The sequence below is a fragment of the Gopherus evgoodei genome, chromosome 12, assembly GCF_007399415.2.
Source record: "Gopherus evgoodei ecotype Sinaloan lineage chromosome 12, rGopEvg1_v1.p, whole genome shotgun sequence".
Lineage (NCBI taxonomy): Eukaryota > Metazoa > Chordata > Testudines > Testudinidae > Gopherus > Gopherus evgoodei.
The window spans coordinates 21,057,697-21,129,785 of record NC_044333.1 but is presented as its reverse complement, the minus strand read 5'-3'; the positions used below and the strand labels follow the sequence as shown (position 1 = coordinate 21,129,785).

The 72,089-nt window shown below is 44.1% G+C and overlaps 1 protein-coding gene and 1 pseudogene across 2 annotated transcripts; both read right to left on the bottom strand.

Annotated features, from left to right (window-relative positions):
- Positions 1–13,500: 13,500 nt before the first annotated feature.
- On the bottom strand, positions 13,501–56,533 carry VSTM2B (V-set and transmembrane domain containing 2B). 2 transcript variants are annotated; one of them, XM_030581685.1, is made up of 6 exons: positions 56,410–56,533; positions 54,201–54,914; positions 53,210–53,394; positions 51,574–51,603; positions 46,686–47,082; positions 13,501–14,127 (listed from the first exon to the last, which is right to left on the bottom strand). In XM_030581685.1, the coding sequence occupies exons 2-6, from the start codon at positions 54,271–54,273 to the stop codon at positions 14,039–14,041; spliced, it is 774 nt and encodes a 257-aa protein (XP_030437545.1). In that variant the 5' UTR covers positions 54,274–54,914; positions 56,410–56,533; the 3' UTR covers positions 13,501–14,038. The 2 variants fall into 2 exon arrangements, with proteins under 2 accessions (XP_030437545.1, XP_030437544.1); XM_030581684.1 differs by lacking the exon at positions 56,410–56,533 and adding an exon at positions 55,455–55,521.
- Positions 56,534–58,274: 1,741 nt separating this feature from the next.
- LOC115660506 lies at positions 58,275–66,144 on the bottom strand (annotated as a pseudogene).
- Between the last annotated feature and the right edge of the window lie 5,945 nt (positions 66,145–72,089).

The following is a 72,089-nucleotide window of genomic DNA, read 5'->3' as shown; positions in this document are numbered from 1 at the left end:
AGCAAATTTTGCACCGCATTTAGGTAAACACCAGCCTGAAGTTTTCAAACTCCCCTTTATTGGACTTTCAGTTATAGACTACAAATCAGACTAATGTTTTCCTCCAATCCTTTATATACCAGCAGCAATAGATGAACACTGAATCAAGTGAAATACGTAGTGTTAAACACATGGTGTTTTCATGGGCAATGAACACGAGCAGTGCTTTTTCTGGCACTGCTCTCCTAGAAAAGGCTGCAGTGGCACGGTTTAAATTACCACTGGGTAATGATCCTAACCTTGGTTGACTTTTTCCATGTACATTTATGACCATGTTGACAGATACTTTCCTGTAACTGGGAAAACTCTGGATATTCTCTTCACAGATGCTTTGCTTTCTGAAATAGAGTAGTCTGGCTATAACACAAGATGTCCTACCAAAATAGGTCTCATAATAAAATCATTAATTTCTTGCCTACATGAAATCACAGATAAATTTTAGTTCCCCACTCTTGTATTTTGTAGCAACTTGGAATTTTTTTCATTTCTGCAGTCATACATTTTGTTTGTTATTAAACGTGGTAATAAATGCAGACTTTGACATATACCCATCATGCATTTTGATATTACTGCTTGGGCCTGATTTTGACAGGTGCTGAGCACACAAAATTCCAGAAGCAAAAAGATGTTCTCTGATTCCATGCATTTCTGAGAACTATGACCAGGCAAAACCAATGCAACTGAAAAACTCCGGTTTGGTTTATGCCTTATGCACCAACGTATACCAGATTTTATTTTTCTGTCTTGTGTACCCCACCCCATTACTCTGTAGATTGCAGTACTGTGTATTGTTATTATTGCTAGAAACCATTTAAGAGATTCTACTGTACAAGGAGTTTTGGCATTGACTTCAATGGGACTGGAATCTGGATCAGAATGAAATTGTTTGTTCAACTAGCAACTTAACTGAGAGTCACTATAACTAGAGTTGCAATGAGCACCTTATAGTCCATTTAACCAACTGAAGACTTTCATTTCACTACTATAAGTTTAGGTTGTACCCAAGTCACTATAGATGGATTAAACTGTATGCAGCATTATTTGTAGTACCAAATTATTAATTTTTTACTATATTATATTGAACTAGCATAAATGCATTGCAGATGTGAAATTTGGTAAAGATTGCAGAGTACTGATGTTTCCTTAATCAAATTATAAATTTTCATTGTCTTATTTGAGTTTGTTGTCTTTAGCTTGCATTGCACATTTTCTTGAGAGCTGCAATTCCAAGCTAGTGATAAATATCACCAACAGACACAGCTGAGTCTGGATCATCACTCAGTACCGTTATTCCTCTGCCTGACTCTGATTTAGACATGCACACTATGTCACAATCCTTATCCAATGATTTATCAGCATTCCCAAGTGAACACAACTCCCATGTGCACACACTGTTTGGCTCATTCACAGCATGACACACTCACTATATATTTCTAGCTTTCCAAACCTTGGAGCAATACATGTTGATGTGCAATCAAATGACAATTTGGAATGTTTCCGTTTACAGCCTATTATGGATAAAGTCCTAATATCTGTCAGAGATACAAAATTACTTACAGTGTAACTGGAAAGCAATATTTTAAGTTGTAAACAATTTAGTGAACTCTTCAAAAACACTGAAGGATGCAGCTTTTCTTTGAGTTCCCTAGATCCAATCCAGCTGGCCTTGCTCAGGCAAAGCTCTCATTAAAGTCACTGACAGCTTTACATGAGTAAAGATTGCAAGATTGGGTTCTGTATAGGGTATGCTGTAGAATACTACTGATTTCCTGTTCAATTTCATAAACTCATCTCTGTGGTGATTTCACACTCTCACCACAATCTAATTTACCCTACAGCTGTGTACACACAATTAAGGAAGGCTCCAGCTTGTCTCCTTCCAGTCTGTCACCATCAGTGCAACTGCATATATTCAGTGTGTTCATAAGGCTGATCTGTAAGACTGAGGCTGTGAATCCCTTGCAGTGGTGAGCAGTTACTTACAGGACTAACCTATGAGTGACTAAAGAGTTAATTATCTGCCCCTTCATGTGGCTTTAATTTTAGTGCCACGGTATCAGAGAAAGCAAAGAACAAAATAAACCCCTATTCATCCATTCCCTGGAGGCCACAATAGGATTTGCTCCTCACAGAGTTTTTTCCTAATGCTTCATTGAGTCTATTGTAGCCTTAAATATCTTGGGTGATAGGGCTTTCACCAATAGCTTTGGAAGGCTATTCCACACTCTAATGAGGTATCCCCATGAGGATCTGTTTCCTGATAGCCTAAATTTACGTTTTTTCATAATTTTATCCACTTACTCTTTATTCTACACCCTGAATCAAAAATCATCACTTTTGGGCTTGGTTTGGACTTTCAGCACAGCCCTGAAAAAAAGGGTGGTGCATAAGCTACCTCACCCCAGAAGCCAGCCCACGAATCTCCATGACACACTCATGAATCACAAAGCTCACCCTTGCTCCCTCATTGCTTAGGGCAATGGTAATTTGCTGTAGGTCTACACAGGTATAAATTACAAGCCCAGTGCTGACAAGTGAGTAAGGGGTTAAGCTGGTTCCCCACTGCTCCCCACCCAGGGAAAGAGTAAACATTCACATAGCTCTGCTTACGCCTGTACAACTGGGGGGGGGGGGGAAAGGTATTCATTATCCCCCTCTTACTTCGTTGTGTTGGTGCACAATCCAAGTAATAATTTAGTCCAGAGAACTTCCATCATGTTGAGTGCCTCCCCTTAGCCTTTAGTCAAGATATTCATGTTCGGTGCATCATCTACCTGAGGGGGAGGTCAAAGGGAGTAAATATCAGAGTAACAAAACAATTACAGATAGTACAACCAAATGGAAGTACAAATTACCTTTCTGTAGAGCAGATGACACATATTTAAAGATGCAAAAGCTGCTGGGTTAATGGCACACTGACAGATATCCATCACTCAGAGCAATTCTGACAACCCAAGTAGTACTGAAATGGAACTATCCAGTGCAAACCAAAAGTGAATGAATACATTACATACATTAAGGAATTCAAAATGCAACTCCACATCCAGCACTTTATACACACTGTGTAAATATAAGTTCTCTATGGCTTATAATATTCTCTTTGAATAAGAACAACATTTACAAAAAGATGTTGAGTGTTTGGAACTCAGAATTAAGATTTTGTCAAAGCAGCTGTGGATTTAGTTGAGAGATCCAACATCAGCAGTCAGCTCCAGACACAATGCATATGGCCCCTGAAGACTCAGAAGTGGAAATTAGTGACCATACTCTCACTGACTAACTGTCAGAACTACTATAACCTTTATGAAATTGAATAAGAAATATATATGATGTTTTAAAAAAACAATAAAGTTTAATGTCATTGGAAATGACACGGATTCAAAAATTTTAAGGCCAGAAAGGAGCATGTTCTGTGGTCATCTAGTCTTACTTCTTGTATAACCTAGGCCTTAAAATTTCACCAGTGTTTCCTGCATCAAGCCCATTCACATGAAGTTAAACTAAAGCATCTTCCTTTAGAATGACCTGGCTATAGAACCGAATAGTTAATAAAAAACTTCCTCTATACATGTATTCATATATTATACATTTTGAGTAATTTCCATATAACCCTATTGGTTTCACTCCTATTCAACTGTAGATAACTTTTCCATTAGAGATGTAGGAAAATAATTTAAGGGAGACACATCTACAACATTACACAGAGATCCATTAATTAATCTGCTGCACTTTCCTTCTCAATTTTATTCTTAATTTTCATTTGGAGGTTTAGAACTCTCACAAATTGCTATCATGAAAGGGCTGGGTGTCACTGGGGTTATGATACTAGCTCCCTGCCATTAAAGAACAGATTAAATGTGCTCTTTTAAAGCATATTTGTTAAAATATTGTATGTTTGATTCTCTATGGTCCAGATTTGATAGAAAGGTACATTTTTTTTCAGCTTTACTTATTTTAAAATTGGTCTCAGTGATCTCAAAGTGTCAGTGGTGCCCCTTCATACTATGTCACCTATAAACCATGTGGGGCTCAACATCACAAGCACAGCCTCTGTTCACAGCACCATCCCTGATCCTGTCCCTCTGTGACACTGGTGTCAGAGGGCCATGGCAAAATGCAAATGCCTTAAATGCCTCCTTCACTTTCTACTTGGCTTAGCAGGCGGTGTCACGTGAATCTGCAGAGACCCTCACTGTTAAGGGAGAAGTCAGGGGATAGCAACATGAATACCAATTTGGTCATTGAGTTCATTCCAGGTCTAGTCTATTCCAAGAAGAGAAGGGAGTTGAACTGGAACCGCAACAACCTACCTTCCATAAAAGACCCTTAAACCCAGAGCCAACTCTGTAAAGTGTATTAGTGAGCATCTTAACAAGAATAAACCATTTTAATCAAACAGGCCAGCAAAGGAATTTCTGTTCCAAAGTTGCACCCATTAGAACAATGCTAGCAAAGAGAACAAAGATTGACTCAGCAGAGAGAGTAGACCATCTTCTCAGGTCTGGATCAGATGTGCAGCACACTGATGGGCCGGTGTGGGGAAGCTGGTGTCACTGCAGTAGTATGGTTAAATTGAGAAGACTTTGGATTGGAGGGCTGTCACTTCACAAATAAATCATTTTAAAAATAGACCATCAAAAGTTTTTGACCAGAAGCGTTTTGAATCTTACATTGCTCTAGATGTAAGTACAATTCTGCTTTTATGATTATTCACAAAGACAATGGTCAACTATCTAAAGAATTAACAATTTTTTTTGGTTTGGTTTCTTTTTGCTCATTATTACGTGCACTTTTTTTTGTTTCCAAAACTTCTACTTCTTCAGATACAAAAGAATACTAATTGAAAAAGGATGCTCCTATACTGTCCCGTACATCAAGTGTTGAAAACTTGAGCAGGATTTTGCTCTCATATCAGACTCCTGTTGTGCCCTGTCAGTAACTGTAGGATTTTTTATGCTTATTCACTATCAATACAATGGAGCAAGATCAGAATTTGCAACACTAAACATACCGTATAATTTGTGGTTTTTGTTCTAAAAGAAATGTCAGAATGTGCTCTTCTTTTATATGATATGTGAACACAGATACTATGACATTAGTTTTTATTGGATTACTTCAGAAGACTGAATGAACTGGTTCAGTGCCTGTGACACTGCCCTCCAGTGACTGACCCAAAAAAGGATAAGAGACTTACTACTGCTACCACCACCAGATATGGGAGATCTCTAATACTGTAGCCCAAGTTGTAGAACTTTGTATTTTTGGAGTCTAAGGTCCTTGTTTTACCTCAATATCACATGTGTATGGTTTAGCTGACAACCAGTATGTCTGCATATGGATTCATTGCAACTTCATGCTGTCTGAATGAAACATGGACTTATTTCATCTCAGTAGACTGCTCAAAAGCTGCTTGCCTGCTGTTTCCTTTTCTCAGGTGCCCAGGAATGTGAGTCACTTTGTTGCCCCCCGATTCAACGGGCGAGCGAGTGAGATTTGTTTGTGCTTAACTGGATGTCAGCTCCCTGACACACCAGTCTATTAGCCATCCATACAATCTCCACAGGGCTCTGCCAGCCTTTACTTTGCCTTGCACATAACAGTAGGTATGCTCCAAGCTCTGAGCCCCTCTGAAAGCGTCCCCCTGGAGTATCTAGCCCATCACTGAACCCTCGCAGAAATTACTAGGTTTGTTGTTCCCGAGGGAACAATATACACACAATTTGACTGGTACAATTCAAGATCAAGTCCTTTATAACAATCACCGCACTGAGATACAGTTATAGTGAAAGCTATCATGAAGTTTATTATCAAAGATAAAGTTTTAAGAGAAACAGAAATGGTTCCTTTCATAGGCTAAAATCCTTGTCTAAAGTAAAGTAGTTTTTCCACTAAAGCAACCATCAGCCAACATGGCTGGGATCCGATTTTCGTGAATGCAAAAAGCACTGTCCTTTTTTGCTTCCTCAGGGAAAGATCAAATGGTGTCCTTTTTGCCTTTTAATTATATCCCCAAAGTTCATTATCTTTGCACCCCAGAGACAAGACAGCCACCTGTTTAGCCTCTGGTATCTTCCCATCTCCCTGTTTATTCCATGTGCAGATTTGGCTTTCGTTGTGTTGGCTTACAATGTTAAATTACATAGCCAACAGAGACAGATGAATCAACAACCTTTGATCCAAATCTGTTAGTGAACTCTGACTTGGACACAGATTTCAGCACCCATGCAGAACTCTTGAAATGTCATCTGTACATACATCTCCCATCAGTTATGAGACTCAATATGACACAAGCTTTTTTTGGATATCTTACATGATATTCTTTATGGATAAATACTATACAAATACTGTGCTAGGTGTAGTGACTGTCAGGAGTTGCTGACACAGAGTAGAGAACTCTTTGTCAGCTGGCACCAATGGGCCTCTGTGGCACACGTACACCAGTAGCAGCCCCATTCATGTCATCAGGACAAGTCACACCCATAAAGCAAGCAGAATATGGCCCTACCTAATCGATGATTTACCTCTTGAATTAATTGAGTTTAGTGATTTACAGTACTAGGAGCTTACTAGAAAAAAATCATCATCCTTTCTCTGATGAAATTGAATGTCACCCCATCTAAATGCTCTTTATCTCAATTTGAATTAATTTGCATTCATTTGGTATATCAGTGGTCTCCCAGGATTTGTAATGCTAACCATATAATGCTGTTAAATGCTTTTATCCTGATGTGCAGAAACCCAGGTCTCAGAGGCAGTTGGTATATTCCAGGGATAATAAATCAACCAAATTATGGACCAAAACTTGCAGGCCTCATTCAGGCAAAACTCACCCTGAAGGAGCAGGCTCTGTATTACTTTGTACTGATAAGGAGAACATTCTATTTAAAACCAGTAAGTTACAAATTAATATTCTCAGTAAAGCACCCCTTGAATCTGTCTGCTAAAAGCATTAAGACTAACATTTTTGATCCCATCAATGTTCTGTCCTTTTTTATTAAATAGAAGTACTGAGGGAGTTTGAATAATAACTGCCCAAAGATTCGGGATGATGAATAATGAACTTAGTCAGCCTCTGGCTAAGCACAAAATTTATTGTTTAGTAAAAGATGCTATGGAAGCAGCACTTACATTACCAACTTGTTTTTGCCATACAAGTTCTCCACAATGTAGCAGTTTATTTATTTTCTAAATTTCAACTAAAATAAATCTCACAACCTGATTTCATGTTAGAAATGAAAAATGAAGATGTTCTCGAATGTCTTTTTTACATTCTTAACGGAAGGCCTAAACCTGCTATCCTTCCTTATTGAGTGGAATCCTGGCTCTACTAAAGTCCATGAGTTTTTTTGCCATTGACATCAGTAGAGGGATCTCATCCACTGCCTTCTTTGGTAGTTTTGCCTGATGTAGGCTTGGAAGACATTAAAAAAATGTAAGTGCATCAGATAGATACTCTGTAACACTATACTAACAGCTTGTAGGCTATATTTCTTTGATCTTTAAAGATTATATATATAGGGGTCTACCAAATTCATGGCTGTGAAAATTGCATCATGGACTGTGAAATCTGGTCTCTGGCTGCCCAGCTCTGAAGACAAAGTGGACAGTGGCAGCTGCTGACTGGGCGCCCAGCTCTGAAGGCAGCACCACCACCGCCAGCAGAAGCAGAGAAGTAAGGGTGGCAATACCACAACCCCTTAATAGGCTTGCGACCCCCTTTTGAGAAATGCTGTAGAGAAACCACAAATTTTTCACAGGTTGGTCACAGCATAAATACCAAATTTTGCAGATGGGTAACATGATTTAAATAGATCCCTACACATATGTATTGCGAAAGCTAATTTGTCCTGTGCATTTTGAGTACACACAGGGCCAGATTTGATCTGTAACACTGGTGTAAATCTGGAGTTAACTCTGTTTATGTCAGGGGATTGAAACTAGTGACGATGCAACCTGGAGCCATTATGATGAAAAGTGCAAAGTTCCATTAATTTTTCAGTGAAACTGTAGACTGGGTTATTATCCTTGGTACATAAAAATCATTGCTTATGCTTAGCGCACAGTGGCACTGCAGTAGCCCAGGAGTTGTGTCACTGTACCATGATATTAGAAGTAATGTTCAAAAAACGCCCACAGCAGTTGGATTTGATGTATCATGTCAAAGATTCAATTAACTTAGTTTTGGGTTCTGAAGGTTCTTCTGACTTATTATGGTAGGCAATTGGAAGAAACAAAACCCTCTGAAAGCTGTATAGTACACAGTACCTATTCATAATGGACACTGACAGCACACACCATCAGGATTACTGAATCTTATGAAAGAGCAAAATTTGCTGCAAGGCTTTGGCCATTAAAACTAACGCAGAAACTGTGGAGGTATGTTGCCCTTTGTGAATATGATCAGGAGAAGCGAAGTCATTTCCCTTTTCAAGGAAGTAGCACTCTCAAAGGAAAAATGTTTTAGTAAAAATCCCCACCACATTCAGAAGCAGTAAAGCTGTAAACCCTCCTCCCAACATACATACGTTTTAAGGTTGTCAGGTATTAGTGCCATTTTCCTTCTGAATATTTATCATTACATTTAGTTTTAAGACAACTATATTATAACCAGTGCTGCCTCCATGTTTTTCAGCTAACGCTCCCCTGTACTACTCTCAAAATATTGGGCCAACTCTAAGTTGCTGCTTCTAGGAATGTGTATTTGAGGAAAGAGCTGGACAAGTGAGATAAAACTGCTGCACTTTTCTCTAGGAGTAAGGTGACCATACGTTCCATTTTGGCCGGGGCAGTCCCTTTTTTAAGCCCTATCCCAGCTGTCCTGACTTATTTTGGCAAAACTATGCATTTGTCCCATTTGCTCTTGCCAACTGAGGAACATGCAGGGAGGGGGCTGGGTGAGCAGCAATGCCAGCCCTGCATGGGAGGGAGGGCGGGCTTGGGCTAGTCAGGTCAGAATCCAAGTACTGAAGATGCTGTGGTAGAGTACAGTCATGTCTCATAGAATAGAAAAAATCCTGAATTTGGCCCAATAGATTTAACTGTATTTAAGATTCATACTTTTCTAATAAAACTTTTTCACCCAATCCTCTGGTTACTGTTTCACTTTTCAAATTGCGGTCTGAAACTCTTCTTATTTCCTACATTAGTCTAATTTAATTCTCATCTCAGTAATAATAAAGAGGTGATTAAAATTGGAAACATTAAAAATCTTGGTAATTTCATTTTTTTCCGACAAAGCTTTTAATTGATGTCAAAGTCCTCTGCAGGTACATGTTCTGTGACCAAAATATAAAGTCAAGGGCAATTGTTATGAGATGTATTGCATTGCTATCTCCTGCAAATCATGTTATATGATCAGATACTACGCTGATGAATGTAGTCTAAGAATTGGACTAGAACATTCCACCACTTTATGCTTCAACTATTTACCCTTTTCTTGCCCCCTTCTTCTACTTCTTCCTGTGAGAAGTTTTTTGCCATCCTCACCAGAATATTGTTGAGCTCATCTAAGGAACTCAGTTAAAATCCAGAGGTGGGCAAACTACAGCCCGTGGGCCACGTCTGGCCCATGAGACTGTCCTGCCTGGCCCTTGAGCTCCTGGCGGGGGAGGCTAACCTCTGGCTCCTCCCCCGCAGCCTCGGCTGGCCATGCCGCCAGCGCTCTGGGTGGCGGGGCTATGAGAGCCACCAGGAGTAGTGTATTAAAATATTTCTCATAGGAATGTGCTGTTTACGGAGCGCCAGGACAGGCAACTGTAAGTAGCACATTCCTACGGGGAACACTTTAATACACTACACCTGGGTAGGGAAGCCTGTACCCCCTAAACTGCCTGGCCCCCGCCCCGATCAGCCTCCTCCCATTTCCTGCCCCCTGACTGCCCGCCTCAGAATCCCCGATCCATCTAACCACCCACTCCTTGTCCCATGACTGCCCCCTCTTGGTCCCCCCCAACTGTCTCCCCAGGACCCCATCCCCTATACAACCCCCCCTGCTCCCTGTCCCGACCCCTATTCACACTCCCACCCCCACTCCCAATAGGCCCCCCGGGACTCCCACGCCTATCCAATCCCTCGTTCCCTGTCCCCTGACCAACCCCAGGACATTCTGCCCTTATCCAACCCCCCTGCTCTCCACTCCCTTACCATGCCTCTCAGAGCACCAGGACTGGCAGCTGTAAGTAGTACACCGGAAGTAGCACATTCTTACCAGGAGCAACTTAGATCATGTTTTCACCCCTCTAACCCTCCATATAGTTTCGGAACCCCGATGTGGCCCTCAGGCCAAAAGGTTTGCCCACCCTGACTTAATCAGTAGATTATCAAAGCTCGTTAACATTAGCATGCCTACAAAGTACTTTCAGATGAAATAACTGTCCATGAACAATGTTCTGGTCATTAATTAAATGCTGGAATTAATTTAGGCAGCATCTAGCATCACCTCTTTTCTTTTCACTCCTTCTTTTCTTCCCCCCTGTAAAGGCGAATCCCACTCACCTCCATTTTCTGAAAGCAGGAGTGTCCCTTTTCCACCATCTTAGAACAGTGATGATGTATAGGCTGCTCCAGGCTCCAGAACCTCAGTTACTGTTTCCACCACATGGGCTTCCAAAGTTCTGCTTTTTGTATCGATGTATCTACTGCAAACCCATGAAAGACTGAATGGATTTAAGGGCATGAGTACTGTGATACGGACTCACCAGCCTGAGTTTAGCACAATGAAGTAGTGACTCAACGTTATCACCACATGGTGGTATATAGGAAATGAGCTGGTGTTTCAATCCAATGGCCAGCTGAGAAGTTTTCATTACAAATCCATCACGATGATTGGCAATCTCATCAGAGAAGCCAGAGTCTTAATATGCAGTGAGACTGAACAACCCTTTCGCTCTCTGGTAGTCCCTCCAGAAGAGGATTCATGTAGATAGTCTGAGGAAGCTTGCACACATTATTGCCTTTGCTGTACCTGTTCTGTTGACAGAAGCTTGTTGGCTCCATCGGGGTAAATATAGCACCTGTCATGAGCACTAGATTCATTTATTTTTAAATATATAAACTAAAGCAAGCAATAAAACCATAGCCAGTGCCCATGAACTCTCAGAAGCACTCTGCCAGATTCTGCCAGGTAAGAGAGTGTGTGTTTATTTACCAGTTTAACACATTAGGAAGACTCCATTAAACATTTGCATTTTAGCATACAACAAATATTTGAATGAGTATATTTGCTGCTGACCTGTGCAGAGTGGAGCACAGAATTGTTCCAAAGGAAGAAATTCTGGAATAAGATTCACATCTAAGTGTTTAGGTATAGTAAATACTCCAATTTCTACTCTAATGTTAAAACACTAAAGCTGACTGAGCAAGAGTTATATAGAATCCTTCATTGTTTGAATGAAACATCAAGAGCTTCATCTCCAATACTGCATGTACATGGTTGCAGAGGACTGCATGGTCACTAAAGAACTTTAAAAACCTCATTTATTTCCTGCTAATCAAAAACACCTAAAAAATCAATTGCAAGGAACTGAACATCCTCAGCACCTGCTGAAGTCAATCAACCTACCACCATTTTTGCCGCTGCCACCTGGTTATTTCTTTTTTAGGATTCAGTCTTGTAGCTACAACTGTCTTCTCTTTGTAAAGAGATATCCAGACATGGTGCAGCAGCATCCTTAATGAAGTACTTTAAGTGAATATTGTACATCTGCTTCCTCAGGCAAATCTTTCTAGAAATAAAACACATCTGTAGGAAATGTAGCTCTTGAAATATCAACTCAGTGTGTTTCTTTTGCAAGCAGAGGACACTCCAACAATATCCCTTTCTCAGAAAAATGAAACAAACAGATTTTGCTGTTTCACTATCCAGCCCTTCTGGTCCCCTAGATAACAATAATAGCTAACTCTTTAATCTGACATTAGCACAATGCAGTATTGAATGAACTATTTAAAAAATCATATATCCTTCAGGTCAGGTTCACTTTATCTCCAAAAAACAAGATTACATTTACAGCTAAATGTATTACTGATCGATATGAATGAAATCTGAAACAGATTAATGTGTCGACAAAGTATGAGCCATGGGTACTGGCATTTAGTAGGCACCTCCTTATTTATGTTATGGGCTGGTTTTCTTTATATTGGTAAGATTATTTTCCTCTTTTTAAAAATCCAACTCCATTTGACCATTAGTGAAGCCTATTGAGATTCATCACACTAGGGCTTTAAGATAAATGAATACGTTGTTCAAATGTAAAAAGATTAACCTATTTTGTTTCTAAATATTTGTCTCAAAAAATTCCATAACTGTAAGCATATTAAATATAAATTCCCTACTCTTTGACAGAAATTTAAACATATAAATGGAAATATTGCATAATGATGTAAACAAACTATATCAGTTACAAACACCACTGAATTAAGCAGTAACAGTTTAAAAAAATAGAGGATTTACAATATTTAGGGGTGTTGTCTAAACCCCTAGTATAGCTGCACTGCTCCGATGTAAAGCAAGGCTTGCACAGTCAAACCTTATCCCAGTTTCAAACCAATCTCAGTGTTTGAAGTTGACCTCTCCCCCACATAACCATTTTTCACTAAAGATGAAGTTTCAATAATCATTCTCTTTTTTTTTTAAAGAGATGACATTTTTGTTAATGAAATTTTTTTCAAACCATTTTTTAGTGAAAAAAAATTGTTTCAAACAGTCCTTTTTTTGGGGGGGGGGAAGGGGACCTTTTCATTCAAAAAAAGTCAACCAGCTCTATTTGGTATTTGTCAACAGAAATCTAAGAGCCTGATCCAGAACCCATTGCAGTCAATGCATGTTGGTTCAGGCCCTACTTATATCACAGAATCATAGGACTGGAAGGGACCTTCAGAGGTCATCTAGTCCAGTCTTCTGCTCTCCTGGCAGAACTAAGTATTATCTATGCTACACAATACATTGTTAGTTTTTATTTTATTAATATTGCACATTTGAGAATGCAATTTTTTTTCCATTCCGCTGTTTCTGCAAGGATATTGTAGAAACGGATACACCCAAAACGTAACCTACCTTCAACATTCCAAATTGTTTAATGGTCCTTCTGACTTTGCATAATGTAGCAACTTCCCCAAACTGAAGTTATCAGCAAAGTGAAACACACCTGGCACGAGATTCCTTTTTGATATAGATTTAATATACAGTTATATGTTGCACCATCATTCCTTTGCCCTGCTTGTTGTAAACAGGCAGGAGATAGCAAGATTCTTGGATGTTCTGAGTGCTTCATAAAGCAGGCAAACAGCCATGAATTGTGACTGAAGGAGGAACACGCAATTTATGTAGCAATTCAGTACTGTCTATGTATAAAGGCATTAAAACTCATACACAGCTGTAGAAACATTATTTCAAAATCTTTTTATTCAACTGTTATTCAGCAATATACAATACAGTTTATAAACAAATGTCTTACCTTGCTTCCAATCTTTATTTAAAAATAAATATTATTGACAGTGAATATTAATTATGGTAAGATGTGCCTTTTTTAATCAAAATGTCTCAAAAAGAAATAATTTACTTTAATTAAAAAACAGAAAAAGGAAATTCAAAAAACCTAAACACAATAATCTACTAAAAATATTGCCCTTCTTTAGAAGGGTTTTGACTCAACATCTTTACATTTTATCATAAAGATAACTGCTCAACAGTTCGTGCAAAACGAATAGTCAGAAGGAAGGTTTAGAAAAGAAAAAATATTACATTAAAATAGAGAAATCATAGGTGCCATGCACAGAGCATGGCTTTACACCATATAATCTGGAAACTAGATGCATTATTTTAGGTGGTTTATTTTGTGTAACATCCCCAAAAATATGTTCCCCCCTCCCCATGTACCATTTGTCATGCTTCTTTCAGTCTCTCTCTGTCCATCTTTAAAACTACAGTTCTTATCAAGGGTTTGTTTTGTTTTTAAATAGGTTCCTTTTTGTTTGGCTTAGGAATATTGGATAAAATAGTCCATCAGTGGTTTACTAGTAAGTGTACAAGCTTATGCAATATTAACAGGAACATATATAGGAGTGGGTCTGTAGCATAAATAGGTCCTGTACCTAGAAAAGAAAAAGACAAGAGGAGAGGGAGAGATTAATATTCTGTCTTTAAAAACATACATAGCTTCTTAATATAGAACAATATAAAAGGATTTATTTTCATCATTTCAGTCAAGGCCAGACGCTTAATTTTAATAGTAAGATCACATACTAGAGCTATCTAGCTCAAATGCCTTTATTCCCCAAAGCCTGCCTCTCACTTAGGTCATTTCATTATGCATTACTAATGGTATGGCCTAAACTTGGCATCTGGTATAGCAGCAATTGAGACTGCTATAAATATACCTTAATCCATTATACCATTTCCTGACAGATGACAGGTATCAACCACCCATCACTTTAAAAGAAAATGACAAATGCTGTGGCTGTACTCTGCAACATTCCTTGATCAACAAGACATGTACCAGTTTTGTCTGGAATTGAGACAGCAAGACCCTGCATTTTGTTCACCTTCTACACATAAAGAGCAATATCTAGAAAAGTCAGCTGTGGAAGAGACCTATTAAAGTCATCTAGTCCAAATCCTGGGAAGGGGAACATTATTTTATTCAGTATTGTCTCAAATGCTTTATCCCGATTAGTTTTAAATGCCACAAGTGATGGGATTTTCATCCTGACTCTTGGGACTTCTCCACCATCTAGTAGATCTCATAGTTAAGAAGAATTTTCTCACATACAGATAAAATTTCTTATATCTATTACCTTGTGCTATCTTAAATAATTCTTCTCTCTGTGATGTTTACAAGTACTCAAAAGGTATAATCAGTTATGATCCCAGGAAATTGTCTCTTAGCCAAGTATATTTAATTCTTTTAAATCATTCCCTGCAAGTCAGTTTCTAATTTCTGACTCTTTTTTATTGCTGTTCTCTAAATTCCCCCCACCCGCCCAATTTGTCTTAATCATTCCAGTAACAAAGTGCCCAGGGCTCAAAACAGCAGGGATTCTCAAACTGGAGCCTGTGAACCACTTGCTGGTGGCCTGTGGAAAGCTGGCTGGTTGCATGGTGCGGGCTTCCCTCCTGGTTTCCATCTACTCAGTCACATAAAGTATTTTCCTATATTTACTTTTCCCTGTAAGACATTGCTTTAGATGCCACAAGGATGTTATACAGATGGCAAGTGATCTGTGACGGTGAATGGGAGGGGAGGTGTTCCTGCAATTAGCACCAAGGCTCTTGCACTAGAGAGAACCCACAGAGAGGCAGATTCTGCTGCCCTTATGTGAAGTAGTGCCTCTTTCCACCAGTGTTCTCACTGATGTGAGCAAGACTGAACCAGAGGCTATCACTGTAAGAGTGTAAGAATCTGGTCCACAGAGAGGATAAAAGCCTGGAATGAGTACATAAGGAGTTTTCTCACAAGAGTCACAAAGAGCGTACTGGAGCACTGAATTCAAGGTATTGTCAGCTGAGCTTGCCAACTTTCTGACTGCAGAAAACCAAACACCCTTGTCCCGCCCCCTGCCTCTGCTCACTCCATCCCCCCTCCCCCCGTCACTCACTCGCTCGCTCATTCTCACTGGGCTGGGACAGGGGGTTGGGGTGCAGGAGGGAGTGAAGGCTCTGGCTGAGAGTGCGGGCTCTGGGGTGGGGTCGGGGATGAGAGGTTTGAGGTGTAGGAGGGGACTCTGGGCTGAGAGTGAGGACTGAAGGGTTCAGAGTGTGGGAGGGGGTTCCGAGCTGGGGCAGGAGTATGGGAAGGGGGATGGGCTCTGGCCTGGGGATGTGGTCTCCGGGTAGGGCCAGAAATGAGGGGTTCAGGGTGCGAGAGGGGGCTCCGGGCCATGGCCGAGGGGTTTGAAGTGCAGGAGGGAGCTCAGGGATGGGGCAGAGGGTTGGGGTGCATTAGGGGGTGCAGGATCTGGGAGGGAGTTTGGGTGAGGGAGAGGGTTCAGGGCCTGGGGCTCAGGGCTGGGGCGTCTGAGAAGGAGTTCAGGGTGTGGGCTCCCGCCAGCACTTACCTCAGACAGCTCCCGGAAGCAGCTGGCATGTCTCTCTAGCTCCTAGGCAGAGGGGTGGCCAGGGGGTTCTGTGTGCTGCCCCCATCTTCAGGCGCTGCCCCTGCAGCTCCCATTGTCTGTGGTTCCCAGCTAATGGGAGCTGCAGAGCTGGTGCTCAGGGTGGCACCTGTGCCGCAGATAGGGCAATGCATGGAGTCCCCCCGGCCACCTCTGTGCCTGGGAGGTGGAGAGACATGCCGACCGCTTCTTGGAGCTGCACGGAGCCGGCAGCTGCAGCCAATTGGACTTTTAGTGGCCCAGTCAGCTGTGCTGACTGGAGCCACCAAAGTCCCTTTTCGACCAGGCATTCTGGTCGAAAACCAGACACCTGGCAACCCTATCGTCAGCAGAGGCACCAAGGAGTATAACTGCCCTGCTACAGGTTATGTTGTAGATCAAAACTGGGTCCTCCCTGCTATTTTATTATATTCCCAACTCATATCTAGTTTGCTGTCCACTATCACCTTTAGGCATTACTGCTTCTTAAGGGTGTCCCTCAGCCTTAATAGCTGCTGGATGCACTAGTAAGTGCTGGAGCTTTTAATATAGAGAGTCTACAAGTTAAATGTTTAACTTTATAACAATGCAGAGAGGTTGCAAATGATTCTTCCCATAGCCAACCCCTTTCCATGAATCATAAAAGGCAAAGAGTTTGCACAGAAATATTTCTAAAAATGTGATAAAATACTTGTTTATTTTCTATTCATTAACTACCGCATTAAAAAGAAACAAATTTACATTGTGCCACAAGATCTAATCCCCTATTAAGGGTAGTGTAGAGGTGTCCTGCTCTAGAACAGTGGTTCCCAAACTTTAACAACCTGTGAACCCCTTTCACCAAACTGTCAAGTATCGCAAACCCCCACCTAAAAATGAATGTTTCCTAAAAATGAAAAATGATTTTCTTCTTTACCTGAGTATAAATTATAAAAACAGTGATCTCAGAAATATAAAATTTGTTTTTGTGACATGCTTATTACAGAGTATTTATTATTATTTATCATGATATTATTTTTATTACATTATGAAAACAGCAACACTTGTCCAAGTTCTCACTTTTGTAGCTTGTATCACTTTGAATAAGCCTGTTATAAGACAGGCTCCTATGTTTCGTCAAGGAGTATCTGATGTGAAACAGCATGAAGGTATTTAAGAAGCCAACTCAAAGAGTTCCTCCTACAAAAGCATTCAGGTCTTGAGCAGTCCAGGCAAACAAACAAAGCTTAAACTTATTCTTCACAATAATTTTAAAAACAATACTAGATGCCTATTTCATTTTAAAAACAGCCAGAAATACCCACCCCCCTTTCCATTTCTTATAAGGAATCTTGGAGTTTCAATCTCCTCAGTGTGATAGATATGCTGGCTTTGCTCTGCTTAGCTCTTGGAAGTCCAGGGACTTCAGGCTGCTGGCCCCATGCTTCCCAGGGTTCCTAGGGACAGCTCTGGCCATCATTAGGGAATGTTTGTCCCGAGAACCCCCTGTAACATGTTGCGAACCCCCAGGGGTTCACAACCCCAGTTTGGGAACCACTGCTCTAAAAGAAGCTCCTGGACACACTGTGACTGGGGACTAATACCCACTAGAGCTGCGTGGGGATCATGGTTGTTTCTACACCCTTTACAGCTCAGTTCTTTCCTGAGAAGTGAATGTGAAAAATGGCACCTTCTTACTCACCAGATCTGCTTCTTTTGTTAATTCACAATCCTATCTGCAGGGTGAGTTATTACTGCTTCAGAGCCAACATAACTGAGACTATGTGAGCTGGATTTGTCTGCATCATCTATTTATTGGCAGTTACACAATCAGTTAGAGCTATGCAAGCCTACTGAAGGCAATGGACTTGGAGGCCATAATTGGAAGGCAATGGCGGTTGCATAAGTGTAGCTGAAGACCTAGTTTGCTCTGTGGAACCTTTATTACTGGAGATAATGCAAAAGACAGAAAGAGCCCAGCTTGACCCTCAGATACCAGGTTGAGTTTGCAGGGTTGGCAGAAGAAACAGCTTTACCCCTGTAAACCACCAAGCACATTAGTTACGAAGTCACTGAGAGACAAACAGGGAACCACCTGTATTTACAGTCACTTTTCAGAGAGGAAGCCTTCAAGTGGGACCTGTAGGCACTCAGTATCTCTGAAAAAAATCAGTCCACTTTTAATTTGGGAGCCAAGCTTTATATAACCTATTATGAAAATGTTAGTCTGGGGTTATTACACAGGTTTGCATGCATTGTGGGTCTCTCCATGTGTGTTCTGTGGTTCAGTCAAAGGGAATACTTGGAAATGCTCTTCTGTAAACATGGCACCACCGCTCAAATTAACTCCTGGCCTACATTTGCCTCGCCAGCACAGATACATTACTATTCAATAGCAAACTATTCAAATCACAGATCTGCCAGGATGCTATTAAGAACTAATTTTCACACCATCTAGTTTCCAGACTCCAATGAGTTTATGAGAAGCCACCTTGAATGAATGCTGCTTGCCTTCAGTTACTGGCATTTTAATTTAAGTCATTCCATGTACATTTGAACATGAGACCATCAACTAAGTAACAGCTGAGCATGAAAAGAAATTTTTACAGAAAATCATTAACAAATGCAATTAACTAAGGCAGAAAAAGAAGCAATTCATAAAGTTGTTTTTCAAGGGCATTAGAGATGTGCGTGAAAGGAGGGAAGACAGCAAGCACGGCATAGCTGCATAAACTCAAGAGCTCAAAAGGTACTTCCTGGTCATCTTCTGTCCTATAATTGTGTGTTGCTGCGAGGGAGATGGAAGGTACAAGCTCCCAAAGAGAAAGGGTCACACTTTGTGCATCTAAACCAACCAAACTTCATGAAGCAGCGAATGAGCCTAATATAGGAAACGCGTAACTATTTTGCTCCAAGTGCCAGCATGTGACAGCCCTGTGGAAGCACAAAGGGCTAGGTAATGGTCAGGTGCAAGGAGCCTGTGCCTTTCTGTCCCTTTGGAAGGGCTGGATACATCCCCAGTCCTTGCACTCAGAAAGCACAAGGACTCTGGCAAGATTTGTATTGACAACACTGTAAGACTCCCCTAAAATGGGCAAGGAGGAGATGGGATGATACCCACCCCCAAAACCTTGCATGAGCCAGCAGTTACCTCCATGCAGGGGAGAGTACATAGTTAACACTTTTGAAGGATGTCTCAGCAGACATACTCCCTTTGTACTGCCTCAAGGAGCTCCTGTGAGGCAGTGGGCTCTCATCCCCCAGTCAGAATCCTGCCCCGACTGTCTGGTCAATGAAGGCCTGCGACAAGCCAGCCAGAGTAACAGTACCTGGGATGAATGGAACCTGTATACAGGAATGGCTTTGGACACCAGACATGTCCCCATGACAGACTCCAAAGGCTGCTCTGTCAGTTGGGACAGGGGTTACCTGGTGTAAGAGCCTCTCTTCTTCCCTCCCCCCTTTGGAGTGACCTCTCTCATGCTTGTTCTTTGCCCAAAGAAAAAAATTTGGGGGACGAGGTGGAGAAGTCATTCAAGAAGAGCTGCAAACGTAAGGAAGTTTTCATATCAATATGTTTTCCAGATTTGTGTCTATGCTTCTATAACTCACAAATGTTCTGTTTAGGGAAGCCCGGGGCAGGTCTAGGGACAAGGCATGTAGAAAGGACTATAGTTCAGAAATAACTTCGGGGGAGAGTTCCCATTCCAGGCATTCTTTTCACGTCGGGCTGTCTGGAGCTCTGTGCATTACACATAACCAGGACTCTGTTTACTTCTATATATGATCCCGTACACATACAGGAGCACTGAATTCAACAGAGGGGCCAAATACAGTTAAAACTCAGTCAAATAAATGCAGAATATCATACTGCAGTTGCTGACATTAATACATTGTGCACATTAAAATAAAGGCACAGTGAGCCTAATCCTCTGAGGTGCTGAAAGGCTCCTATAACTTCCAAGTGTCTTTGAAACACACTGATCCAAATGGGAACTGAGGGTGTTCAGCACTTGGCAGGTCTCGGTGCTAAGGGCCCAAGCCTTCATATTACACACATTCTAAACTCTTGCTTATAGCAACAGGAGATTTGAATGTCAGTGGTTACAGGATCAGCCCCATGTATAATGTGTTTACTGATATACACGATCAACAGCCATTCTCCAAATTTTTCCTTAAAGAAGAGTCTGTGCACAAATATGTATATGCTGAAACATACTGATGTCTGAAAACATAAATGCATCAACAGAAAATGCAAAGTTAAATTGACCAGAGAAGCTGTTAAGTCGATCACATCCTTTACTGCCATTCTCTTTGCTATGTTTATATTCTTATTGCTATCATACCAACAGATGTAACTAAATAGTTAAATGTTTGATGTTTTAAAAAATCCGTTTAATTATTTATGTTTTAAAGAGAAAGTATGATATAGCAAATGTAAAATGTAAAAACGTGACCACTTCAACATCCCACTTAAGCCTAATGTTTAATGATAAATAAAAATAAACAGTATCTCTACACTTACTGTATGCATTGAAATCACTGGTACCATGGGTTCCAACTGATACCACCATTTCCAAACTGCCAGCAGCCTCGTCTCATGCCTGGACTATTCTAACAGCTTTGGAGGGGCCAGCCCTTGAACTAGGGCATATAGGATTCATCGTCTCCCACAGAAGTGCCATAGTTCCTGTATATGGCCATCTGCAGTGAAGCGTAAGACTCTGCCTCGGAGGCAAGTGGCAGCTCTTGATGGCTATGTAAAGCTTGCCAGGGCACAGGCAGTCAGCCAGCTCCACACCTGCATAGCACTAAGGTGAGGATGTGACCTGGTATATTTAGTATGTTATTAAAATCTAAGTTTGGGTAAAGTAAGGAGCACTGCTGCAGCTGGCATCAAACCTGTTCAGTGAATAAATAGGACTTTGATTTCTAGGGTTGCTACAGTTCATTTAGGGAAAAAGAAAAAGGAGAATTTTAATAAATGGGAAAATCTCCTTGAAACAGCAGCTAAGAACTGATTGTCTATAAATTGGGTCTTTTAACGGGTATTCTGAAGTGGGGCCAAAAGCACCTGGTTAGGATTTCTCTTCTTATGCCAAACAACCATCAGCTGTAACTATGTATAACAACTGTAAATTTACAAGATCTGCCGTGGCAAATTTTAAATTCTAAATACTCCTAATCTGGTTTAAATCTCAATTTAAACCTCTAAATTAAAACCAATATTTAGCACTTTATGTGCGAGTGAAAAACTTGAAATCTCCATTTTTTATACATATTCCCGTCTGATTTTTAAAGAACAATTCATAACCCTTTTAAGATCATCTGAGCATGCTTATTTCACAATTAATTTTAGCAGTTAGAGTTAAAGAAACTTTTTTTTGATTGATTGTTTTTCATGAAAGGCAGATTTCTCTATTTAAACCCCAAGACCAAATTTTCGTTTCATACCAGTGTAAGCAAACCCACTGAAATCAATGAAGTTATGTATGTAAAACTGTTCTGAAAGGAGATTCAGGTGGCATTAACTTTGGAAGAAGCAAGATTGGGTCAAATGCACAACTCTCATTAGCTTGCCTCTTGTTCAGCTTGCCCAATACTCCTTACTGCTTTTAACAATTATTACAGGCTACTTGAATTCAGTGAGCTAAACTCTGCTTTCAGTTGCATCAGTGTAAGTCTAAGTATTTCCCTTGAAGTCAGTGGGATGACCCTTAATTTACTTCAGCAAGTTACTTGAGAAGCCCAGCTGTAATTGAGCAGTACCTGGACCCAGATTATCAGGATTTTGCCATGAGAAAGAACTGTGAGATTGGATCCAGATTTGAAAGTAGCAAACTACTTCACCAAGGATCCCGACCAGGGGTATCTATCCTTATGCAAAAAGAACAGGAGTACTTGTGGCACCTTAGAGACTAACCAATTTATTTCAGCATAAGCTTTCGTGAGCTACAGCTCACTTCTTCGGATGCATAGAATGGAACACACAGACAGGAGATATTTATACATACAGAGAACATGAAAAGGTGGAAGTATGCATACCAACAGGAAGAGTCTAATCAATTGAGATGAGCTATCATCAGCAGGAGAAAAAAAACTTTTGAAGTGATAATTGAGATGAAACCTGTCTCTATGCAGTTACTTCTGTAGTGCAGACACTTGGAAGTTGAAATTTCATTTTATTTTTAGATATATATTTGCTATTTTTATATTTTTATTACTATTATACAAACATATGTAACTAAATATTTAAAAGTTTGATTTTTTAAAAATCTATTGTGGTTTAAAGAGAAAGCATAATATAGAAAATGTACATGTAAAAGCATGACATATATACTACAACTACTGAAGTGTCATGAAATAATGTAAAAATAAAAAATATCAAACATTTTATTTAAATGAAATATTTTTAAATGAAATTTAAATTTTTTTAAACTAAGCTTTCAAAACATTTTTTCTTCTTCATAATTTCTGTTTTGCTGGAAATTTTGAAAATACTCCAATTTGGAATGAAAACAAATTTCAAAATGTCAAAATTTCCTGCAAAACAGAAATGTGAAATTTCAAAGAGCAGTACCAAGTAGTAATCCCAGCAAAATTAAGAGCTGACGTTGTGAGACGAAGACACACTTCGCACTTGGGTATGGAGGTATACCTGAGATGAGCCAAGCAAAGTTTCTACTGGCCAGACATGAATGCTCATTTGAGAGAGCACACGGAAGCATTGCAAGATGTGCAAAAAGAGCATAGCAATCAACAACTGCAGGGGGCTCTACAGTTGAATGAAATCTCAACCCAATGCTGGGAAAAGGTCAGAATACACCTGTCCATTTTTAATGAAAGGAACATGGTCACAGTAGGTCACTCCAATTTTTGTGTGTTGGACTATCTGGAGAACTGTGATCAGGCAACTGAAAATGCATTTTGCAACATCTGGCATTCCTGACATGCTATGCTCAGACAAACAGACCACAATACACTGCAGCAGGATTCAAATGATTCAGCACAAGATGTCTTCCCCTGGGTACCCACAAAGCAATGGGAAGGCAGAGTGGGTAGTAAAGGCAGCAAAGAGACCAATGGTAAAAGCAAAACAGATCAGAAAGGGTCGTTACCTGGCTATAATGGACCATCACAATGCATTGTCCCATGGACTAGATAGTTGCCTAGTACAGGGACTGGTGGATCGGAAGACCAAAACTGGGCTTCCTGTGAGGGGCAGCCCAGCAGAGGAACAACTGCCAGGATAAGAAGCTGTTAAGAGAATGCCAAGCTAACCAGCAGCCTGCTACAACAAAGGAGTCAAGGATTTGAGGCCATTACAAACAGATGAGCAGGGCTGGGTCCAACCATCAAAGAGCCACACAAGGCAATGGCAAAAGATAACAGTGGGGGGGTATGCATTATATGAGGTAGCTACAGACTCAGTACAGCAGTGGAGATGAAACCCAAGACAACTGCAGAGTAGCAGCAGACAGCTGGCATGCCCAGACAGGGCCAAGACCAAGACCAGGAGGATTTATAACAAGCCTCAGCCATGAGCTGGCATGACAGAAATACAGAGGAGCAAAAGAATGAAAGCAGCAATGGGGTAGAAACAAGTCCCCCACCAACAGCGATAACAAAAACAAGACGACTGGTTCAAAGACCACTATACTGGAAAAACTATGAGGCCTAACAGGCCACAATGGGCTTCCAGTAAAGGCTATTTCCCATGGGTGGGCTACATACTTGAAACCTGTGGCCCCAGCAAGTCAGCAAATGCTTGCACAGAAGATGCAACAAACATTACTGAAAAGAAAGATGCTGCAAACTGCATGGGATTTGTAGGGAGGAGCACAGATTGCAAGAGGCACCAGGAAGTTAGTCTAGATGCACATTTTGAATGCTAGCTGCAGTTGCAGCATCTCTGTAAAAAGTTCTCTCTAATTTTACAAGCATGGAGTCCTCTCAGGTTATTACCCTGCAAACAGTACATGAAAACAGCACACAGTTTTGAAGAGGTCGGAGACTGAATTATTCTTTCACCCCAGAAGCAGCCACTTCAGGCCATGATTGAGACACATTAGTGGGGAAGTTTGCACCTCAGTCACTTATGTAACTATGCTGTAGACTCAGAGAAATAGAAGCTTTCATTTTCCAGGACATCAGTCCAACACCATCACAAGCACTCTCACAAACAAAACAAAGTCAAGATATTCAGAAAAGACGGTTACTCACCTTTGTAACTGTTGTTCTTCGAGATGTGTTGCTCATATCCATTCCAGTTAGGTGTGTGCGCCGCGCGTGCACATTCGTCGGAAAACTTTTACCCTAGCAACTCAGTGGGCCGGCAGGTCGCCCCCTAGAGTGGCGCCACCATGGCGCTTGATATATACTCCTGCCGGCCCACCCGCTCCTCAGTTCCTTCTTGCCGGCTACTCTGACAGTGGGGAAGGAGGGCGGGTGTGGAATGGATATGAGCAACACATCTCGAAGAACAACAGTTACAAAGGTGAGTAACTTCTTCGAGTGATTGCTCATATCCATTCCAGTTAGGTGAATCCCAAGCCTTACAAAGGCGGTGGGGTCGGAGTGAAATGTGGCAGAATGAAAACTGCTGAGCCAGAGGCTACAGCTTCTCTTGACTGTTGAACCAGGGCATACTGCGAGGCAAAGGTATGGACCGAGGACCAAAGGAGCTTCGCGACAGATCTCGTGGGTAGAAACACGAGCCAGCAAGGCGGCAGATGAAGCCTGAGCCCTGGTAGAATGCATGGTGATGTGGCTTGGAGAAATATGAGCCAAATCATAACAAGTGGGGATGTCCGCCATCACCCAAGATGAGATCCTCTGAGAGGAGAACAAGCAAGCCCTCCCTGTGGCCCGCTACCGGGACAGAGCTGGGGCACCTTAGGAAATGGTTCTGTCAGCACAATATAATGCGAGCACTCCACAGATGTCCAAGGAGTGCAATGGTTGTGCCCATTGCATTGAGCTGTGGGTAACATAAAAGGCCGAAACCACCTTAGGGAGGAAAGCCGGGGGGGGTCATAACTGCACCTTGTCTTTGTGAAACCTAATGTACGGCGGAACCACCGTAAGAGCTCTGAGCTCGGAGACCCGTCTGGCCAAGACTAGGTTGAGGTCCCAGGTTGGGGCTGGGCGGCGCACCCGAGGGTGCAAGCGCTCCAAGCCCTTGAGGGGCCTTGAACCCATAGAGCGTGAGTACACGGAACGTCCACCTTAGCCTGCTGGAAGGTAGAGATGGCTGCTGAGCGTATCCTCAGCGATGATACCGCCAGGTCCTGCCGCTGAAGGCCAGAGGCAGGCCAAATAGAGGGGGATCGAGACCTCAGCAGGAGCAAGATCGAGCGTATTGCAGCTGTAGAAGAAACGCTTCCACCTGGCCCGGTACGTTGAGCAGGTGGAAGGCTGCCTGTCACCCCTGACTCAGGTACGCAGCAGCCACCGTGAGGCGAAGAGGCTGCAGGTCCGAGTGATGAAGCCTGTCGTTGCCCTGAATGATGAGGTCTGGGTGGGGTGGAAGGGTAATTGGGTCTGTTACTAACAGGCCGAGCAACGTGGTATATCAGTGCTGCCAGGACCACTCTGTAGTGATCATGATGATGCGCGCTCTGCCCCTGCGGAGTTTGAGCAGGACCTAATGAACCAGTGGGAACAGTGGGAAGGCATAATGCAGTTGGCCTTTCCACGGCATCAGGAACGCGTCCAAGATCGATTCCGAGGAGAGACCCTGGAAGGAGCAGAGCACCTGGCATTTCCTGCTCTCGCGGTGAGCGTGGGAGAAAGGACGTCGCCAGCTCCATCGAGTGTGCCATGCAAAAGACCCGGAAATGGATGGCCTCCTGACAAAAAAGGGGGGAGGACTATGTCCCTCCCTGGATACTTAAGAAGCACATGGCCGTTGTGTTGGCTGTAAACACCGAGATACAACGGCCTCGCAGCTGCCGCTGGAACCCCTGGCACGCCAGGCGGACTACTCTCATTTTTTGGGGCATTGATGAGGAATGCCAGCTCCCTAGAAGACCAAAGGCCTTAAGCTCGGAGGTGACCATGAGCACTCGAGCAGAGAGATGATGCGTCCGTCGTCAAGGGCAGGGAGGGCTGGGGCGGATGAAACCGCATCCCTGTCCACACCAAGGAGGGAGTTAGCCACCACTCTAGGGAGCCTAAGGTGTTCGATGGAACGGTGACTACCTTGACCAATTGGCTCCCTGTCCGGGCGGTACGCCGAGGTGGGCCGGACTTGGAGAGGACGGAGGCGGAGCTTGGCGTGTTTGGTTACAAACTTGCGGGCAACCATGGACCCAGGAGACTGAGACAAGAACGAGCCGACGTCGTTGGGAAAGCCTTCAGACCTCAGATGATTGTTGCCATCGCCTAAAACCGCAATTGTGATAAGCAGGCTCCTGCTAGGTAGGAGACCAGGATAGCCCCTAGGAAGCCCAACCTCTGCGTGGGAACCAGAGTGGATTGCTCTATAGTAATCATCAGGCCTTGATCCTGTGAATAAGACCGTGACGATGCCCACGCGCTGAGTGGTTTGTGTCTCAGAGTCTCCTCGGATAAGCGAATCGTCCAGATACGGAAAAACGCATATCCGACATCAGCGACGGTAGGCGGCGACTATGGCCGTAAACCAGGAGTATTGACAGTTGGCTATAAAGCGGAGGCATCTCCTGTGCGGAGGGAAGATGGCATTGCGAAAGTACGCGTCCTTCATATCCACGGCGGCATAGTAGCCCCCAGGAGGCAAGGATGGAATAATGGTTCCCAGGGATACCATGCAGAACTTCAACCTTATCCTAAACTGGTTGAGTCCGTGCAGGACCAGGAAGGTCTGGAACCTGCGTTCGAGTGGGGGACTAGGGCATAACGGGAGTAAAACCCCTTGCCCCTTTCGTCCGCTGAAGGGGGACAGGGCTGGAGCAAATTAAAGGTGGTACTTATGCTCCATTGTGCGCAGGACCCAGCGATCTGAAAGTAACTGGGGCCACGCCAGGAGAAAGCGGGATCCCGGCCTGTGACTGGTACACCGCCCTCAGGCGAACCTTGGAAGGTTCGTCTTCGGTCCCAGTGGTAATTGCGAGGGACCTTGACTTTGGCTCTTTAGGGGTCCTGACGTTCGTCTGCGACCACCTTGGCCTTGCCGTTTGCCAGAGTTCTGCCTCTGGCTAGGTACAGAGTATGGCGGCTGGGGCCAGAAAGGCCTGCGTTTGGTCGCTGGCGTATGCATGCTGAGAGAGCGCATTAGGACCTTATTGTCCATCAGGCTTTGCAGCCTGGGGCTGTCTCTGCCGCGAAGAGGCCTTTACCAGCAAAGGGTAAATCCTGAATGGCATACTGCAGCTCCGGCCGGAGGTATGAAACCTGAAGCCATGAAATGCACCTCATGGCGACACCCAAGGCCAGAGTCCTGGCCGCAGAGTCTGCTGCGTCCAACGAGGCCTGGAGGGACGCTCTGGGAACCTTCTTTCCCCCGTCCTTCAAGACGGCAGCGAACTCCTGGTGGGAGTTTTGAGGGAGAAACTCCTTCACCCAGGTGCTATAATTATCGCAGCTAAGCAAGGCTTGTTGCTTTGCTACCCAGAGCTGCAGGGCCTCTGCAGAGTACACCTGGCGGCCAAGCAGGTTCATTCGCCAAGCCTCTTTCTGCTTCGGGGCTGGCGCCCGCTGGCCATCATATCAGAATCGTGGTCCTGAGCATAAAATCTGCGCATATGGGATGACACGGATGCGTGTCCGGACGGCCATGGAGGTACTAAAAGAAGGCACAGGCAGAGTCTCTGACTCATTCGGACCTTGCCCAACTCAGCACCGGGGACCGGCACCGGGAGGCGTATTGGTACCTGAAACGAGATCCAGATCCGCAACCAGAACGGTGCCGGGAGGTCGACCGAGATCTCGAGGCTCGGGGAGAGGCTACAGGAGTCAAGGGACCTGCCGCGGTGCCGGGAGTCGGAACGGTGCCGATAGCGGGTCGGCGAACGGGATACCGACCGGTGCAGCGAGTGCGACCAGTACAGATGAGGAAAACAGCACCGGGACTGCCAGTGGTGTCCGGCGTGCCGACAGGACTTGGAGCGTCTGCGGGACCGTGATCATGAACGGTGCCGCTCTGCTGTGCTGACAGAGGACGGTCACCTGAAGAGACTGTATTACCCGCACCGGCGGTGTCGGGGTCAGGCAGCATCGACTCTGTCATGGCACTGAGAGCCCTCGCCGTTGGTAACGTCTCCGGCGTGGAGGGAACAGCAGGCTCAACCACAGTGCATACTGGGGAGCTGTCAGGCACCGGATTCGACAGCCCTCGTGGGACCGGGATCAACGGTACCGAGGTCGTCAGAGCTTCGGTAGGTGTCGGTGCCGGGCGGTCCGAGTTAGATAAGCTGTCCGGCTGCGGTGCCGTCAGCACGGAAGCAGCAGGAGCAATAAGCTCAACCACGGCGCGTGCCGGGGAGCCGTCGGGCATCGGATTCGATAGCCCTTGTGGGACTGGAATCGACGGTGCCGACGTTGTCGGTGCCTCAGAGGCGTCGGTGCCGGGCAATCCGACTTAGACTAGCCCTCTGGCTGCGGTGCCGTTGGCACGGAAGCAGCAGGAGCAGTCGCTCAACCACGGCGCGTGCCGGGGAGCCGTCAGGCACCGGATTCGATGGCCCTTGTGGGACCGGGATCGACGGTGCTGACGTCGTCGGTGCCGTAGCAGGTGTCGGTGCCGGGCGATCCGACTTAGACGAGCTCTCTGGCTGCGGTGCCGTTGGCACGGAAGCAGCAGGAGCAGTAGCTCAACCACGGCGCGTGCCGGGGAGCCGTCAGGCACCGGATTCTACGGCCCTTGTGGGACCGGGATCAATGGTGCCGACGTCGTCGGTGCCGCAGCAGGTGTCGGTGCCGGGCGATCCGACTTAGACGAGCCCTCTGGCTGCAGTGTCGCTGGCACGGAAGCAGTAGGAGCAGTAGCTCAACCACGGCGCGTGCCGGGGAGCCGTCAGGCACCGGATTCTACGGCCCTTGTGGGACCGGGATCGACGGTGCCGACGTCATCGGTGCCGTAGCAGGTGTCGGTGCCGGGCGATCCGACTTAGACGAGCTCTCTGGCTGCGGTGCCGCTGGCACGGAAGCTGCAGGAGCAGTAGCTCAACCACGGCGCGTGCCGGGGAGCCGTCAGGCACCGGATTCTACGGCCCTCGTGGGACCGGGATCGACGGTGCCGACGTCGTCGGTGCCGGGCGATCCGTCTTAGACGAGCTCTCTGGCTGCGGTGCAGTTGGCACGGAAGCAGCAGGAGCAGTAAGCTCTACCACGGCGCGTGCCGGGGAGCTGCCAGGCACCGGATTCAGTGGCCCTGGGGGACTGGAATCGACGGTGCCGATGTCATCGGTGCCTCTGCAGGTGTCGGTGCCGGGTAATCCAACTTAGACGAGCTCTCTGGCTGCGATGCAGGTGGCACGGAAGCAGCAGGAGCAGGGGGCTCAACCACGGCGCGTGCCGGGGAGCCGTCAGGCACCAGCAGGAATCGTAGGCTTTCTCGACCTCGGAAGAAGGGAGCGGTGCCGAGTCGACATTGGTGCCGAAAGGCCTTGGTAGTACCGGCAGGGTCCGGTGCCGAGGAGGCGCTTCTGTCCACCGCTTGAACATCGCTCGGCGCCCAAGGTGGAGGGGTAAGTGGAAGTCCCGCACCTTTTTGTTCTCGGCTTAAAAGCCTTGCAAATGGGGCACTTAGCTGTCAAGTGTGATTCCCTGAGGCACTTCAAACAGGAGTCATGTAGATCTCCCTTCGGCCGCGGCTTCTGGCAGGCCGGGCCCATTTAAAAACCCGGTGAGCCATGCATGGGCTCCGGCACCGGGATCATGGAAGGGGCTACTTCCTGAACCCCGCTAACTAAACTAACCATGTTAGCAAAGAAAACACGTATAACTATACAATATATATATATAAAAGGGTTATAACTGCATAACTATATACGAGAAATATGAGTAGCTAGGGAAGTGGAGGTCAGCTAAGCCGCGCTCCACTGTTCCAACGACCGACACGGGCGGTAAGAAGGAACTGAGGAGCAGGTGGGCCGGCACGAGTATATATCAAGTGCCATGGTGGCGCCACTCTAGGGGGCGACCTGCCGGCCCACTGAGTTGCTAGGGTAAAAGTTTTCTGACGAATGTGCACGCGCGGCGCACACACCTAACTGGAATGGATATGAGCAATCACTCGAAGAAGAACCAAATATTTTTCCTCTCATCCTTCCTCTCCTCTTTTTTGCGCTGGGACCCTCTTATTTTAGAACTGTCATTAGCAGAACAGTGAGGTCCTGACCCTGGCTGGAACCTGTAGGTGCTATTGTAATTAATACAGATACAATTATAATACGTTATTAATTATCAATGTTAATTATTTTTAAACGTCAGCATGAAGGGTTTTATTTAGGAGTCTGAATAGTCCATTGAAGTGTTGGAAACTGAGACATAACAGCACAGAGCATTAGAACCAAAAAATTAAATTGTTCAGTCTAATTTCAGTGTCCAAGTTGAGTGAAATGCAAAAGTTAGATGAACAGCATCGATGAGGAAAGTGAACTAGCTATGAACGATTATTGCACTCTGATTATGTAAAATGTTATTATTAACAAAAAGAAATACAATGGGTCTGATTTTGTTTTCTTACTCTAATATAAATCTGGAGTAAGTCTACTGAAGTGACTGGAATTACTCCAGTTTCACACCAGTGTGAATGAAAAGAAAAATCAAGCCCATAAATTTTAACTTGACACGATCCCTTTAATTAAATGATTACACCACACTGTAATAGGCTACACTACATTTGAATGACTTCGCAGTCTGAGAAGTAATTTTGCAAGCTGAATACACTCTAATTCCATCTTTATATATGTACATTGACATCAGCACAGTATTGCTTTACTATCACTGAGTCTTTGACAGTTCAAGCCCCACAGCTGGTATCCCAGCTTTACTACTGCTTGGCAAGCACAACATTTTCAGTGTGGTGCAGAGGGATTTATCTGCATCACTCATTAACCTAATGCAATCTGCCAGTGAAATCCTAGTACACCACCAGTAAAAAGCAGGTGCTCCATTGTCACAAAATTATTCCCTGCCTTTGGTAACATGAAGGTTCATTCATGCAAGGCTAATAAACTCTCTGCACTCCACTGGTTTCAGGTCCGGACTTCCAACTGGCTCTGCAGAGTTAGATCCTGCACATTCTGGATAAGCGCCACTGCGCAGCCAGAAGCAGAATCAGGGCCTAGATTTGGCTGATAGAAGGCTGTCCTCCCACATGTTCTTAAACCACTGAATGGGATGAATCCATATTGAGCCACATGAGATGAAGCATGAAGAAGTGATGTAATGAGTTTTCCACCCGCTGCACACTTCTGTTTATGACTTAGATTTCTAAATCTCCTTCCATGACTATGTTGTCTTGAGAAAGCTACTTCACATCAGACTGGATTTACATTCCTATGCAGCTGTGAAAGAGAATGCAAGTGGTGGTCCATCGCTCTCTCTTCTGCCTATTGCTGTGGTTTCCCAGGTCACCAACAGACCCTCTTATATGTCTGGATGAAAGATATTCTTATTTTCTGTTTTTGTGGGTTCCTGAAAAAGTAAGAAGTCCATCCCCCATGTCCCTCCCACTTGCCCACACCTCAAACTCCTCAAAGAAATGGAAGTTCATTTTATTTGCCAACAGACCTGGTAAATCTTGCATCATCATCTCAAATCTCTTCAATCTCACCCAGTTCCACTCCTCAACTTACTCCAAAGCTATTTGCATCTCAGCATAGCCTTATTGTACTTATTAATCATGTCCATCCTCTAGTTATAGTGGAAAAATACAAAAAGTACAAAAATAGCCTAAGAAAAATTATTCTAGTGATATTTCCAGCCCAACTGCACAGACTCAAAGATTCTGACACTTCAGATAAGGTTTGAAATAGCATCTGGACAATTCAGTATTTATCTGAAAAAGCATTTTGAGGTTTACCCATCACAGTAATATGGTGCTGGGTCGGGGAATAACATGGGGGGTGAGGTTGATTAGAGAGCATATAAAGGGTTTTGCAGAGATTATGTAGAGGACTGCACAACACTGCTGAAAAATCATATTTTTGTGAAAAAATATTAGATCTGTACAACAGTTGCCTTTTTATTTTGTTTGCTCCATCAGCAGGTGGAAGATGTTGGTGTCTTAGTCGATGCTCTGCTTTTATATGAAAAAAGGATAAGGCTAAGTTTTAGTCACAGCTATTTTTAGTAAGGCTGTCGAGTAACTGTCGAGTAACTGTAGTTATCTCACGCGATTAACTCAAAAAAATTAATCACATGGTTAAAAAATAGAATACCAACTGAAATTTATTAAATATTTTGGATGCTTTTCTACATTTTCAAATATATTTCAGTTTCAAACACAGAATACAAAGTATCCAGTGCTCCCTTTATATTATTTTTATTACAAATATTTGTACTGTAAAAATGATAAACAAAAGAAATAATATTTTTCAATTCAGCCCATATGAGTACTATAGTACAATCTCTTTGTTATGGAAGTACAACTTACAAATGTAGGTTTTTTTGTTACATACCTGCACTCAAAAACAAAACAATGCAAAAACTTTAGAGCCTACAAGTCCACACAGTCCTACTTCTTGTTCAGCCAATCGCCAAGAGAAATAAGTTTGTTTACATTTGTGGGAGATAATGTTGCCCACTTCTTCATTACAATGTCACCTGAAAGTGAGAAGAGGCATTCTCATGGCACTGTTGTAGCTGGCATCACAAGATATTGATGTGCCAGATGTGCTAAAGATTCATATGCCTCACATGCTTCGGCCATCGTTCCAGAGAACATGCTTCCATGCTGATGATGCTTGTTAAAAAAAAATGTATTCATTAAATTTGTGACTGAGGTCCCTGCGGGAGAATTGTATGTCTCCTGCTCAGTTTTACCCACATTCTGCTATAACATGAAATATATGGCAGTCTCAGATGATGACTTTTTAATATCATTTTAAGAACACTTTCACTGCAAATTTGACAAAATGAAAAGAAGATACCAATGTGAAATTTCTAAAGATAGCTACAGCATTCGACCCAAGATTTAAGAATCTGAAGTTCCTTCCGAAAATCTGAGAGGGATGAAGTGTGGAGCATGCTTTCAGAAGTCTTAAAAGAGCAACACTCTGATGCGGAAACTACAGAACCCAAACCATCAAAAACGAAAATCAACCTCTGCTGGTGGCATCTGACTCATGATGATGAATGTAAACATGCATCGGTCTACACTGCTTTGGATGGTTATCAAGCAGAACCCGTCATCAGCATGGACGCATGTCCTCTGTAATGATGGTTGAAGCATGAAGGAACATATGAATCTTTAGTGCATCTGGCATGTAAATATCTTGCAACACCAGCTACAAGAGTGCCATGCCTGTTCTCATGTTCAGGTGACACTGTAAACAAGAAGCAGGCAGCATTATCTTCTGCAAATGTAAACAAACTTGTTTGTCTGAGCAATTGACTGAACAAGAAGTAGGACTGATTGACTTGTAGGCTGTAAAGTTTTATATTGTTTTTTTTTGAATGTAGGTTTTCTCTGTACATAGTTCTACATTTCTAAGTTCAACTTTCATGATAAAAAGATTGCACTACAGTACTTGTATTAGGCGTATTTTAAAATACTATTTTTGGGGTTTTTTTTCCAGTTCAAATATTTGTAATAAATAATAAAATTGAGACTGTACACTTTGTATTCTGTGTTGTAACTGAAACAATATATTTGAAAATGTAGAAAACACCCAAAAATATTTAATAAAATGGTATTTTATTATTGTTTAACAGCGTGATTAATCATGACCATTTTTTTAAAATCGCTTGACAGCCCTCACTTTTACTAAAAGTCATAGACAGGTCACGGGCCGTAAACAAAAATTCAGGCCAGTAACCAGTCCATGGCTTTTACTAAAAATACCCACCATGACTAAAAATTGGGCGGTGGGGCTTGGGGGTGGGGGGGTGGTCCAGGAGCGCTGTGGGTGCTGCAGGAGGGGTTCGAGATGACCTGAGAGAACCACTGGTACTGGGGATGGGGAGGGCTGGGCCGCAGCATGGGGCCTGGGACCCCCACTGGTGCTGGGGGAGGGAGGGTTGGCGGAGTTACCTACCCAGCTCTGAATCCCTGCAGTTCCTAGGTGGCTAAGGCAGGGGCCAGCTGCTCCTGCCACAAGTGTTGGCTGCCGTAGTTCCCATTGGCCGGGAACCGCAGTTAATGGGAGGTGCGGGGGCGGGGCCTGTGGGAGCCAGCAGCACACGGCACGGAGACCCCCCCCCCGAACCCATACGCCATCTAGGAGCTGCAGGGGGACCCCCAACTCCAAATAAGCACCCCCGCCAATCCCCTAAACCTCTTCCCACACACCTAAACACCAGCCGCTGCAGAAGTCACGGAGATCAGGAAAGATCATGGACTCCATGATCTCTGTGACAGACTTGCAGCCTTAAATATGGGGCATCACTATGAGCTAAATACTAGTGTTATGCAAGGAGGAGAGGAGAGAGGCAATGGGGGAAATCTGTGAGCTTGTGCCATGAAGCAATGTTAGGCTCCGCCTTCAATGTTTATTTTCTAAAGCATTACAATGTTTTGCTGGCAGTGAATTTGTTTGCACGCCTGTGGGGCTATATAGGGACAGATCAAGGAACTAATGGAGAAATAAAGTACAATGTATCTTCCGTAAGTCCCCACTATTATCAAAAGTGGATGGATCTCTGATTACAGTAGAGCTCATTACAACTGAAGTTTATTAGGGCCAAATACAATACTGTATTCCCAAAACATTAGGGCTGACAATTCCTTCCAAACATATATGTATAGATCAGTCATCCTTTTAGGAGGTTTTTACAGTTTCCGCTGGATCATCTGGTTTTGGACATCTAGTAGGACAACTGCTATGTTCTTACGTAGCACATTGTTTCCATTGTTTGATTACTGTTTGTTAATGGTTATATTTAATAGAGGCAAGTTACACTAATGAGCTTGGTAAATTTGCTGGAATGCACATAAGGAAGAAAGCAGGAAATTGAGACAGCATCTCTGTTCTTCCATGGTAGGATGGATATATGCAAATCATGTATTAATAAACTTGGTAGAGCCGAGCTCCCTGGAAAAGTCTCAAGGAGGATCAGAAGAGCATGTTTAAAGGAATCAGTGTGCTCTTATTCCCAAACAACCACTTGCCAGTTGTGCCAATTAGGATAGGATTTGCTACACAGAGCACTCTTAAGGAAAATTTAATTCTGCCTCTCATAAATACCAGCATTTGTTTATGGAAACCGTTGAATCAGGTCTGAGCTCTGCATCCACAAAGTCCAGCAGAGAAATGTTTCTCTACACATAAACTATGGTAATTTGTCCTTTCTAGTTTACACAGCCAGAATACTATTATACCAGTCTGAATTTAAAAAAACACTAATATAGTTCATCCTCTGGGATCTGCAGTCAGGTTCTTCTTCATGGTAAATTAATATAATAGATTTCTGCTCTGGTATCCGTGGGCAAGTCTCCATGATGTGGGACCAAGACACCAAAAATCAGATAAGAATATATTGCTGTGGATGTGCGCCAGTTATAGAATTTTCTATAGCAGCATGGCTAGGGTGCTAACATAACAATAATAAGTGTCATTAAGTTTTTCCCTGGAGCTTTGATAATGTGGGATAAAATAGGCTATTCTTTTTAAAAGGAAAGACTAGTGAAATTGCTAAAAGATTGATCTTCAACTAATAAGCTTTAAAAGATATAATAAGAATAAATTACCACATTAGTAGTTGTTAAAATGTTAATAAATTAGGACCCACTCTGCAAACACTTTACTATTAGGCTTAGTGCTTCCTTCTGTGAATAGTTACATTGCCATGTGCCAACTCCAAACATCCAAAAATAATGAGCCAGCACCCAAATTAAGAGATTGCCTTAAAAAGAAGATTTTGTATAAACAGTAAATTGGGGGGTTTTTTACTTGCCTTCTGCTTTTTAGAGTGCACTTGGGACACATTTTCAAACTTTCCTCTGCAACCATGACAGCTAGAAACGATTTTAAAAGTGAAAGCTGGGATATTTATGTATTCTGATGACTCCAGGAGCTGGACTTCAAGAGAAACATCATTACTGCAAGGCTTACAACAAAATTGCAAAAGATGGCAATTTATCTTCACTGTAGTAAGCTAGCAGTAAACACTATGTCCTGTATTAAGTGTTCACAGGAGTGGGACCTGAGATAGCAAGCAAGGTTTTACCATTCATGGGTCCAACACTTACCAGTGAAGTAGCTTTGACTTCACAGGAGAAGTCCCTATATATTGTTAATCAGCATTTAGAACATAAGAATGGCCATACTGGGCCAGACCAAAGGTCCATCTAGCCCAGTATCCTGTCTTCCGACAGTGGCCAATGCCAGGTGCTCAGAGAGAAGGAACAGAACAGGTAATCATCAAGTGATCCATTCCCTGTCTCCCATTCCCAGCTTCTGGCAAACAGAGGTTAGGGACACCATCTCTGCCCACCCTGGCTAATTGCCATTGATAAACCTATCCTCCATCTGGAAATTTAAATCTGGAACTTTCTGAATTACTGAAGTCAATGTACTTTTACTTTGGAATTTTCCAGACAATAACTCTCTCCCTTCCACAGGTCAAAGAATAAGTACTAGAGTGAGGTTCAAGAGCAGCCTTGAAATCTCAGGCCTCAGTCTACGTGAGAAATGTAAATATTTTAAAAGCTGCAAATCTCACTCTCTATGAAGAAGAGATCATTCTTCCTCTGTCTATACATACAAACACTCATAAATGTTTGTGTGCGCACATGTGCGCATGCACACACACTTTCCTCTGGTGAATCTATGTAGGGCACTCACTCTGACAAAAAGGACAGCCACCATCATCTTCTGGATTAAAAGAAAGTAGCTGTAACACTTTCTATTGAGAGCTATGAAATATAATCTTTATAGAAACAGCCAACAATACACTTGCTAGGGAAAAAGTGTGGACAGAGGGATAACAGTGAATGCCATCTTTTTATGTAAAATGGAAAAAAGTAATAAGGATTAATTAGGATTCAGATTAGTAGCACTTGGAAGCACACTGATTTTTTATATCTACAAGGCTAGTAAAATGTGTTTTAGTTAAAGTAAGCTAGAGTATGTTTTACAATTGACTAACATGATAGACATAAAATAGCATCAAATTAATTGTTAATCCTGTTTCGATTAGTTTTGAGGTCAACACCCGTCATTAGTACATAAAAAGAAGATTCTGCTTCGTACCACTAATCTATGCAAATATAGGAGCAGGCCTCAGCAATTTATTGTAACCACTTGACATCATAACTAAATTTCTTTTCTCCGACTGTGTCACAATAAGCTCTGTATTGCAAACACACCAGCTTCTCCACAGAACACAGTTGCTGTTCTGCCAAACTGCTCTACTTTCCTGCTAACACAATTGCCTCCCAACTGATGATACCCTAGCAATACAAAATACTTGGTTGTTAACTGCTGTTGTGACAAATAATACTATTTTGCTGATACCCCCATTTTATCACTGACACATGGAATTGCTTTGCCATTATCTAATTTTAACAACACATAGTAAATAGCAATTGTGAACCTGTCACAGTACTCACTGCTTTAGCAGAGCTAAATTAAAACCTATAATGAAGCCATCTTATTACTAACACAGTCCTGTCAGACTCTGGTAAGTAAAGACAAACTACTGTCTTTATAGGACTATTATCAGACTCATTTTCTAGCAGATGCTGTCATACTTTCGCTTTTCAACTAGAAACCTCACTATAATAATCCTCTTTATAACTAGTTTTGCTTATTACATTCTTGGCTCCCAGTGCTAGTGTTATAAAGTTTAAGTGTGCTACTGCTTTAAAGATTAGGGGAATACAATATTAAATATTACAATACAATTCACCGCCCCCCCCCAAAATACATCAATAACTCTATATCAATATACTGGAATCCTTGACTATGTATTACCAGCTTCTCTTGCCAGAAGTACTGATTGTGAACAAGAACTACACATTAGAGACTGATTTTGCAAAATCACCACTGGAAATGTACCTTCAAAATTTGCAAAGCGTACTTGTTTGCATGCACAGAGACCATGCAACTTATATGCTTGAGTACACAGACAGACATTTAGGCACATAGTTTTCTACCCACAAATGACCATTTTTCACTCATAAATGGATACATGGGCAAGTATTATTGATGCAAATACCATTTAAGAAAGCTCTTTGAAAATGTAGGCCACAATCGATAAGGCTCTCCAAACATTTAAAAAGAAACTGCAGCCCACTTTCCATTATTTTTCCAACACTTTTTCTTTATTACAATTTATACATATTTTAAAATAAATCAGTCATGTCTAGATTTCTTTGTTCTAGTCTAGCATAGGCTAGTATACTTTTGCATTACATGTGAGAGCTAAGCAAATAAATCATATTTTCACAATAATTAGCCTGACCTAACTCATTTGTGCTGAAGACATTGCAACAGAGTTCTTACTTTTGTCCAATCTATGAACTAATCAATATCACATTAAAAAAATAGCACTTGACCTCACTTGTCCCTACTGGAAACCAAGAGAATCCTTAATATGCCTAGCTTTTAAAACATTAGTGATGCGTATTTAATGAGAAATTCCTTTTGCACTTTTATTACCCAGTGACATTTAGGAGCTTATTCTGATTTCATTTATCCCCAATGTGTCTTGGTATTGTACTTAATGTATATGAAAAAGGTGATATGACCAAGATTTCATTTACATTGTGCAATGGCAATAGTCAGCTTCTTGGAATGCGGTGTGTGATCTCACTGAAAGCACCAGGTGCAGAGCTGGGAGAGTGGGGAAACTGAGCCATATAAGAAGTTACAAGGTTTCGCCTTTCCAAGTTACTGTATGAAAAACTGATGCTGATAAATTAGCTCCACTGGAAACTCTTTTGACTGACATGCATCAGACCAGCCTGAGTCTGACTAAATTCAGCAGAGCTTTAGACCCAAACTGTAGTTTTTGTCTCCAATTCCAGTCTCAAACTGAACCCAAATGCAATCTGAACAAAGGGCTTCCACAACAAATCTAAGTGCTTATAGCATCCTAGCTTCCCTGCTCTGACAACATGTCTTCTGCTTCCCAGTCCCCATAGCAGGCCCTAATATCCTCTCACGTCGTCTTCCTCATCTCAGTGGATTCTCTGATCCAAACTGTGTGGTTCCATGGCCCATCCCAGCTCAAGGCCTGTCTACATATATGCACTTCCCACCACTGGAACTGAGAGAGTATTGCATGCACAAGGACTATGGAATTAGGCTCTTTCATTGGCCATATTATCTCAGAACATATGCTCCAACAGATGAGGCACAAACAGGGATTTCTTTAGCATTGGCCAGAAAAGGCTTTTTTTTTTTTTTTTTTTTTTTTTTCACTCATTGGCTTCCCTACGATGAACAATCCATCTCTGCATTCAGGCTTGAGCTTTGCAGTGTGCTTCCAAGCATTTCAAGCATAATGAAGAATAGCTTCTTGTTCCACATTCTTATCTTTGTTTATTTTATTTCAAGGCTTTTGCTTCAGAATTCTGTGATTAGATTAAGCAAATAAAAGGGAATTCTGAAACTCCTGTTTGTAATCTACATTCAAAGCACAGGTTTGTCAAAAATCTGCCCCAAAGCCATTACGTAGGCACATATTTCGGGCAATCCATAAATTACGGGACACATTTTTTGGTGATTACTCCCTAGTAACACTGAAACATGCAAAATTAAGGACTCATTCATCCCATAACATGATACATAGTTTACGGGCAGCCCCTTTTGGTCATTCTTTACAAGACTGTTGTGCAGACAATGCAGCCAACTTGTCTTTTGGGAGATAAATATGTAGATTATATGTGCCTGTCACTTAATCAGAGAGTAAGGTTTGTCTTGTTAAGGCAGTGGACTGAAATTCAGGAGTCATGGGTTCAATGTCTAGCTATGCCACAGCTTGGGCAAATCCCCAGAATAAGGGGGCCCTGATACACTAAATGCTATTTCAGTACAATAAAGTCAAATACAGATGCACTTCTGAAAACATTAATACTCTGTATGTTATACTTGCTCAGCCTGATTTTATTTTACAGTTCTAATTTAACTTTTATTTTTTAAATTGAGTTGAATTTTGGTCTTCTTTGCATTTTAGGGCCCATGCAGATAAACCCTAGTATTACAACAAGACATTTATCAAAGATAATCTGTAGTATTGCCTGCCTTACTTACAGTCTAAGTAACAATTTCCACATTGATTTAAATACTTTAGATAATCCACCTTTATGGCAGGCAAGCAATAATCTCTCTAAATCTCATTAGATCACAGTTCTGTTGTTTTATATACTAGTTTAAATATTACAGATAATCTTCTATTTAACCAGCTAATATTTGACATATTATGCAACAGTTTTACAACAACATTGGATTTGTTCTCTTCTGTATTTACAAAGCTGATCAGAAGTTTGCACTAAATGCTATTTTTAACTATATGCCAGCGATGCTGGAACTAGGGAAGGTCGGGGTGCTCCTGCACCCCTCTTGCTTGAAGTAGTAATGCCAAATACATGGTTTCCATCATCAGCACCCCTATTCTATACATTGTTCCAGCACCCCTGCTACAGGCCCCACATTGTGGATTTCCCATTTAGATCTGGGTCTGTCAAATGGAACTACGTATCCTCAGGACTGGCGCTAGGGGTTTGAGCGCCCTAGGCGCATGGCCATTTTGCCGCCTCGTGCGCTGGTCCCCCGGCTCCGCAGTCCTGTCTGCGGATGGTGGGCTGCTCCCACGGCTCCGGTGGAGCTGCCGCAGTCGTGCCTGCGGGAGGTCCACCGTAGCCGCGCAAGCAGCCAACTGTCCGCAGGCAGGACTGCAGCAGCTCCACCGGAGCCGTGGACCAGCGGACCCTCCGCAGGCACCACTGCGGCAGCTCCATTGGAGCCGCTTGCCGCCCCCTCCGGCAAAATGCCGCCCCCTAATAATGCTGGCGCCCTAGGTGATTCCCTAAGCCGCCTAAATGCAAGCGCTGGCCCTGCGTATCCTTTAGAAAATGGCTAGAACAGCCACATTTAATCCACTTTAAAAGCAATTAGAAGATAAAAAAGACATTTTTGTCCTTGAATACATGAGTGGGACTCCCCCTGAAGTCAACAAGAGCTCCACAGGCACATCTGAGGGCAGCAATTTACCCTATAATTACAACTGTTGGAGTATAGTACAGAGGGAGCCCTATACAGTACCACTACACTGAAACTATTCAGAAAACTATTTTTGCACTGGGAACAGGCGGCGTCCCAACTTACCCAGCATACAGTAGCTCATATCATGTCATCAACTTTTACACTGAACAGCCCACTGAAATAAACAGGAGCCCTTCTTAAAAAATGATGGTAACAATATACCTGTGCTTGGGACCATTTCTGCTTTTATTCAATGGCAAAATCCCACATAATATATTAGGAGTAGGATTAGGTCTTTTATAATTACAAAATATTTTTGGGCTTATGGCATTACGAACATTCTAGTAATAATGGTGTGCATATTTTTAAAGTGCAAATAACTGGACATACATTATTTATATAGTGCCATCAATGTGTTTTACAAAACCCAGAACAACATAAGAATATGTGTGTAATTTTGCTAAATGGAATAGATATGCAAGACAGATAGTTCATGCTACAGTGGAAAGATTAACTTCTGCCACTCAACTGTCACACTTTGCATTTCCTTTAATAAAGGACAATATTCCCACAGAACCAAGAGAGAACACATATGTTTTTCTTGTTTTAAAATATTTTCTACAACAGGTATTGTATTATTTATGGTAAATGGATTACTTTCCATCAAAATTCATTCAGTATGTTAGGTCAATAACATTTTATTTAAGCAGCACATACTGATAATTAATTATTGCTTTACAGGTTATTAATACAGGCCCAGTAATGGGAACCCTTACTTAGATGAATAGTGGCATTAAAGCCCATGGATCCACTCAGGCAACAGGGTTTGCAAGGCAGTGACCTATATTACCACTTTTAACAGATGTCTTATTAAGTTCATATTTAGTGGGATTTGCTCCCTTCCTTCCCTGTGCAGTTTCCTTTTATTCAGTTCACACCTTTCTTGATGGTCTGTAAACTTCCTCTACTGCCTGTTGATGTTTCTACCATGTTATGCCATGTCCTCACTTGCTGTTTTACCCATTAAGGGTCCTGATCCTGCATTTTCCAATAAATTGGGATTACTACTATGCTAACAAGATATCCCAGAGCACACCGAGTGCTGAATAGACTGAAAAGCCAGAAAGGCAAGTGTGTATTTGGAGCAGAAGGTAGCATGGACACAATGAGAAGGCTTCCCAAACAAAAAGATATGCACACCCTTTCTGGATGCTTTGCCTATTGCATTACTCACCAGCTTCAGACCTAGAACTGTGTAGTAATGAGGTGGCACATGCATAGTGTAAAACTTTACATCCCCTCTTGCTAACTTTGGTTTTAGCTCTTCATTTTGGAATTCAGCTCAGGCAGCAATGCAGGCAAATAGATCTCCAGTTACTGCTGCTCAGCTCCTACACCAAACACCAGCGGTACACGGAGCATTTGTGCTTCTGCATATGGAATAGACCTTCTTTGTGGGAGGCATCCTCACTTTCCTCTTCTAGTTTCCCTTGTGGAAAGCTCCCACATACCCTAGGACAAATCTGCAGCATCCATGGGGAGTTAGAGCCCAGCAATGTGAGTTGTCAGATGCTTTTCCCACTTGTGCCAATGATACCCTGTATTTCCACAGCTATTGACTCTCCTGAGCCTCTGTAAGCTAGCACAGAATTTAGTGTTTTGTGGGCTCATTCACCTCTGATCGTAGAGGTTTGACTTGGACTGTCAGCCCTATTCAGTGAAGAGCTAAACAAGAAACTGCCATAAGTGGGTCAACTCAAAATATGGCTTCTTTTTTGAAAGCAAGACAAAGAAAGAGAAGCCATTATTTATGAAAAAAGCCTAATTACCTCAGCCAAAATATCTGCTAAACACCAGCCATTAAAATATTAATTAGAAACCTTGCAGTGTGATGCTAACTGTTTCTTTAAATACATTGTAAGAGATGTTAGTGTTTGTGCAAGCACATGTCCAAGTAAGAGCCCTAGAGTGCAAACTTTTCTATTTTTCCACAAAAACAGGCAAAACACTAGTACTGGTAATGCCACCTTGCCCCAAAGTGCTTTGCCCTTGTGCCTTAGGTCTGAGCAGGAGGGACCGCTCCATCCAAATCTGTCTCTCTCTACAGCAAAGATGGCATCAGCTGCAACTGTGATTTTTAGGATGCGGACATCAGTTCACTACAATCCGGAGAGCAACCACCAATTTGTTTCACAAAGGCCACCAAATAGCCATCAAATGGCAATAACTTTCAGTCACTATCAATCTGGAATGCATTAGAAAGAGCAATTTGGAGGTCCAAGTCTTCATGTTACTAATCCCTTGAACGATATCATGGATCTCCTTCCCATACAGACATTTTATCATCAGAATAATTCTAGGCCGATCCAACCTGTACAAAACTTTGGAAACTGTAACAGACCAAAGTAAAATTTTGTCATTTGGTGACTCTTGAGTCAAATGGAAGAAAAGCACTTTTATCTTCACAAGCCACAAGCACAGAATATAAAACACAATGTATTCTCTGCAGGTAGGCACAAATAATGACTCCTACACACTTTATTAAATAAGCTTCATGACAACTAACAACTACCCAAGCTCTACAGAACCACCTCAACTTTCTTCCTGAAAGGTAACCAGCTTGTATGCCATTGTGTGGCAGTGTTGATTGGCACTAGCCTGTGCAAAGAGGATGTCACAATAGCAAATCTTGGTTTAGCCTATTTTGTAAGGGTGTCCAGATGGACACTCCCCTGACAAGACTACAAGATGCTTTTCTGCATTCCACCATCTTTCATTTGATTTAAATGAGCCCAGTATCTCCATATCTGGCTGCAACAGTTGTGTTTTATTTTTGGAAATGAGTCCAGTCTAGGAATGATGTAGCAGTGACACATTCCCTAACAGGCATGTAAAAATAATCTAGGCAGCAGATCTTGCCCTAACAGACACAGCGAACATGCTCTCTTCGCTGCACATACTCATGCACATCTGTTAAGGTGGCACTGTGCCAATTACAATTTGATCAGACTGTTTTATCAGGGCATATGCACTATGCAAGTGTTGACTTAGATGGGCAGGTTGCATAACAGTACATACCCTAAATGAGATCTCTTTTATATAGCAAGACCCTTCCATGTGTCAGCAATGAAACACTGGCATCACAAGACTTTTTAATCCTCCACATATCTGTTAAACTTAGATCAGCAGGGGAAAGGGGAAGACGTGAAAATAACATGCAAAGCCAATTCTGGCTGCTAAAATGACAATCTACATGTTTAATGGAAAAGACTGGCTCACAGGCATTCTATTGTTCTAGTTTAATTCCCGGGTGTCACTGTCAGCCACAGGAGTGTCTACAACCAATAGTGCACACAGAAAGGTTTAAGACAGAACTTTTTCATTTGTCTTGAAAAGTCACTATTAGACACATGACATGCCATCCTCTCTAGCCCAAGTGACTAGTCAACAAAACAGTACACAGTACTCTTTCATATGGTACAAAACAAAATAAAAATATTTCACAGGATGACATTTGACTGTACGAAGAACAGAGGCAGATAAAAATCACAGAAGATAGTTCATCTGTGAGCTACATACAGTTCCTGGATAGTAATAAGTGACCTGGTTGGTTTCAATTATCTGATCCAAAGCCTGTAAATGTTTGATGCAAGATTGTAAATGGGAATAAATAAAGGTGTATATTTCCATTTAAAGATGAGTCTCACTCCAAGAGCACTCTCCTGTGAGGTGACCTCAATTCTTTTTCTGAGCATGCTCAACTATCCATATGCCATCTTCCATATATACAGGCATGATCCCTTGCTCTACATTATGTAAAAGGCAGTGACTAACACATTAATCAAACACAGGCAGAATAATGCAGACTATCTTGACAGTCTTCCCAATGCAGAACAAAAAGGACCAGATCGTGCTACCACTAAAGTAAATGGAATTTTACAACTGACCTCAATGGGAGCAGGATTGAGCCATAATATAAGTAATAGTTACTCTGCTGAAATAAATTAACTTAGCTTAGAAAGGTTTCTCAGTTTGCTTAATGTTTGCATTTGCAAGTTTTATTAAAAGAAATGGTAATATAATCACTTTTAATTTTAAAATCTAAAATGTAGAATTCTTTGTAAGCAGTTGACATTTAGCTTTCTTCTGTCCGAATTCTGCATACAGATCAACATGGGATCAATGGCTCGCCCACACAAGTCAACTTGTAGCACTGAAGCTTTAAGACCTCTACAGAAAAACTGTAACATTTTACTTTATGAATGTTGTTACTACTCAAAACCAAAACAAAAAGCACAGATGTAGAAAGTGACTTTGAAAACGTAACACTGTAGTTTATACCTACATAATAAGCTCTGGTTTCTATCTTACTCCCAGTGGAGTTCGCCACAAAACTCTCATTGACTTTAAAATAGTGCAGGATTGAGTCTTAAAACATGATTCTTTCAGCACTTAAATATATAAATAAATTTACTCAGATACTTAACTATTTGCAGAATTGGACCCTTAGTTTTTACTACCTTAATAATATTTCTTTCTCCATCTGGTCTGCACTACTATATTTTAATAAAGATAATAATTTAAAACTATTTATAATGTTGCCATGACAGAGACTCTGAAGTGCTCTATTGCCACTTGGTCCATTCCACCACTCCCACATGTAAAGGTTTTATTACGATTTAAAATTGTCTCTCCTTTAATTCAAACACAATTGCAACCCCCATTTTAATCCATTACTTTCAATACAATTTAGGTCTACTTTTATGTATGGAAAGATAAATCCATGATAAGCCTTTAAAGACAATTGGAACATCCATTGAAGTAAAAGGTAAATGTTTATTACAGGTGCAATTGAAAACAAACACCCATAGTAGAGGCCAGGAAACTCTCTGGTAGCTACAATGACTAGGCCAGAAGAATCTGCAATACTGGGGGCCAGTAATGGAGTTTTCCCCTTTACTAGCAGATATAATTTGCTGATGCCGATGTATTCCACAAACAAACCAACCCTGATCCTCAAAATCCCCCATTTGAAACCTATTGGACTTGGGCTCCCCACTTAGCTCCCAAATCCCTTTTGCTTAGAGGATTTTGACTGTGTGCCACGCTGAACCATAAGCAGGAGCAGAGCCCGAACACCCCGGGGCGCACTTTACGGCAGGGCCAGTTTTATGGCCCTTTATTTCTCCCGGTAGAAAACGGAGCCCGGCTCGGCTCCTTGCGCTTCCCCCCGCGCCCCGCTGGGTGTCGCTGCGCTCCCCGAGCCCGCAGGGCACCTACCTGATCCGTGCTGCTGGCGGAGGATGGCGGCCTTGCCGGGAGGGGGCGAGGCCGAGGAGGACGCCGCGGTGGCGGAGGCGGCGGATGAGGCGGCGGCCGCGGCCTCGGCCCCCTGGGGCGGCAGCAGGCGCTTCTCCAGGCCGGGCTCGGCGGTGGCCCTGCTGGCCGGGCTGTACCTGCGCGGGCCGCTGCTCTGGATGTGCGAGACCGCCTCGGCCGCCTGCATGTCGGGGGGGGAGAAGCGCGACAGGACCCGCAGCAGCGCCTGGGCTTTGTGCTCCTGGGTCTCGTCGTCGCTGTAGTCCGACACCCGGCACTCGTACACGCCCTCGTCCTGCCGCCGCACGCCGGACAGCCGCAGCCGGTGCGAGATGTCATTGCCCTGGACCCGCACCGTCTGCAAGAGACCACAGCCCGCGGGCCGGTCACTGGTCAGCGCCCCCGTCCCCGGTCCCACTGCACCTCCCCCGCATCTCCTCCCCGGACCTGCCCCAGTGCGGGTACCCCCCTCCCAATGCACCTCCCCCGCATCTCCTCCCCGGGCCTGCCCCAGTGCGGGTACCCCCCTCCCAATGCACCTCCCCCGCATCTCCTCCCCGGGCCTGCCCCAGTGCGGGTACCCCCCTCCCAATGCACCTCCCCCGCATCTCCTCCCCAGACCTGTCCCAGTGCGCCTCCGCGCCCCAGTGCGGGTACCCCCCTCCCAATGCACCTCCCCCGCATCTCCTCCCCGGACCTGCCCCAGTGCGGGTACCCCCCTCCCAATGCACCTCCCCCGCATCTCCTCCCCGGACCTGCCCCAGTGCGCCTCCGCGCCCCAGTGCGGGTACCCCCCTCCCAATGCACCTCCCCCGCATCTCCTCCCCAGACCTGTCCCAATGCACCTCCCCAGGCCTGTCCCTGTGCGCCTCCGCGTCCCAGTGCGGGTACCCCCCTCCCAATGCACCTCCCCCGCATCTCCTCCCCGGACCTGCCCCAGTGCGGGTACCCCCCTCCCAATGCACCTCCCCCGCATCTCCTCCCCGGACCTGCCCCAGTGCGGGTACCCCCCTCCCAATGCACCTCCCCCGCATCTCCTCCCCGGGCCTGTCCCAATGCACCTCCCCAGGCCTGTCCCTGTGCGCCTCCGCGTCCCAGTGCGGGTACCCCCCTCCCAATGCACCTCCCCCGCATCTCTTCCCCGGGCCTGCCCCAGTGCGCCTCCGCGTCCCAGTGCGGGTACCCCCCCTCCCAATGCACCTCCCCCGCATCTCCTCCCCGGACCTGCCCCAGTGCGGGTACCCCCCTCCCAATGCACCTCCCCCGCATCTCCTCCCCGGGCCTGCCCCAGTGCGCCTCCGCGTCCCAGTGCGGGTACCCCCCCTCCCAATGCACCTCCCCCACATCTCCTCCCCGGACCTGCCCCAGTGCGCCTCCGCGCCCCAGTGCGGGTACCCCCCTCCCAATGCACCTCCCCCGCATCTCCTCCCCGGGCCTGCCCCAGTGCGCCTCCGCGTCCCAGTGCGGGTACCCCCCCTCCCAATGCACCTCCCCCACATCTCCTCCCCGGACCTGCCCCAGTGCGCCTCCGCGCCCCAGTGCGGGTACCCCCCTCCCAATGCAGCTCCCCCGCATTTCCTCCCTGGACCTGCCCCAGTGCGCCTCCGCGCCCCAGTGCGGGTATCCCCCTCCCAATGCACCTCCCCCGCATCTCCTCCCCGGGCCTGCCCCAGTGCGCCTCCGCGTCTCAGTGCGGGTACCCCCCTCCCAATGCACCTCCCCCGCATCTCCTCTCCGGGCCTGCCCCAGTGCGCCTCCGCGTCTCAGTGCGGGTACCCCCCTCCCAATGCACCTCTCCCGCATCTCCTCCCCAGGCCTGTCCCAGTGCACCTCCCTCTGTCTCAGTGCGGGTACCCCCCTCCCAAGGCACCTCCCCCGCATCTCCTCCCCAGGCCTGTCCCAATGCACCTCCCTCTGTCTCCGTGCGGGTACCCCCCTCCCAATGCACCTCCCCCGCATCTCCTCCCCGGACCTGCCCCAGTGCGCCTCCGCGTCCCAGTGCGGGTACCCCCCTCCCAATGCACCTCTCCCGCATCCCCTCCCCAGGCCTGTCCCAATGCACCTCCCTCTGTCTCCGTGCGGGTACCCCCCTCCCAATGCACCTCCCCCGCATCTCCTCCCCGGGCCTGTCCCAATGCACCTCCCTCTGTCTCAGTGCGGGTACCCCCCTCCCAAGGCACTTCCCCCGCATCTCCTCCCCGGGCCTGCCCCAGTGCGCCTCCGCGTCCCAGTGCGGGTACCCCCCTCCCAATGCACCTCTCCCGCATCTCCTCCCCAGGCCTGTCCCAGTGCGCCTCCCTCTGTCTCAGTGCGGGTACCCCCCATCCCAGTGCACCTCCCCCGCATCTCCTCCCCGGGCCTGCCCCAGTGCGCCTCCGCGTCCCAGTGCGGGTACCCCCCATCCCAGTGCACCTCCCCCGCATCTCCTCCCCGGGCCTGTCCCAATGCACCTCCCCAGGCCTGTCCCAGTGCAGGTACCCCCATCCCAATGCACCTCCCCCTGTTCCAGTGCACCTCCCCTCTGTAATCTCCTCCCCGGGCTCATCCCAGTGCACCTCCCCAAGCCTGCCCCAGTGCATGTCCCCCTATCCCAGTGCATCTCCCCTCTGATCTCCTCTCGGGGCCCATCCCAGTGCACCTCCCTGGGCCTGCCCCCATGCACCTGTCCCCGACCCAGTGCACCTCCTTGGGTGGCCTCAGTGCGCATCCCCTCATCCCGATGCACCTCCCCCGTCCCAATGCATCTCCTCCAAGCCTGCCCCAGTGCACCTTCCCCCTGGATCTCCTCCCCAGGCCTGTCCCAGTGCACCTCCTCGAGCCTGCCCCAATGTACCTCCCCCGCATCTCTTCCCCAGACCCGTCCCAGTGCACCTCCCCAGTCCTGCCCCAGTGCACATCCCCCCGTCCTAATGCACCTCCCCAGGCCTGCCCCAATGTACCTCCACTGTCCCAGTGTACCTCCCCTCTGATTTCCTCCTTGGGTCTGCCCCAATGCACCTCCCTGAGTCTGCCCAACGCACCTCTCTCTGCCCCCAAGCCTGCCCCAGTGCACTTGACCTTTTCCTCCTGCCCCAGCCTCGAGCCTGCTCCTCCCAGAAATTAATGTACCTCCCCTCTCACCTGCTTCATCATCTCTAAGAAATTGGAGGATCTTCTCCCCCGCCACCCCAATAACCAAACATGCAGCAAAGAATTCCACCTTCTACCTCGTCCCAAGCAGAGACTATATTTGTCCCCTCCTCCTCTCTGTAGTGCTGTGGGTTGTATAATTATCTGAGACCACCCCAGCTCCTCTCCATAATCAAATCTCTCTAGTTCTATAACCCAACTATCCAGTTCCTCCTCAAAATAAATGACCCCCCAAAAAAATTACCAAATCACTGAACCTATCCCAACCCTTCCAAAATTAAATGCAGTAAGTGATGCATACTCTAGTCAAGTACCAAGCTACCGAATCCACCACTTCCAATGTACTCAACAGTGCACCCACCCATGGCCTTATCCATCCTCAGCTCCAGAAGTAAATGCATCTCTTTCTCCCCCAGCCCCCGGAAATCAAACACAAAAACACACAACCATTGCTCCTACTCCATTATCTTCTATAAATAAACACTTTCAGCACTGCATCTCCCCATCTAAGTCAAAAACCCAGCCACCAATTCCAGTTCTTCCCTTCTAAACTAAATGCACCTCTCCACAGCACTCAAATAACCAGCCACTAATTAAATAACCAGTCCCTCCGTCTTCCCAAAGTTAATACATTAAACATGCCATCTTCTTTCTACATTTATTTTTAAAAAGCCACTAATCCTGTCCTCATCCCCTTCCAACACTAAAGGCATCTCCCATCTAAAACCAATGGTCAGCCACTAACCTTCCAATTGCCTTTCTAAAAATAAATCTGAGTCATAATCTTCCCCCAAAATGAAACACAGCCCCTCCCAACTCCAACACCTAGCCTGCTAAAAATAATGCATTTCCTCTCTCTTACCCCCTACAAATCACCCAGCTAACCTTTCCCCTCCCTTCTAAAAATACACGCCTTAACTAATACATCTCTCCCTACCCCCAATCCAACACAGAATACCCAAATACCTTCCTATGTGATGGCCAGACTGCACACACCATCTCCCTAGCTATTATCTAGTGCCTTCTACCCTCAGATACCCCATTATAAACACAGAATGAAGGTTCAAATTCTGCTGTCTGTACTGATTGCCTTTAATTTCAGTGGGACTATTAGCCTGAGTGAATTAAAAGATCTCATCTATCTTTACTCCCAACTGCAGTGTTTAATCTCTGCAAGTTTCTCCCTACCTTCCTTACACCCTTTCTTACTCCCACTAGCCTGCACAGATGGAAACAGAAGACTGACAGTGATGGGATTAAAGCCAAACACATAAACGGGCCTGCTCATGCTCCCAGTGAAATCAGTGACTGGATCTGGCCCGAAATCAACAGAAATTGGATATAATGTGCTATAAAGAAATTTGACATTGCTTGGGGGAGTGGTGGGTTTTCAGTACTGGAAGCAGCCAAATGAAAAGCAGAATTATCACTTGACCTGACTTCCAGTACTTTCCAGGTGAGATCAAAGAAGGGGAGAAAAAACAAATACCTCTTGCCTGGATTTGGAAGTAATAAAACTTGACAGTTAAAATAGCAACAGACGGTAACATTTTGATGGAGATATGGCACACCAAGGAGAGGAAAAGATGTACATGCCCACTGTGCTCCACCATTTCCATTGCTCTAGAGGGTTAAACTGCCTGAAATCATGTGTTGGGGTATTACAAAACCAGCATGTACATATAGAAATTGTGCATCACTCAGTTTGATCTGCACTTACGCTGATTTTAGTTGCATCCTTATTTGTTACCTAAAAAAGCAGAGAAGGAAATATGTTAGATTAGACTCCTAAAGCATATTAACATTATTATAAGTACCCACACCCCCAGCTAAACAGATGGTAGGACAGACAGATCTTCGGCGCAACTTTCATAACTTGTTTCAAACTGATTGTGCGTGACTATTGGGAGAATTTGGATTTGATTTAATCAATTAGTGCTTAAGGAACAGGATTGCTTTGGTAGAATGTAACTGGGCTTATTAGATGCCTGTAGTGAAAGTTTTGCCTTGCTAAGGGATATATATCTGCAGAAGAGTGTTTATTCGTTGCATAAACAGAGCCAGGGTAATTGTAAAAAGCCCAATTAAATTTGAAATAACCAATGTAGGTAGTGGTGGTTATTTGCTATGGCAGGGCAGAGTTGCGCATGGAAATGACTTGGGAAAGCCATATCCTGAGTTGCTTTAGTGCAGGGATGAGGTCCCTAAACAGCACAAGATCAGATGCAGCTCGTCAGTTTTTGAATCGGATTTATCTCCTTGTTACAATCAACTTTCCTGTAAAAAGAAATGATGCCTCTGATCTCTCTGATGCGCCTCCCAAGGAGATAGTCATTTTCTGGGCATTCTCTGTCACCACTTATTGTAAAAGCAGCTCACAGTTTTATATAAGATTAAAGAAGACATTTAAATCCAAGCGATTTATTTCCCTCTCTGACAACAGAGGTACATTTCTCCCAGCTAGACAGCATCACATTAGTTCCTTGTCTATATGCTTTGCATCTATATTTGAGCCTTGCAGGAAAACAAGCCTGCAATATAGCTAGGACCTGGTGTAGGCATCAGAGGCTCCTCAGGGAGTATCATCAGGCTTAATGGCTCTGTGGTAGGAAAAGGTCAGAAGCTGTATATACTTTATAAAGACACATCTTGGAACTCCTGCTCAGGACTTCTCCTCTGATGTTTAACCTTGTTTATATAGTGGGCAGCATTATGCTGCCAATAAAGTGTGTTGCGCCAAGATCTAGGCTGCAGAATAAACTGGGTGTCAGGGAAATGCAGCCTAGACATTAAGACTGGGGCCGATATTGGAGCCAAGAGGTCTTCTGCGGATTGAGAAAGAATACACAAGATTTAACCTGCTTTCCTTAAGGCATGTTAATCACTTCATTTGAGTATGTAAATAAATCATCCCACTGCAGAATTGTCCTGCAGGAGCTCCAGCTAGGAGCATATCCCTCTCTCCTCCATCTGCTCTTATTAATCATCTACATAGAGGAGCTCATCTTGTTTAATCAACCTCTCCCACCTTTGTTCGTGGTGATTTCCAGACTACCACAGTTGCCTCCTGTTTCTCCTCCCTTATAGTAAGGTAATACAATAAACCGGTTTAAAGCTGCTCTCTGCGATGGGGTTTGCAGTGAGACAGATATTTACCATTCTCTAAGAACGTTTACAATCCCCAACCTGCTGTCAGATTTTCTGGGGCGCATGATCACCAAATTCTCCCATTCCACGGGAGAGTTTAGGACACCCGGGGATTCCTACCTACTTCACGGGATGTAACAGGGGAAGCTCCTTTCCCGGCAGTGTCTGTTCTCTCTGCGCGCGTTGCACTTAATGAATAGGTACGTTACCTTGCTTCTGCTGCCAGGGGCACTGATGGCTAATTCATGGGCAAGTTCTCTGGCTGGTTCTTTAAGGTACCACCACTGGATTTCCAAGGAGTAAGAGGTGGATCCGCTGGCCCGAAAAGCACAAGGCATCTCAATATCATCTCCCTCCCTAACAGTCACATCTTTGGGGACTTCGGTAAATGTAGCTGGGAGGAGAAGATAGAATTACAAGGGCTGGTTAACAGGAGAGATTAAGAGACAAAATCAGTCCGGTCAGTCGTTATCTGATCTGCCTTAACTCGAGGGCTAAGCGCTGTCGGGTAAATGAGCGTCTCGCGTCTCGGCGGCTAAAGCCCGAGCTCGGCAGCCTGGCTCAGTGAGAACACAGGCGAGCTCGGTTCTCCCTCACCCCGCAGCCTGGGCACCGACTGGTGCGCCCGCGCCAGTGACAACGGAGACGAGTCTGGGGAGTGTTGGACAGAAAAGCTCCTCTCCGAATATGAGGAGACGGATGTTTCTGTCACACAAATCGCCAGCCAACACCTGCAGGTGTCAAATCGCTCTCCTCCCGCCAGCGCTTGCAGCCGAGCGCAGCAATGCTGGAGTCCCGCAGATCCTGGTGCGTGCCCTGTGCCACCTGGCTTCAGAGAACTAACCCCCCAGTGACCACCTGCTATAGCCACAGCGTCACCTCGCTCTCCTCTTCTGTGTACCCCCCCCCCAACATACGCTACACAAACAGTAAAGTTCTTACACCACAAAGGTGCAAACCAGTTATGTCTATTGCGCTCAATAGCGACCGGTGACAGGAATCTCGGATCGGATAGCAGAACACAGATTGCTAGCTGAAGGAGAATGAGGTTTTACCGAGTCAAACACACGGTTCCCCTGGCCACTAGCCCTTCCTAGCCCCCTTCCATTTCTCCCCGCACGGTTCTACTGGCTTCCTTTCTAGCAAGCTGTATGTGGGGTGGCGATTTGCTGTAGGAAAAAGTGAAAGTTTGCTACTTACCGTTGACTATGAACAGCAGGGGTGCATTGAACATCAGGTAACCAAGGGCGCCGAACAGCCCTCGATTTTCCATTTCATATATGGAAACTTCAGGGTGGAGGGCAAGTCGGGAATGTAGCGTGACCACAACACAGCTAAGAAATCTGCAATCCCATTGCAAAGAGAAACCGCGTCTCCGACACTAGTGCAGGGGTAAGACTCTTCCCAAAAACCAAAAAGCCAACAGCCACCCAGCTAACTTTACAAAAATAAATAAATTTGGAAGCAAGTATAAAATCCACAGCCGGCTGATGGAATGTGCTGTCAGGAGGAAGTGTAGTTCCTGAGGATGAAATTATAAATCTTGTCTCCGGTATTTCCCCCCACCGGATTCTCCCCAACACTAAACGGGATTCAACTTCCTTGTGTTGAACAGGATTTTTTGCCGTCCAGAAGCAGGGGCCGGATCCCGAGCTCCTCTCCAAGACCCATCACAATGGCCAGTCTGAGCTCGATTTTCAAGGAAGGTCCGAGGCGGCGGCAGGGGATTATTCGCTTCACTCTAAATCTGGGGAGCAATCGAGCCTTTCCTGTTTGTGGCCCGGGGTGTCTCTTTCGGCGCTGGGGATGGCAGGTCCAAATCCGCCGCTTGCTTCTGGTGCGCTGTGCAGCCCGGCCCGGGCACGAAACCACAGGCTTCCCCCCCGCCACTCTCACACCAACACGCGCTTCGACCTATGAGAGGGAATTTCAGGATCTGACGTCCCCGCGTAATGCAGCCCCGAACACACACCGCTTGGGTTGTGCTCCCGTCCCTGCAGCCAAGCAGCGCAGCGAAAAGCGCCCGCAGTTTATGTTGACAATTCCCCAAACAAGGCAGGACAAAACCAGGATCCCCCCCCGAGGCGCCTTCGGGTCTAGTTACACTTTGCTAGCGCGGGTGCCGGGCTCGGGCTGGGGGATGTTCCCTCTGCTCCAGGATTGAGCCAGGTCCCCCCTCTATCCCCGAGCCGAGCAGATCGCCTGTGAATACCGGGCGCAGCTGGGCCCCCGGAACAGCTGGACTTCAAGTGAACAACATCTGGGCGGCTGTTCACCAGGCCCGGCAAGCTCTCGGCCCAGCCTGGACGCCGCTGAACACCCACTCCCCTGGGAACCGTAGTGGGCAGAAATAACTCCCCGGCCCGGCGCCTGGTCCGTCTCTCTCTCCGCGCACCCCCAGGCGGTGCCGCCGGGCAGCCGCAGCCTCCGCAATCCCTGTCTCCCCCGCCTTACTTGGGGCTCCCGCCGCCTCGCCCGCTGCCAGCCCGGCGCGGCTGCTGCCCCCCCATGCTGGGCAAAGCTCGGCGGGGCGAACACGCAGCCGAAGTGCCCGGCGGAGCCAGCAGCGGTGACCCGGGGCGCACAGACCGAGCGAGCGGTGCCCGACGGCGCCCGGGGGTCCCAGCCGCTGCCCTGCCCAGGTGCCGCGCTCGGAGCCGGGGGCCGGAGCGGGGGCTGGGGAGACTAGTGGATTCGCAACAAGCCAGATTTCCGGTTGGGCCCCCGGGCGGGAGGGGGTGTTTCCTGCCCTCATCTAGGGAGACAGCCCGGCCCCGCGCCCCCTCCCGCCGTCCGCCCCCTCCGGCGCCTGGCCCGGGCACACTCGGGTCCCCGGCGGCGCAGAGCCGCCCCTCGCCCCCTGCAGCGGCCAAGAGCCCAACAGACTCGCCGGAGCGAGCCTCGCCTGCCCGGCCAGGGGCAGAGAAACGCCCTGCCGCAACCCCCCCCCGGGAAGTGAAATAACGATGGCGGTGCCAGGGGCTGACCCGGGCTCCCAGATCTCTGCGGGCGCTTCATTCACTTCGGGGCTGGAGGGCAGCTCACACCGAACTAGCCCAGCTGCTCTTCCCCGGCATGTCACAGCGTGCAAGGCTACCGCGCCCAGTGCCAGCCAGCGGTGTATTTCACCTGCCTGCAGGAGAGGAACCGGGGATCAGAGTCCCTGGCTCTACTCAGCATAAAGTGCCGGGCCAGAGTCTCTCTGGATTTAGGCGTGTTCTGGTTCATTCGATTCCCTGAGGAAGTAGGAGTGGGGATGTGTTTGGAAGAGACGGGAGTGATGAAAGACAAGGAATTCCACCCTCTACCTCGCCCCAGACAGAGACTATATTTGTCCCCTCCTCCTCCTCTGTAGTACTGTGGACAGTATAATTATTTTGCTAAATAAATTACAACACACACCATTTACCTCTATCTGCAGCATTTTCCAGTGCTGGTCAACGTTATATGGTCATCCATACAAGTGCTATCACAGCAGTCTTCATTAGAAAACGCACTTCCAGGGAGCTTTTCAACTGGCACTGAAAATTTGCTACAAACTAAAAAATGAAATAGGTGGTGTTGGCAAAGCGGTCACAGGAAAGGTTATTTCTTAGAGACATTAAGCTTAAAGTTTTTAATCCTTTATTTTTTTTATTAACTGAAAAGATGACTGTCCACCTATTGAGTTAGTAAAATTTACCTTAAATATTTTTATTGTGCATTTGCAGCCTCAGAAGATTTTCTGCATTGGTACTAATCAATAAACTTCCATTTTCATGAAATGTTGGAGACTACCTGGCAAACAGCCTCTGAGTGCTCTCTCAACTCAGTCATAAACATATCTTTGGCTAACACACAGCCGGCGCCTGGAGTTTTTTACTTGAGGAGCCAGTTATTATTACGGAATTAATGGGAACATCCTCATGTTAATATTATACTGATATTTCTGATTAAATATTTGTCAGTCAAAAGTTTTCCCCCAGCTACCTGCATGATAAGAGAAGGTGAGGTGGTTATGGCTGCTGTATGTGCGTGAGTGGTGAGTTGTGAGGGCAGTAGTCAACCAGTGGAAGGAATGATATAGAGGACACACTACTAACTCATAACTAACAGTAGGTTTTTTTTAAGCATGAAGCATCTTTGTATCTCTGTCATTGGCAGAGACCATGGTGGTTTGAATACAGTTTAGTACGGCTCACTCTCTAATCTTTCATGATGGGTTTGGTCAGAATGGGAGACTCCCAAGTAGCTGCAGAAAGCTGCTGTGGGAATTCAGCAGGTGGCACTCTTCCTTCTGTGTCAGTGATTAATCAATACTCAATAGTGGCTTGGTGCACTCTGCTGCTGAAGGTGTTGTCTTTCATATGAGAGGTGAAACTGATGAACTGGGCACCTGTACTCATTAAATTTGCCATGACTTAAAAAAAACAAAAAAAAAAAAAAAGGAAGGACTCACTCAAACTGTACCTCAGTAATTGTATTTTGTGTATTCAAATTTGCCCTGCATTTCCAGCTGGAAAGAATAATTTAAAAGCTCTGTGAAGTGACCACAAAAGGAACTAAAAAACAACTGGTCATCACTTTTAATAAAGGTGGAACAAGTTTTTTCAATATATAGGCTCTTTTCAGACAGAAGTTTGTCTGAAAAAGGTGATGCACACAAGGCCTTTTTTTGCCAAAAAATTCCCACTGGTGCTACCGCTAGTTAATCTTCAACTTCGGTAGTATGAGTGGGAGAGCTGCTATAGACAGGACTCCAGTGGCTAGAAGGGTTTCAACCATGGTGTCGTCTAACCCTGCTCAGAGCAGATCTTGAAGACACAGTAGCTGACACCAGGAGTGGCAGCCACCAGAGCTCTGTGTACAGTAGCTTCTACATTGTTGATACAACTGAATCAATCATAGGAACTCTGAGAAAGTTGTTAGTACAAAAGCTTAGTGTATAGCAGCGTTTCCCAAACTTTTTTTGGCCACGGAACACTTTTTAGCCTATTACAGAACACCTATAATATTATTTTGTAGTCTTTTTTTGGTTTTCAAATAAAAAATTGCATTATTTATGCTCAAATATATTTTAATTTTATAAAACAATGCAAAAATACAAATTTAAAATAGCTTGAACTAACAATTTCTAACTGGAAAGCACATATAAAGTAGTACAAAAATCAAGTGCAAGAGTCAAAATTAAAAACAGTGTTCTTAAAAAAACTGTTTTATATATATACACAAACACCAAACAAATTAAATTTTTACTAGGAAAATCTATTTTTATAAACAAATCCAAATTTGGATTTAATGGGATTGGTGTTTCTGCATTTTTCTATCACAAATTCGCTTAATATTAGGAATAATGCTGGAAAGTTGAATCCTCATGTCAGGCGCAGCATCAAGTCTATTCCTATATTTGGGGTTTTTTGGCAGTATAATACGAAAATCCTGTCTCACACAAATAAGTTGTAGCAAAAGGAAGAAGCACTCGAACTGCACATTTAAGGTACTGTTCTATTAAGCTGCTCCAAAAATTATTCAGCGGAAGATCCTTAAACTTCTGTTTCAAATCAGAATCAGAAATTAAGTCAATTAGGCTTTCATAATCATGCGCAGAAAAAGCCAACTGGTTTGGCTGTAGTTACAAAGGGATTTCGAACCCAAGCATTATCATCAGTAGTTGTAGAAAAATATTCCAATAAAGAGGCCTGCAAGTCACGTAAGTGCTGTAAAATGGTGCTGGAAACTTCTTCATGGATTGCAGAATTTATTTCAGTCAGAAATTCATGTACTGTAGGGAAGCAGTCAAAAAGTTATCTGTTCTATAGAATATGCCCAGAATTCCGGTTTCTTTTTTAATGATGAAATTTTATCCATTGTAGTAAAAATGGTCACATTCTTTCCTTGCAGTGACACATTAATTACATTTAATTTTGCAAAAATATCTGCAAAATAAGCAAGTCTCATTAGCCACAAGGAATTTGTCAGACAGTCATTAAATTTTCGACCAGAATTATCTGAAGTGAAGAATACCAGTAGTTCACTACGAAGCTCAAAAAGCCTCACAAGCACTTTTCCTCTGGATAGCCACCTCACTTCCATATGTAAATGAAGCGTTTTGTGCTGACTGCCCATTTCCTCACACAAAATTTTAAATAACCTTGATTGAATTGGTCGAGATTTGACAAAATTGATTATTTGTACTGCTTCATCGAGCACAATTTTCAGATATGCTGGTATTTTTTTAACTGCAAGTGCTTGTCTGTGTAGAACACAATGGATCTTAGTGCTTTCTGGTGCCATACTTACGATTTGCGTTACAGCCCCCTTCACCTTCCCAATCATTGCCCGAGCACTGTCAGTGCATACATCAATACATTTTCCCCAACTAATTTCATGCTTTCTGATAAGCAGAGATTCACATAAGAGAAGGTCCTCTTCAATATTATTATAAAATCTATATCGGACAAATACTAGTAGCACAGCAAGCCCTGAAATGTCAGTGGACATATCTAGCTGCAATTAATACTCATGGCAAATTTTCAGTCGACAAACTAGCTCTTTTTCTATGTCATTGGCAAGATCTTCAATGTGGCATGCAACAGTATTTGACAACTGCACAGCATCAATTTTGTTTTTTCTTACCAGACTGCTCGCTCAACATTCACGTTACAATATCTTTCACACAAGGCTTAATAAGTGTTTCTCCAATAGTGTGAGATTCTCTGGCAAGCGCTATATGGTTTCTGAGCTGGCTGATCAGTTAGTTTCTGACTGGTATCAGCAAATCAGCTGGGTGGCTGGTGAACAGGTAGCCTACCTGGCCGCTGGATGGACAGCCCTGGGAACTGGATTGCCCATCACTCTGCCTTTCCTTCAGCTGGCTGGCTGGTGGACAGGATGGCAGGAAATCAAACCTGCCTGTCTGGTTTGTGCTGAAAGATTTGATGGACTCAACATGATCCCACAGACTGTTTAGATTCACTGGAATTTTTTTAACCTGCTCAATTAATCACATACCAATGTAAACCTTAGCTATTTACAAAGTTTGTAAAACACCTCTAACAGCTGGCAGCATCTAAGACCCTGTATATAATAGTAATACATGGCCCCTCTTTGTAGTCATCCTGTTCATCAGGTGCTTGAACCATTCCTGTCAGTACAGTGAATTATACTAGCAGGTGGAGTCAGTTAGCTCCAACCATGATATAAGAGCCCATCTAATAAATAATAATACAATAATCTTGCACAACACTTTGCTTCCATTGATCTCCAAGGTCTTTGTGAAGGAGATAAGCATTATTCCCCAGATTAAGGATGTATCAGGGAAGTGAAATGACTTGTTCAAAGTCACCCAGCAATCCAGTGACACTGCTGGGAATAGATCCCTCCCCTGCTCTTGGGAGTCCTAGTCTGGTCCCAGTATCCACTAAGCCATGTTGCTTCCCTTAGGAAAAAAGATAACCATGGTTTAGGACACATAGATCCTGCAAGGAAAATTTAGGACAAAGTAAGTTTGGAGAGAAAGTTTGTGTTGTTGTTGTTACTCAAGTTACTAATAAAACCAAATCCTAGGAAGTAGGTAGGTTGGACTTTATAGTATATGCATCAAATCCTCAGCAGGAATAGATTGGTACAACTCCATGACTTGCTTTATCACTTACCAACAAGTGTGGTGATTAAACACCTAGCAAGATAACAGTGTGTCACGTCAGATTATAATTCAGATTCAAAATAAATATCTTCCATAACTTGGAAGAAGTTACTTACTTGAATTCCTTGCAGAACTGAGAAAGCTGCAGCATTTTGTAGCTGATGACCTTGACTTTACAATCAACTTCTTCTGTTTTCTTATCCTCAGTACTTAGCCAAGGAAGCTCCAGTGGCTTGCAGATCCAGATGTCTTCAGATTTTATCTGTATTTTTACATATCAGACTGCCAAATGCATTAATGAAAACATGGCAAACATTTCATATTTATAAGGGACATTTATAAAGTAGTTTTACCCAAAACGTAGATTTTTATTAAAATATATATTTAAAGTATTCCTCAAAATATTTACAATTCAAACACTGCAGCATTAAATTAACTCTAAACAGGCTATATTAATTTAGTTTCACTCCTTAGACAGACAAAAAATAAGAATATGAAAAGCAAAAAGGCAATGTAAATTTTAAAAGAACCTTTTATTTGCAATAAATCTAATGTTATTAGTAACAGACACAATTTGCAATGTCCTTTTGTACTGGCAGTGTCCCTTGGATTAAAAACACTCTTCCAGGGATATCCTGTTTGTAACACACCCAGCCAATCTGATTTTATATGTAACAACTGAGTGCTCTAGTTACGTTATCATTCCATACAATTAGAACAGAAAACGTGGACTCAAGTATCATTTTTCACAATTATTAATCTAGGAAAAAGATCAAAGCGTGAAGAGATTTATCCAATACTAAACAATAACAATACTATCATATATTAATCTGAGGAGCAAACATTTTATTGCACATCATTGTGCTTCTATGGTGTCAACAAGTTTTGGAGTTAGCTATTGATTGGGCTCTGCCACTAAATAGGTTTGCCAGAGCCTAGAATCCATCATTTACCTGCTTATGTCTAGACCACACAGGTGATGAAAGCCAAGAATGCCATTGCTTGGAACAAGAAGCTGTGAACATATAGTGCACACTTAGGCATGGATCCTTCAGTGGGATCCCCTCGAACAAATCCCAGTGCAACCCTTTCACATGCTTAAAGTGAAGCATGTGTTTAGGTACCTTACTAGATCACGGCCCCACAGTACTTTCCATGCAAGGAATCACTTCGTAATTATTAGTTGAACCTCACAGCACTCTTGTGCGGCAGGTGAATATTAATATAAACGTGACTATAATCACACTATGTTACCGCTGGGTAAATGGAAATGACTTGCTTCTATAGAAACGTCCTACAGTTTTTCCATAGGATCTTTTTTTCTGAATCAATGATTAGATTTTAATAGAGATACATCCCTGCTGTATAATTCTACAAGTGGTTCAAAAACATAGAAAACAGTTTTTAGAATAATTTCTATAGGACCATATTAGACTTCAATTGGACCCTGTGCTTTCATCCTTATTCTATGCTGATTAACATAAGCTGAGTATCTGGTCCTTTAAAAAGATTATTAATGTGAATTATTTGCCTTTGCTGTTGCTGGACCGTGTTTTATAGGAACATATGAAATCCCATTAAAAGACACCAGTAATCTGTAGCTGATGACATTTAAGGCCATTTCTCCTCTCCCCCACCCCAAATTTTTAATAGCCAGCAAGTCCATTATTTAAATATTCAAAATACTTTCAAATGACTGGCTCAGGAGCCTTGTGGTTTAACAGATCATTCTGCTGTTTGGGGTTAACTCATTAAAGAAAAAAAAAAGCAAGTAGACCATCCTATACAAGGAGTAAAACTGCAAAGTTTTTCCCAGTTATTGCTCATGCCCACAGCATATACAGTGAATCACGTTTTTTGTCTTAATGTGAAATCCCAGATCTGTCTGTCTTTGGGTTTGCCCATCCCTGTAGTATCTCATCGAATCGAATCTGCCCTCACCCATCACTCTCCCGAAGTCAGAAATAGGTCCTGTTCCTTAAAGCCCCTTTCCTTAGATTTGTATTATGGGCTTTTTCTCATTAGAGACTCAAGTTTTTTCCCCTACAATCACAAGGGACCTATTTTGCTATTGCTAGAGAGGTTAGTTTTCCAGGTGATTCCAAATACTGGTAATGGCAGCCCTATTCATATATAGCCCCCGCCCCCGATGTGAGAAAGACACTTGCAGACTACTCAGTCTAGCACCATTGTAGCTTAGACACAGGTTTCATAGGAAACTTTAGTACTTGATGTTTGTCCCCAGGAATATGAATACTCCAATAGTGTATTTTAATAAGTTTCTGCAGGCTATTATCTTGAGAAAATAGGTGAGGAGCAAAAAATAAGTACTGGATACAAACACATTTTTGCTCCCAGCACTGTGACCTTCACTGTGGAGTTTCTGCTTCACTGTAGCTCATAACAATAGACTGACAACTGCCAGCATGGTTCTTTTTAAAATGTCAGTGGTTTAACATCAATTGAGGAGACTTTATTGCATTCCCCCTCACCAATGAGATTTCAATTCCAAGCAAACCAAAACCAAAGTGACTGGATATTTGTATTCCCATAAGAAGTTTGTAAAAGGTCATAAATTCAGCAAGTTCAAAGGGTCCACATTATTTTCAATATACACGGGTATTTTCTTATTTCCTATTAGCAAACAGTGGGCCGCATTGTCTTGAAGCAATTCCAGGATTTAGAAAATAGGTAGAAATCTAAAATTCTCCTAGCTGCAATTGATTATTCCTGTTTTGGCACAGTGGAGTTAAAACAATGAGAAAACCATGCGTTTCTTAGTGGGTTTATTTATGAAGCATCTTCTCACTTTAGACAAATCAAATGTTCAGTGCTAGGTTTTGTTTTACTCTCAACACAAGGTGCTTAAGATACAGCTTTCCTGCAGTTTGGTGAGCTACATTTTTGCTTTATACAGTAAATGTATTTTTTTACTGGCTTTCATTTCCATCTCATTCAGGCTTTCCTCATCTGCTCTTTGTTAATAAATGTAAGATCTAAAGTTATAAGACAAGATGCACACTTTAAGAGCTTGTGGAAGAAGGCAGCAACATATGCTTATCATGAGGTAATAGTAATGTGTCTTATAGTGCACCGTGCTTTGCAAAAATATGCTAAATGCATAGAGTCAGCCAGATTTTAATGCCACTGTGGGAAGCATTGCCTGCAAGAAGTACTGTAACACATATAACTAATAGGAAGATATCTCTTTAAGAGATCTGTTGGTGGGAGAGTGGTAGGAATGAGTTGTAGCTAGGTCAGTGTTTCTAGGCAGATGCACCATTAGCACTCATAGCCAGAAGTTTCTGGAATTGGGTGTAGTAGTTTTGAGTATACTGAACAAGTTCCCTGATGATGGACTCAGAAACCAGGAGGGCAAGTAGTCAGTGTAGCTGTTTTACTAATAGCCATGTGCCCTGTGTGGGTTGGGAGAAGATGAGAAAAAGCAGGCTGTTTCCCCTAACTCTGAAGCATTTTGCAGGAGTTTTTTTAATCTATATACTTAAACTGAGTGGTTGCTTAATTAGTTAGCTGACTAGCTAACTAAGCCATTTCAGCAGAGGAGGAGGAATAGTCTGCATGGATTCCAGATGAAGGTTTCTACAAGCAAGAGGAGAGAAGTATAGTTGCAGTGCTTTTGACTCAACAGACTGTATAGATTTTGGGGATCAAAGACTTTAATGGAGATTCAGATGAACTCAACCTAAGCTGTTAGGAATTCTGACTTACTTCTCACTGTTTCTGTGGGGACTGACCTATTTAGATTTAATTTGTCTTTGTTTATGTATGTGTAACTGTGAAAATAATGTATGTGGATTATAAAGTAGCCATGTTATGCTGTAGAAAGGAAGTTATTATTTATTATGTTTCTTTATCATTATAAGATCTTATAAAGTTGGTACTTAAGGATTAAGTTAATTCCTTTTGTTCTTTTGGACTTGATTGTGGGGAGGCTGATCCTTGACAATCCTTCCTGAAAATCCTTAATGACTGAATTCTTGGTCTTCATGTGTAGGCCCACTGAACACTAAGCTAGAGAAAAGTACTGCTAATATTGCAGAGCTTGAAGGGAACATCTCTACGGGATTTTAAAAGTCACCTGCAATAGAAAACAGATTTCTTTTGTGCCCCTTTTGTTTGTTTCCTGTGATGTATGAAGATGCATGAAAGTACGTTTTGTTTTGTTTTTTAAAAAATAATGTTTGGCTTGTGTTATTACTATTAATATTGTTGGGACCCCTTTGTGCTAGGTGCTGTACCAACAGTTCCTGCTCCAAATGCATTAGAAATTCAGGTTACGCCTTCTCTTTTGGCCAGAAAGACACTCTGGATGATGGGAGAACTAGTGTAATTACTGGAACACCACACATACCATGCAAATGTACCCTCTTGTACCCTTGGAGTTTGCTCCTGTATTCTGGACTGAGCCTCTAGGGCATCCTACCCTATGGACAACAGCAATGGTGGCTACAAGAGCCCTCTGACACCATTTCCCAGCATGCTTGGAGTCAGTTGTGGTGACAGAATGGACTAGAAACTCCAGCTGAGGCCAACAGGGGGGCTTCTCAATAGGATGATGTAGTCAGGCAGTTTACTGGGCCAGTGATGAGCCAGGGCAGCTCAGCCCCCCAATAGAGGGGAGAGCTTGACTCAGAGACAAAGAGACTGGTTGAGTAGCTTTGAGTGTGGGAACGGAGGGAGAAACAGAACAGCTCAGGGAATCTGACTAACTTCCCCTCCCCATAAAAGGAGGCTTTGAACTGCTGTGGGATCTAGTGCAAGGGTCAGACAGTTCCTTCCAGCACTGCAGATCCAAACTGGCACCAGCTACCACGGGCCAGCTGAGACCCCTATAGGACTCTAGAGCATCCTGTGGTGAAGACATGAAGAGGATCCCTTTGTTTGTTTAGCTGGCCAGCATTCACAGCTCTGCATTACTTGCTTCCAGCCCCATGCTCTGTGTACCAGCTAGCTGGGAAGGTGCCAGGGAGGGTGCTGGGGGTTGGGAAGAGTTGAGAGTGGTGGGAGATAGTAATTACCTTTAACCTGTTCCCCAGAGCCTATTTTTCTGCTTCCAGTAAAGTCCCTGTTTTCTCTATTCTTATTTTTGAGTGTGTCATTTCGGTGCTGAGGTTTATGTTGATGGACTATATTGTTTCTGGTGTACTGGGTTTTATAGTCCTTGCCAACAATGGTAGCATTATTCGTTTTCCCAAGGGCCAGCACCCCTTCTGGGGTAGGCCCAGTGAGGAGTCACATTGTGGAGAGGCACCAGGCATCACAAACAACTCAGGACCCAACTCATGTGAGGAGAGGGGAGAAGCCACTAAGTAGAAAGAACCAGGGAGGAGGTTTAAGCCATACTGTGCGGAGGAGCTGTACAAAACCCCTCCAATTCATTGGGGGTAGAGAGGCGATTTTTATTCGTTACTTAAAATTCAGTGTTTGTTTTTGTTAACTCAAAATCCCCTATAAAATTATTAGAAGACAATATGTCACTATTAAAGACTCACCGTTCATCTTGCTTCATTCAAGTGCTGATGCAGCTTCCAATCTATATTTCTGAGTCTTCCCAGAACATCTGCAGCAAAACCAGGGAAAACAGATTGGATATTTCTAAGGTTAAAAAAAATAAGCAACCCCCTTTTAAAACACAGTCTCCTCCCCACCCGCTAGCCTTCTTTATACATCACTAAAAACAGAAAATCGTCACAAACTCAAACACCCCACCACATACACGCTGCTTCATGCTAAGGGCACTAGCATCAGAGAGTTACAGGGAGTTCAGAATAGATGACAATACCTTGATTATAAAACTGGAGACCTGGAAGATAGGTCTCCATGTTCAGACTTGTGAATAACAAGTATCTGAAGGCCAAAGACATGCTTGTGGTATGCAGAAGATATCCTGATCTGGGGCTCGAGGACTGATCTTTCCCTCAGATACAATGTTCATAATGACAGGTTTCAGAGTAGCAGCCGTGTTAGTCTGTATCTGCAAAAAGAACAGGAGTACTTGTGGCACAAGGGTGCTGTTTGAGGCAGGACCAGCTCTACAGTTTTCACTGCCCCAAGCAGCACACCGAATTGCCGCCGCAGGCGGCGAGGACAGTCCATGTGCCCTTAGGGCGGCAGGAGCGTTTCTGCAGCGGTGGCAATTCGGCGGCAGCTTCTATGTTTAGCTGAAGCCGCAGCGGACAGCTAAATATAGAAGCTGCTGCCGAATTGCTACCACCGCGGAAACGCACATGCTGCCCTAAGAGCACGCAGACTTCCCCCGCCGTCTGCAGCGACAATTCCGCACGCTGCTGGGGGCAAAACAACAGGGACTGCCACCCCTTGAAGATTGCTGCCCCAAGCACCAGCTTGGAATGCTGGTGCCTGGAGCTGGCCCTAGTTTGAGGGAATAAAACGGAAGTGGTTTGCCCAAAATTATGTTAGTCTCCATGTTGCTATCTAGCCAATGCAAACTGGCCCCATAGCAGTGAGAACATTGCTCCTGCAGAAAGGAGTGGTGAAAAATGAGCTGAGCCAGCATGATGTCTTGTCCTGTGACAGCAGGATTTCTTGTTTACTGGTTATCCAAGTACATACCACTATCCCTGCTACCATGGCTTGTGGTCACGTTGCCAGGATCTGTCAGTTTTGTGCTATTACACCCCATATTCTTCACAGTAATATTATTATATGATTAGAGCATAATTATGATGCATTTTATGCAAGACGGGTCATGTAAGGTGTCATCAGAAAAGTTATGATTTGCAGAATATGATTATCTATTTGTATCCATGTATCATTTTTGTGTCTCAAGTTATGAATATTGACTATGTATCTGTATTTCAAATGTAGTGACATCTGGGTGACACCCACTAGGCAAGATGTTTTCAGGCTTAAGAGTGGGTGGGGAAGGGCCTATTCAGGGTAATGAGCCATTAGGGAAAACAATAGGTCTTAGGAGAAGCTTATCCATCACCCAGTGAACCTTCGTGTAAAGGTTCCAGACAGCCCATAATAGCTGCTATGACTCAGCAAGGTATGCCAGGGCCTGTGACCAGGCCACATGATGCTGGACTTCATCTTGAGATGTCAATGTTTTTCCACAAACTGAGTTTGGGACCAAAGGGTTCCTGACCTATGTTAAAGCTATATAAGGTAGGGAATGACATCATCTGCTGTTCTTCACTCCCCACACATGAACACTCCTGGAAACATCTGAGGAACAAAGACTGAACTGGGGGAAGTGCTGGACCCACGTTAAAGGGATTTCTAGCATGTTTATGAAAGACCTGGGGATTCCAAGCTGTATAGAAAGTGCAGCTTGTCCCTTAAGAATCTGCAGCCTGCTTGTACCATCTCTCAGGATGAGAAACTGTTAATTCAAATCCTATCTTTCTAGTATGTTTAGCTTAGTTTGCATTTTTGTTTATTTACTAAGTAATCTGCTTTGATCTGTTTGCTATCACTTATAATCACTAAAAATCTATCTTTTTCTAATTAATAAACTTATTTTATGTTTCAACCAAACCAGTAAGTTTAGAGTGAAGTTCTTGGGAACTTCAGCTTGGGGGGCTGTTACAGTTTCTCTCCACACTGAAGGAGTGGCAAACTGTGAGCTTATGCTGTACAGTTCCCTGTGCAGTGCAAGATGGTATAATTTGGGGTTTATACTCCAAGGGGAGGGTCCTAGGCTGGGAAGCTGGGGGTTATTTTGGCTGTAGCCTCTCTATTGTTGGCTCATGCAGCGGCTGATCAGAAAGCCTGCATGTAACTGCACCTGGGTATGTCCCTACCTGTGTGTATGCTGTTGGAAGTGTAAGACTGGGAATAGGTCTGCAGCTTATCACAGCAGCACAGTCGGAGAGGGATCTCAGGCTGGTGGGTCAGAGGGCTCAGTGCTACCCCAGTTCCAGGTGGGACCCCAGGGGAAACCTGTCACATGTTTGGCTTCATTTTCCAAACCACAAGTGAAGTGTTTTGTTTTAATTTTTTCAGTGTTAAAGCAGAGTAGCTCTCCGCCATACCCTGATCATTGTTTACTGTTCTTTAAAAGTTTGGTTAGATTCTATGTTGCAAATACCTTCAGAAATGCAATTTGAGTGGTGCAGAGGAGGGGGAGTTAATGATGTGAATGAGTGCAGCTTACTGCAACCGCTGGCCAAATTGGGATTTGATTATGCAACAAACCTCACTGCTGAGCGTTTGGTTCACGATGTGTTAATTAGATGTGTTGCTCTTGTAATATCTCATGGGAGTGAGAGAGATAGCAAGAGAAGAAGCATCTGTTAAGGCTGGAGGGAGTTTGATTAACTGATATAGCTCAAGTCATAGCTGGCTTCCTTAGAGCAGTGAAGTAAGAAAACATGCAGTAGTCCCACTTCTCAGTATGAGCGTTAGTTGGTAAAGGAAAGGAGAGAGACTAAGGGAAAAAGAAGTTTCAGGCATAACCAAAAAGTTACGCAGATTTTACGTATGCCATAAATGACATTAGGAGCAAAAGGACTGTTAGTCCAACCACATATGGGCTGGCCCATATTTGAGAATACTTTAAAAAAAAAAGTTTCCAGTTCATATTTTGTGTTATCCTTTGATAGGAACTGACTTCACCAATTCTCTATATTAAACCACGTAATAAAAGAGTTCTTGGTAAAAGAGGGGTCTTTCTCTCTCTCTGGCCTGGAACTGTGGCAAGAAACACAAGGACCCCAGACACAAGGCAGGAGAGGTCAGCAGGACCTGCTCGTTGAACGGATAATGTTCTCTCATCCTTTTTGTAACTAAGCTGACAATGCCTTATGCTAAATCTAGTCATGAAAAGCAAACTTTCTGTTATTTTAAATCAGGTTTTTATGTTTTTAATAAACCTCATTTGAAGGAATTCTTTGGTTGGGTAGATGTGTCTAATTGCTCTTTCCAAAGGAGAAAAGACTCCTGCAACCTCAAAGGAGAGATGTTGAAGGATAAAGGCTTCATGGGACTTAAACCACTCGGTCAGTGTTGGTTTAAGGGCTTTAGTAGAGATATCCTCTCCCAGTGAGGTGTTTTGCAGTCAGGCTAGGCCAGGTGAACAGGAACAAAGAAGAGACATAAATTGAAGAGTGGATCACACTCATGTGTTCCCATTTGGGGAAATGACAGTTTCCCCCCCCATCAGCATTAATATGAAAACAAGACGGAAAAAAAAATCAGTTAGTTACCTTCTGACAAATGTTTTCTGGCCTGACTTTCTTGATGCTTTCACCATATAAAAATTGGAACCACCAAAACTTCACCTGCAACCAATATGTGTAGATTAGGAGATTTGTGCTACAACAATTGACTAGTCATTACAGTATAAAGGGGAGCTTTCAAATTAGAAAGCTAGTGGGTAGAAAATACTGATCACAGACAAACCTGGACACTCCAGTTAAGTGCAGGAAACTTCGTGAACATATGGAAAGAAGAATTAATTGAAAACCAGATAATACATTGGCTGTTGATGCCTTGCTAGAAATTCAATATAAAATATTGATACACTTTCCTATCATCCCTGTTACACTAGTGGGGTTTAGCTGTTGATTCTCAAAACAGTGTTGCAAAAGATGCTCTAAGAAAGGATCCAATGAATTATTAGAGGTGAGCAATAATTCACAACACACCATTGGTCAGACAAATCAGACCTATTCGGTTTGCAAATTTTCAGTAAATTGCATCATGTAAGTCTCATTTAAACCTCTGCACAGGGGGTGAATTTCACCCATAGTGATCAATACTTCATCTACAGATTAGTCACAAAAAGCTCATTGTGTTTATTCATGTGAATTTAAAGTGCAGGGATCCAAATGAATTTAAACTGACAAGTTTCACATGGTCCTAGGAATTAATTTGTGTTACTGTGTGTCAAATCCCAGGGACAACATTTGTCACGTAGTTTACTTGGTAGGAAGGTTATCCACTGATTACAGGTATTCAGAAGTAGTGTGTGGTATTCTGAGTCCAACTCAGCTGTACCAGTAGGAATTGTACTTTGATTCCACCAGCCTCTAGCAATCTTGAACGCTACACATGTTCATACATATCACAACTAACAAAGTAGGGAATCAAAAAAAGCACCAGTCAGGGTACAAATTGTAATGATAAGCAGTGACATGCAGGAAACAAACAATCCTACTGAAGAAAAATGTTATAATTTAAAATCTACATCATAAATATTAAGGCAAAACCCTTAACATAGGAACCAACAGAGATTAATTAACCATACAAAACAGATACTTATTATTTGTAAATTGTATATGCTGACATTGCTAACCGGAGACAGATTTCCACTCTTCCAAAGGAGTAAGTTTTATTTTGATCTGTTATAGGAGTTAAGCCTCATCGTCTTGTAGACTGCAATAAGTTTTCTCCCTTAGAGTACTTTGCACATAGAAATGATCTGACTAGCACTCAGCAGTGGTTGCTGCAGTTACAGAGTCTTCAGGGATCATGGGAAGAGGAGAAAACCAGAAGGTAGTGATGAAGACATTGAGAGATGTGGTAACCGGAATTAACCCAGTCAATGTTATTCAGCAGGTGAACTCTACAAGAAGAAATCAAAATAGAATATTGATCAAAGCTTTCTGACTAAAATGAATATTTTGTTACAGCTGCGGATGCATTCGGGTTCTGTACTCAGCACGTTGGACTTCTACCAGTTTCTGTGGAAGATCATATATTAGAATATTTCTATTTGTGAAAGACTCACAGCCTTACACAGAGTCTATCACGGAGGTCACGGATTCTGTGACTCTCCATGACCTCTGTGACTTCTGTAGCCTGCCGGGGCGCCTGACCCAGGGGCGCCTGAGCAGCTCAGGTGTGTCCGGGGCCAGCTGCACTGGTTCCCTAGCAGCAGTGGTGGTCCTGGACCACCCTCCACCAGCAGCAATGGCAGCAGTGGCAGATGTGGCAGTTGCAAATGGGGTGAGGCATCACAAGGGTCTTTGCTTGCCTGCACAGGGAGCAGCAACAGCACCATTCCTTGTACTTCAAAGGAGGGGCACAGTTGGGGTCATCAGTAGCTCACAGGGCTAGGGAGTTGCATGGCCTTTTCTCTTTCAGCACTGGGTTGTGGACTGTTAAATAAAGGTGCTACATCGCCAGCAAGAAGGTGGAATCACTGGAGAGCACTTCATCCAGCCCGACTTGAGGTAGTCTGCTAGGCTGTGCCTCCAGGAACTGTCCTCTAAATTCCCCTTCCACCCCAACCTGTGCTCTGGACAAAGCATGATAGGACTTGTCACAGGGTGGTCCCAAGAGTCCTTTCAGGCCTTAATCACAGACCACAACCGCTCCAGATGTCCTCAACCACCAGTAGGCTTTATTATATATGATAGTCAATAGCCAGCTACTCCCCTTACTGCTGGGGAAGGGTACAATCACAACAGCTAGTCCAGCTTACTTTTGCATCGCTTCAGGCTCCCAACTCTCCTCCCAGCACTTCCTTCCTG

Coding starts and splice junctions, on each gene's coding strand:
- VSTM2B (XM_030581685.1), bottom strand. CDS start 54,273: ATGGAAAATCGAGGGCTGTTCGGCGCCCTTGGTTACCTGATGTTCAAT. Junction 53,395..54,200: donor CCTGCTGTTCATAGTCAACG/GTAAGTAGCAAA, acceptor TTCTCCTCCCAG/CTACATTTACCGAAGTCCCC. Junction 14,128..46,685: donor CCGCCAGCAGCACGGATCAG/GTAGGTGCCCTG, acceptor TTTCTTTTCTAG/GTACAGGACCTATTTATGCT.